Here is a 72,089-nt window from a genome sequence, read left to right on the forward strand (position 1 = left end):
TAACTTGTTAAACACGACATAAGATTTTTGGTGATTGGATTTACATCAACTATCAGAGATTTATTATGAAATATTCTGGGCATATGTACAGTGCGTATGATAAATAAGCAGTCAGACTGGTTAAGACAAATGATCACAAGATAATCACTTTTTCCACCAGAAATTAATACTGAATGTAGCATCATTGCAGAAAGAATTGGAAGTGGATTCCAGAGGGTGCAAGGTGGGCTATTACTATGATGCATGTAATAATCAGATTCCAGCCCTGCATCCCCTGGCTCACAGTGTATCTTCTCTTTTTATTTAGCTATCTTTTCCACACACTCCTCTCCTGGTCAGCTGTATGTCATCCTATCTGCTGCATGTAATCCTGCTCTGCCATTTATCTCTGCTATGCTCTACCATAGTCTCCTTCCTACTCCAACAGCTGACACTTTTTACATTTTACCCTGTATCTCACTGTTTTGTACCTTACATTTTGTCGCTACCTCTTTGCCTTTTATCTTTGTGTTGTATTTTTTGTCTTGTTATCTTTCAACTTTGTCTTGCTTGAGCTAAGTCTCTGTCATGAATTTATCACTGCATTCAGTTTGACCATTTTTTTTCTACGTTCCTTGCCGTTTTGCACACCAGATTATTTACCCTGTCTTTCCTACTCCTAGTATTCATCTATGGATTTAATTGCCTACATTTTATTGCCCTTGGTAGCTACCTAGTCTGTCAGTGTCATCAGCTAAGCTAAGACCTGTAGCATGGTAGCTCAACTCCATCCTCATCACAAGAGTCTCTAGTCAAGACCAAACCCAAATTCTGCTTCTCATGTTGCACCTTTAGCTTTTGGCTTTAACCCCTACTGTGAAAAACTACTACTCAGGTCCACAACCTTGGCTTATTCTTTGATGTTTCCTGCAGTTACCATCCATGTATTTGCCTGCAATTTTCTTTGCTCCCATCCTAGTAGCGTCATCCTCCCAGACAATGTATATCAGTATCAACTTTCATTCATCCAATGTGCTAGCAAACCAAACATGTGCAGACAGTTCATTAATATTGTTCAATAAGGAACATGAAAACAAAGTAAGAATACCAGTAGGTCACAATACGTCACCGGGGCTCCCCACAAATTGTAGCTGAAAAGCCTACTCCTTTTTCTAGACATGACTTGGCATGAGATACTTACAGAGATCCTGCAGCTTTGGATGTGCCACGAAAATCTGTTGTGGGATTAATTAGCTGTTTCTATATTTAATATTTTTTATATTTTAGATAAGATTTTATGCAAACTATTGCCCTTTAGATATTCTGACCAGAGAATTTGCTTAGAAAAATAGATAACATTGCTGCTGCCAGGGACCTGGAGTTTTGTCCATGTGCCATTGTCTATTCTCCTCTTAGCCTTGCCCGAGGCCAATTGCACAAATTCAGTTGAATAGAGAGAAACAAGGAAAGCTGCAAACACAGTGCAGAGTTTTATTTTAATATAAAGCACAGATACACTGGAAAAAACTGCTAATGCTTGAGTTGACATGTTTTGAACTGGTGGGTGCTTCATCACAAGTTTTTTGATTGAAGGCGTTGGCAGTGTTTTCTGGTGTATTTTTGCTTTATATTTAACAAAATCTCCAGAGGACTTTTCTCTTTCTTCATTTAATTTACATTGAGATTCTCCTTGGTTGGGATCTACTTACACGTGCAGGCTGATACAATGAGGATATTTAAAGATATTTGACCACTTTGAATATTTAAAGTATTACTACACCCATGACCCTGCATTCACTCTATCTGGTCTCCCACAGTACACACAACATGCAAATGCAATTATTTTAGTAAATATAAACTGCTAAATACCTTTTCTCATCAGCAATATATAGCCATCTTGTGACTTCTATCAATGTCCAGCTAAGCACTGGTTACAACTAGTAGGAGGAGTTGTCATTCTGCTGTGGCTGTCTTGAGGCTGCATAACCCCTGCCCATCTGTCTGGACAGTGCTGATTGGCCCTGTGCTGATCACATGCACCCTACCAAAGAAAAAACAACAACGCCATACACACTAAACTGAACATGTGCAGATTGACTCCTAGAGCTCTGTACTATCAGCAGATGGATTGGGAACAGTAGAAGAAGGGGAGGATCAGCGAAGACAGGATAAAACAAACTTTTTACATAATGTGGAGGATTAACCCCTTAGGTTCCACAGTGAGTATAACAAGCATGCTTTACTGCATATGCAGACTGATTTTACTGTTGTGGGTTTAGTAACTTTAAAAAAAAATACCTAAAACTTTACCCTAACTTACATAATCAAAGCAGGAATTCCCTCTGTTGATTAAGACTATTATCTGGCAAAAAAACATATGTGAAAATAGATACAATGGCTTTATTGATACAAATTTTTAAAAAACAGATAAAATCACGATATGATAACGTTGTGGCTACATAACACATTTATCCATCCTACACATGTACAGATGGTTCAGAATATTTTAGTAAGGTGAGAAGAAATGTCCAGACACCTAAATCATCCACAATCAATGTCAGAATTACTTAAGCTTCTTTATCAGATTTTGGTCATTTGTGCAGAATCTTCCTATGATAAATCATAGGCCCATGCTGGCTCTAAAATAGTCTGATATCTATTATAAACTCTCATAAAGCACTGATACAGTGACAGCTAGAAATATACCCTGCAGTACCTGGAAAGAAAAACTTTAGGATGAGATGTATGATCATGTTGCTTAAAGACCACAAGAAAAAAAGGTTGTTGGGTTAATAAAATTGTAACATCCCAAATGACAATTGACATTTTTAATCAGACAGAAGATTACAAAATCAAATAACTTAGAGATAAAATAATAATGTATGAAATATGAACACCAATTATATTAATTGTTCAATGTTATGTTTATGTTCCATGTATTACTAAAATATTACACTTCTGATGCCCATGAATGTCCACATAACATGGAAGCATTCATTATTTATTGTGTACATAAACAAGGCACACTGTTACTGCCCTTCGATTTTTTCCAGTGTCCAATTTATACTTAAATGTAGGATTGTTAGATATGTTGGATAAATGAAATAGTAACCTTGCTATGGTAGAACATGGTATTACAGCAGCTCTGTCAAAGTTTTGTTTATTAGTAACAGGCACATTAGGTAACTGGCATCCTCCCACACTGTATGTGTGTGATCTTGCTGACTTTCAGCATTGATACACAGTATGTTCTCTTGTTGGCATTCCTAGGACAGAGATGTGATGGTCTAGTTGTTAGTGTAAGATTCAGAGATCTCTGGTGGCAAGATTGTAGAATGCAGGAGATCAGTAATCTAACCTTAGAACTCGCATCAACACATCATAACTTGTTCATCACATTGCTTCTATAATTGTTCAACTTATTAGGCTCATGTGCACATTTACATTTCTGAATATCTGAATGACATTTTCAGCGATGTTCTTTAAAACATCTGTCAGGCATGACATGCTGATCCTCTTCTTGCATTTCTGATCAATGTCTGATTTTTTCAAACATCCTATATTGTAGTGACAATGGAAAATACAGTAAGCATAATAGAAATGCACTTATTCATTAACAAAAAAACAATTCAAAGAGGCCTAACAGACACTAAAACCTTTGGCCAGCATGTTGGTGGAAAGCTGGCTTCCGCACCATTTACATCTATCACAGATAGCAAAAGTTTCCACAACATGTTATCAGTGAGGAAGTATTACTGAATATAAAAACTCACAAATTCAGGTCTTGGAACTTTGGTTTTAAATCTTTATACTGAATTTCACAGGATTTACACAGGAAAAGTTTGACAGCATGACAATCTTCATTTAAATGAAAATGGACACACCTTTTTGCTAACCTGTAATACTGGCAATATTGGGTGCAGTTCTAACAATTATACCATGTACAGCCACACAGTGCTCACCATTAGTGGTAGGCTGGCAATATAAAACTGATAATAGCTTTCAAAAATATCACTGGAAATATAGCTTTTCTCATTTAGTTATTCTCTGTGTATGCAATTATCAAATTCCACAATGCTTAACAGGGCACATAGACCATTCATACTAGTTCCTATCATTGAAGGCACTTACATCCTAATATCTCTACCACAGGTGACACTGTCAAACACATACAGTAGGGACTGTTAGACTAGAACTGGATTCCCTAAAGTGGTCAATATCAATGACTCCGGGTCAATTGGACTACTATGGAGCCATAAAAATTCCTGGGGGTCAATAGGTTTTCTTTAAAAGATGGAAACTCAATTGAGGTCAGTCTATCTTTTGAGTTTTTTTAGAGCTCCATGCCAGTCCCTAGTCCTAAAGGTGAAGTGGCTAGCAGTGGGACAGTGTTACCTAGAGTTGAATAGTCAACCATTGGTGAGAGCAGTCTTGAGTTGTTTGTTTAGCTTTGTGTTGCTACTGGCCTCATTTACCCATGCAAATGCATTTCTAACTAAGCAGAGTAACAGACTGAACCCAGAAGAATGCAATGGCTTATGACTAAAGGTTCCCATTATTGAGTAGTGACCCTGTGGTGATGTAAGGCAAGGTAACATGTTCAGAGAATTATTTCTCACTGGTGATATTTCCCTACAATCTCCCACTGCCCTTTTTGCCATCCAGGACCCTGTGAAATACCAGATACATTCAGGTACTGTATATGAAAGTGTGGGAGCCTTGTATTCCCATAATAGAGTACTGAGTGCCTAAGCAGCTGACCACCAGACCGGTTTTCTGTCTTGTGGGGGCTTGGGGAATGTTCCATAACTCGTGTAAGCTTGTGTGTCTATATAAGTATCAAAAAGTGTATATCTATATAAGGATCTTTCCCTTCAAGCAGTTTAAAAATATATCTTTTATAATTCCTGTGACATCTAGAATCCCAATTTTGTGCCAGGATATTATTATTATTATTATTATTATTATTATTATTATTATTATTATACAGTATTTATAAAGCGCCAATAGTTCGCTCAGCGCTGTACATTACAAAGGGGGACAGAACATGTGACAGAACAATACCAATACAATGCAAAACATGAGGGGATCGAGGGCCCTGCTCTTACGAGCTTACAATCTAGGAGGGAGGGGGTGGTGGCACAGGAGGAGATAGCTGTGGGGGATGGAGTGGTAGGAAGAGTGGAGGAGGTCGGCAAGTTAGCAGGGGGTGGGGTAGGCTTCCCTGAAGAGATGGATTTTCAGGGTGCGCCTAAAGGAGAGGAGAGTAGGTGATAATCTGATGGGTTGGGGCAGGGAGTTCCAGAGGATGGGTGACACCCTGGAGAAGTCCTGGAGGCGGGCATGGGAGGAGGAGACCAGGGAACTAGAGAGAAGGAGGTCTTGTGAGGAGCGGAGTGTGCGTGCTGGGCGGTACTTGGATATTAGGTCAGTGATGTAGTTCGGGGCAGTATGGTGGACAGCTTTGTACGTCAGCGTTAGGATTTTGAATTTGATCCGTTGCGAAATCGGAAGCCAGTGGAGGGATTGGCAGAGGGGGGTGGTGGAGACAGAGCGGTTGGAAAGGTGAATGAGTCTGGCAGCCGTATTCAGGATGGACTGAAGCGGGGATAGCCAGCGGCGAGGCAGGCCAGTGAGGAGGGAGTTGCAGTAGTCGAGTCGTGATATGATGAGGGAGTGGATGAGCTGTTTAGTGGTTTCTGGGGTTAGGAACGTGCGGATTTTGGCGATGTTGCGGAGGTGGAGTCTGCACGAGTTTGTTAAAGATTGGACTTGGGGCTGGAAGGATAGGTTGGAGTCCAGAATGACACCCAGTACTCTGGCCTGCAGGGCGGGTTTGATGGTAGCGTTGTTGGATGTGACGGAGAAATCAATGGGGGGTGGTGTCCGGGCTGGGGGGAAGACAAGAAATTCGGTTTTGGAGAGGTTCAATTTAAGGAAGTGGAGCGACATCCAGTCTGATATGTCGCTCAGTAGGTGTGTGATTCGGGCTGAGACCAAGGGGGTGAGGTGGGGGGTTGAGAGATAGATTTGTGTGTCGTCGGCATAGAGGTGGTAGTTGAAGCCATGAGAGTGTATGAGTTGGCCAAGGGAGGAGGTATAGATGGAGAAGAGAAGGGGCCCGAGGACAGAGCCTTGAGGGACCCCAACAGAGAGGGGGAGTGAGGGGGAGGTGGTAGCATTATAGGTAACGCTGAAGGAGCGTTGTGACAGGTAGGATGAGAGCCAGGAGAGAGCAGAATCTCTGAGGCCGAGGGAGTGTAGTTTTTTGAGGAGGAGGGGGTGGTCGACTGTGTCGAAGGCCGCAGAGAGGTCAAGGAGTAGGAGCACTGAATAGTGGCCATTAGCTTTGGCGGTTAGCAGGTCATTGGAGAGTTTGCGTAAGGCAGTTTCGCTGGAGTGTAGGGGACGGAAGCCGGACTGTAGGGGATCGAGGAGGTTGTTGTCGTTGTGGTGAGAGCATAGGCGGGTGTAGACTAGGCGCTCGAGGAGTTTAGATGTAAATGGGAGCAGGGAGATGGGTCTGAGGTTGTTCGGGTCATTGGGGTCCAGGGAGGGCTTTTTAAGTATGGGGGTGATGTGTGCATGTTTCAGAGGGGAGGGGAAAGTGCCTGAGGAGAGGGAGAGATTGAAGATGTGGGTGAGGGAGCGTAGGATGGAGGAGGAGGAAGGTCGTAGGAGTTGTGAGGGGATAGGGTCGAGGGGGCAGGTGGTGAGGCGGGCATCAGAGAGGATCTTGGAGACTTCCTCGATGGTAGTAAGGTCAAAGGTGCGGAGTGTGGGGGGAGCTTCAGTATGAGGAATGTAGGGTGGGGTGGAAGAGGAGGTCAGAGCAGTGGTGGGGCCGTGGGAGAGGGGTGATGAGGGGGTAGCTGAGTGAGGGTGAAGGGGGTTGGAGAGAGTTTGAGCAGCGACGAAGTCCCTGCGGGTTATGTTGAGGGGGAGGGGGGATAAGGGGGTAGCTGTGTGAGAGGGGACGGGTTGAGAGGGCGTGTGAGTTGCGGCAATGTCCTTTGCGAATTGTGTCAATCTTGTTTTTGAAGTGATTGGCAATCTCAAGGGCGGTGAGTGAGGTGCTGGGTAGAGGTGGGGGTGGAGAGAGTAGAGAGTTGAAGGCAGAGAAGAGTCGGCGAGGATTGGAGGAGAGGGCCTTGATGAGGGTCAAGAAGTAGGCCTGTTTGGCAGCATGGAGGGAGGAGGTGTAGGTGCGGAAGGCAGATTTATAGCGGGTGAAGGCTTGTTGGGATTTGGTTTTGCGCCATAGTCGCTCCAGGGCACGACTTTGTCGTTTGAGGGTTTTGGTGTGATCAGTCTGCCAGGGCTGGAGCGGTCGGGGTCTGATATGCATTTTAGAATCTTTGCTGAGGAGCGAACAGTAAAGCATATATGATTGCATTGCTTGAGACTAACATCTACCTAATCCACAATGAGTTATTGGATTTCTGTCTACCTAAGAACACTGATAAGCACCAATTAATGGGAAACATTCCATGGCCGCCACTTACTGTGTAAACATAAACTAATCATTTACCTTTTAATTGTACTACAGCATACTGTATATAGCCAGGTTTAAAAATGTCAATCTGCCCCACTTCTCCCAAAATCCCATGCAAATCCTAACTGTAAATGTACTGTGTTATTCTATAGAGTTTGCTTTACTATAACCATTCTGTTCTAGACATCTATGTACAGTATTTCTCCCTCATTGTTTCCCAGTTTTTTCCTTTCAGCACTTATTAATTATCTATCGCTCCTTTTTATTTTTAAGGCTTGTTCGTGCTGTATACATTTTATGAGGTTTTAGGACACAGCAAAATGCATGTACAAGGAAAAATAGATTGTTTTCAGTAAGATTTATTCACTCAAATAGATTGTGTTGCAATACATTGGGGAATAGTTCAGTCAGCTGCATTTTAGCCGTGTTAACCTTCATTTTGCCATTCAAGTCAAGTAGCTGAAATTCTTAGGGCAATACATACATTGCTGATGTACTCCCCCCTAAGAACAAGAACATTAATCATAGCTCTCAAAACAAAATCATACAGTGGATCTCCAGCTAAAATTTAAAATAGAATTCTAACAAAAATATTTTGTTGTTTGTAGTCACATTGGAGAAATTTCCCCTAGGTCCTAATTCTAGTGACCTCACAAGAAATGAGGGGAAATTTGGCAGGACCTTCTATACCAGTTATTCCAAGAAGCCTTCATCTTGGTGACAATAGACCTATAGTTCTTTTAATAACTTCAGAAAAAAATCTTATTTGTCTGCATATTTTCTTTTATTTCTGTAAGCTACCAGCTAAGCCAGTTAAAGGTTGCACAAGGTCTGCGGAAAAGGAAGTATCATAAATAAGGCCAGATAAAGATCATATCATGGAAATAAAACAGACAGCATTTCATTTTAAACCCACGATGATTCACATGTATTTTTCCCATATGCTTGCCTCCTATCAAGTGATCTGGTTTGTATAACAACTGCTTAGCAAAGCTGTGTCTTTAAATCCACTACAGGGTGCGTGGTGTTTTGCCATGGTGAACAGTCCAGGTACACTTTTATTAAAGAAAGCAAAAAAGAAAAAAAAGTTCTTTGAAATAATGTCAACACAGATGGCTATTTTCATTGTTTGTGGTTTGGTGAAACTGCCCAAGAAAGTTATTTGCTAGGAAACTGGGTTGGGCAAACTTAATTCCACAGAACAATTGCAGAGTGAATTTCTTGTTTTCCCATGAGTAGTTCCTGGTCTCGATGCCGCTGGGCATTGGCTGGTTGTTAGGATGGCATAGCAGTAACTCAGTAGCAAAGCCGCTGCCAACGATTAATGCCAGTGACTCAGCCCCAATGATGAAATCTTCAAGCTCTTTTTACATTTCTAGAAAATCCAGTTTTAACCCACTTAATGCCAGTTAATATGTGGCACAATAAAATATGGTTTACTTTGTTATGTAAAAGGCACAACGTAGAATCAGTTAGTTCAATAAAAATTGTGTGCCTATTTATACTACACAATTTAACATATTTACATTCACATTATGTATTTATTATGTATTTTCCTGAACAGACAGTACATCTATGTTATATTAAAATTATACCAGCTGTTCCAAATCAGCATCTTTTCTTTTGCTGTGTTTATCATTTATGTTGTTAGACACTTCTTATTTGTTATGCAAAAGCATTCTTGTCTTGTATCTCTATGGTATAGGTATAAATCCTATACAGAACACTAGCTGTATGGGATTTATATGATCCCTTGTTGTTGTGTGTATAATGGTTGTGCACATAAAAGCTGTATGCAACATCCATTTTTTTCATGTCTCAGCCATTTTGTTAGCATAGCACAGTGACCTTGCTCCCTTCCTCTCCTTCAATTCATGGAATCTATAGCCTTAATATTTAACACATGTCAAAAAGCCTGTTATCTCAACTTAGGGACAGCAGACACCAGCACACAGGCCTTTGCCAGAACTGTAAATAGCTCCTGTCAGGATGTCTGTTAATTTCTGCTGACCATAAAAAAAAATCTACAGATTAACATTTCCCACTGACCTAAAGTAAAATTATGACAAAATCCTTCAATTCTGTCTCAAATAGTTTGTAGGTCAATTAAAGCACTAGGAACACATAGCGTGCCATAAAATGTCTACTCAGAAAGCAGTCAGGTGTGAGATAACCTCTCCAAGACCTCTGCCCAATTCACAATTTAACAAAATCCACACACAATTCATAAAATCGAACTGGACCAAGAAATATTCATTATAAGTATATATATATGAATGGGGAATATCATACCAAACAAATTGAGGTCATAAATGACTAAGCTAGCACAGAGGGTGAGATAGCAGTCTCCTACCTCCTGGGTGACAGGCCCATCCAATATACTCTGTGTTTGGTATCCCTGGCCATGAAATATAATGCTGAACAATAATCTACCAGTTTCCAGAATGCAACCTGTACATATTAGAAGATATTAAATGTTCTAAAAGCTCAAGGTTTTTTTTATCTTCATGCATTCTATGAGGGCAAAAAATGTTGTGTGTAGCAGTCCCCCCAGCCCCCCCCAAACACTTACCTGAGCCCCATCCCGATCCAGCGATGTCCATGAGAGCCCCAGTTCTCCAGGGACTCTCACTCCTGCTTGGCTAAGACAGCAGCGGAAGCCATTCCCACTGCTGTCAATCACAACCAATAAGCCAATCAAGAGAGGGAGGGGGTGGGGCCGAGCCATGGCTGTGTGTGTGAATGGACACACACTCTCTTTATTTCTCTCTTGCATTTTTGTCCCTTTGTTTCTGTGTAACACCCTTTTTCTGTAAATATTTTATTTGCACCATTTTGACCAAGGCGCAGCGACAAAAAAAGTTCCTCCACTGCGTTTCTGCGACTTTGGTGCAGCTTGAATGCCATACACTGCAATGTTAAATCACAAAAGTGGCAAGCAAGTCACAAGGAAATTGCAAGCAAGTCAAAGGGAAACTAAATGTGGCAAAAAATCCTTTATTTGTAAGGAGATTTAGGTATCAAAATAGGGTTATTGTAAAGTTAACCAATATATATTGATGCTGCTAAATTTGGTCTGGGCATCTAGGCATCAATCATCTCTGAGTATGAAAGGGTTCATTGGTTTTCCTGTCATTGGTAAAGTCAGGAGAACACTCATCTACTTTGTATGTCACTTTCTCACCAGTGACTTACATACGGAAGGGTTTTATAAAGCATTTTTGACAACAAGGGAGCAACACCTTTCTGCTTAAAATGCCTCAGAGCATAAGCCGCCAGCAAGAGAGTGTTGTCTTCCTCATCCAGCTGGCAAGGGTGGGACACAAGCAAGCAGGTGAGTGTTTCACCTCTTTACTGTGCCCTGTAGCAATCCCAGTGCTGGCAGGAACACTAGAGTGATGTAAGCCTGAAAAAGTATACATACCTAGAGCCAAAACGTAATATATTGCAGCTTACTAGTCATTGGTGTGGTGGCTGCATTCGTTTTCTTTTTTTTAAGCTTATTTTGCTTCTTTTCACCTGCTAATCATGCAAATAACAAATTTCCTTTCCCTGAGTAACTATGTCACTCCTCCACTGTATCTATGTAGAGAGCCAACAAATGTCCGTATCTCTTCATTTTCATTACATTAGTAGTTTTCAGAAGACAGCTATGAAGGAAGATATCACTTTTTGCTGCTCACAGAAAGTGACATGGACAGTGCATTAACAGATATTTCTGGCATTTCCTGAAAAAGTTTTAAGTGTAAAAAAATTCAAACAAATTCAGCCACCACATCTAAGGACCATAAGCTGCAACATATTGCATTTTTGTTCTTAGGGGTAGTTATCCTTTAAAGTAAAGCCAAACCTTTTTTTTATTATTTTAGGAAGAGTAGAAAGTGTTAAAAGGTATTTATATCTGAACTTTTTTAAAGTTTTTTGGTCAGAGTATTTATTTATTTTTATTTATTACAGGTACTTATATAGCGCCATCAATTTATGCAGCACTGTACATATATACTGTATTGTACATTCACAGCAGTCCCTAACCCTCAAGGGGCGTACAATCTAATGTCCCTAACTGACATTCATACATACATACATACATACATACACATACTAGGGCCAATTTAGACATAACCTAATTAACCTACCAGCATGTCTTTGAAGATTAGGGAATATACCCTTACATATTTCTAGCAAACTTTTTTTACAAAACCAGGGATTTTTGAATTACATATATTCAATACTTGTTCAAGCTAGCCAATTGCATCAAAAGTAATCCCTCTCTGGCCAGTCACTACTCTACTCTGCAAAATTCCTAGTACTTACAGTACTTGTTTATAGCATACCTTAGAGGACATATAGAGTAAATACAGTATATGGCAGACACACAATTGGAGGAGAGCTTACATATAAAGGCAAAAGTGGTAACTTCTGGAAGATACTTCTGGAGATCTCGGGGAAGGGTTTTTCTGTTTTCCCCAACAGATACTTGTAGTGCCATAGAGCGCATGCACGACATGAAGTGCATACATTATGCATTTCATACTCACAATACCCAATACCACCTTTAGTGCCGCTCAAGGCGCTCTGGTAAATCCAGTGTCCCACAACAATATAAGGGTGCAGGAGGTATGCTTAATGTCTCCCAATCCCTCATGCGTCTGGTTTTCTGGACAGTACGACAATACTGCAAGGTCACACAGGGTATTGGAGTTTAGATACAGGAGTTCCTTGAAGGCAATGGTGACTTCCCAGGGAGCATCAGGGCAGCTGGGGCTACATCACCACTGCCTTTAGAGAAACCAGTAAGTAAGAAAAAAAAGGTAAGTAAAGCAAAAAAATTTTTTTTAAAGTATTAGATGATTTCACATCTGCATGTATAGTTGCATGAGTATGTGAAATATAGGGAAAGGGAGGGAAGATCTGCTTTCACAGGAGTCAACTAAATATGACAAGAGTTCTAACCCTTCTCTATTCTATGCAAAGCTGAAAAAGGATTTTTTTTATTCTGGTTGGGCTTTGTAATTGTATTTAGCCATCCTATTTCTGGTAATCGTTTTTTCTTCAACTTTTCAAAGTATAAGTATCTTTTTCAGTGAGTTGGTTCTCCCCACAATGGGGGAATTCAATAAAGCGTTTGTGGCATTTTAAAAGGTCTTGCACCAGATTCAAAAAGCCCTAGCCCCAGTTTTACTGTAGTTCCTTCACCAAGATGTGCAGCAGATTCTGGTAGTTCTTAATAGCCCCACTTTTAGAAAGTAGTGCAACGATTGCACAAAATTCATATAAAATGATCATAAGTTCATAGGTAATGAAACTGGAAGTAATCAAGACCAGCTCTGAGCTGGCATATGCCATGTTTGCTGCTGATACCCCCACCTCACCTTTCACTGCTTGTCAAGGATGCTGTTAGCTTCACAGCTGACATGTTCCTAGCACCAGTAACACAGATAGTAATGGACAAAGCCTGATGGGGAAGCTGAGGGAAACAATAAAAACAATACAAGCACACTTGTGTTATGTATAGGATGTATTGCTACTTGCTATGGCAAGCATCACCGGTTTCCTTAGATATCTACTTTGAAATTTAATAACTATCAGCATGGAGTACTCTGGTTTCTTCGCACACTCCAAAGACATGCTGGTAGGTTAATTGTCTCCTGTCCAGATTGGCCCTAGTATGTACTGTATGTGCACTCGTATATATATACAGTACATCTGAGATCATAAGCATCTTGAGGTCATGGTCTGAACGTAAAGTATGTAAAGTGGTGTTAAAATTGTTGTCACTCTATAAATGCGGAACCTGTAAGAAAAACATTATTCATTTATCCAGATTTATATACTTCAGCTAAAAGAAGCTCCCATTGTAGGAGAATGCTGGAAGAGAGATTGTCCATTTAAAGTATACATGTTTTGTGCACTGGATTTTACATTTTGAAGTAGTATTGTTAAACCTAAACTCCAGATATTTGTTTTTGTTGGTTTGTATTGAGTGGAGACAGGGTAAAGTCCTTTGTTAGCTTTACTGTTCTCTGTGTTCCTAATGAAGAAATGTTTGCTCACTTTCCATTCACGTGACAATGCTGTAACATTTTAGTTGGAAATATTTCTGGCTGTCACTGTAATGAGAAGTGAGTTAAAACTTCCCCAACAGTTTCCCAGTCAGCCATACATACTTGATAGAGGATCTAATTCCTACCAAAAATTGTGGGCTGAAGTTTCGATCTAACTAACAAAACGTAAGCCCACTGCTCCAGTAACTATTCTTATCTGATCTCTCTTTATAAAATAATGGTTGCTGTACTGACATGCAGCTGTTTCATTAAAAAGCACCTTGACGATAATTAGCAACAATCAGATATTAATGCACAGCTGCAGTTGCCAGGATGGTGTTACTTCACACTAATGGGAATTAAATATCCATCAAGAGATGGGCATAGACTGGCATTAAGTACAATACATTAACGATAGGGCATTTCTAAGTGCCGTATATTCCTGGAAATCAGGGAGAAGGTCTTCAGAAGTTAATGAGGTTTAAATAAAACCTGTGGATGATGTAACTGACTGTAACCAAATACACTGACCTTCTGGAAGAAACAGATCTACTCCTATCTACCATTTAGCACTGTCACTGTGGATCCGAGGATTAAACATGAAGGGATTTTGTATCAAACCTCTCATTGTAAAAAGTGGGGCAGCTCTCATGCAGAACAATTTATTTCCATGCCATGGTAGCTTCTCTGATTGCTCATGGTTATTCATTCTCCAGAGATTTTCAAAGAATATATAAAATATAAATAACAGTGCAGTAATATATACCCAGCTGAACAATAACGTCCCTTTCTCTTTAGGAGAGAAGCTTGGCATGTTTTATGATTTAAAACTAGAAACATCTGGAGAAATATTTTACCATGCTGATGAAGGTCACCATTGTACTGGCCAGTAGTAGGTGGTCAGTGCAATCGGGAAAGGCTGACCTTAAAGTGAAACTTCACTCTAGTCTTTTATGTTTTTTATTTCTGCTGGTTGTCCCTTAAAACATACTCACATGTCCAGCGAATTTAGCATTGTGTGCCAGGTCCAATGCTGTCATTTTCTATACTGACACAATTGGGGTACTGGGTGTCTCTGCTGGGTTCTTGCACCAGGACCCTTGGTGCCAGGCCGCTGGACTTACAAAGTGTGCTCAGATTGCCTGGCACATGCACAGTGCAAGTGAATTGAATGGCCACACATTCTGCTGGTACATAATAGCTTTATTGGTTCTTCTCACAAGTATGTATAAAAATGTATAGCACACAGAACAGGGGTGCAAATAGGAGAGATGTTAATGTGTTTCATACTCCATAATGCTTTTTCATAACATAAAATCAACACCACATTTCATCTCCTATATAGTCCTCCATAACCACAGGTATAGGAGCCGCTAATCACCTGTCAACCCCTCGTGGAGAGAAATAAATCATGGTGAAGCAAGCGGAATCCACACAGAGTGTTATAATGCACCATAAGATACTAAATACAAAATAAAAAAGAAGAATGGCCAAAAATTGATGATGAAGAAAGAAAAAATAATGTAACAAAACCACGAAATTCCAAAACATATAAAAAATGTAAACAAAATGTAAAAACAGAAAAAAAAGAACAAAAAAATCTAATACAAAAGAAAACAGTAAAATCTTTTTTCTTGTTAAATAACAAAGCTGATAAACCTTTAATAAGATTTATTAAAGAGTATCCTGAAACCAATATATAAACCATAGCTGTCTATCTATGGAAAAGAGATTAACACAGGGGTGTACGTTTGTCACTCATGTCACTCATAATAATGAGTAACATCCCACTTGAAATTTAAACCATTTGGCCTGCGAGTCTGCATATGAAAAATCCAGTGAACCTCTCTTTTAAACAGGATATGGAAAACACCCCTTCCATTTTTAGGGGAACAACCCTCTCAATAACTTGAATCAAAACTGCAGAGACATCCCCATATGACAATCATTAAGATATCTTGCGACATAGGTAGAATGTAGTTTTCCGGTGTCATACAGGTGACTGTGCAAGCGATCTCTTAAACATCTAGTGGTCCTACCCACATATTGAACGTTACATATTTAGAAAGTAAAAATGTAGACCACATATCTGGACCACAATCTATGTGCCAGCAGCCAGAGAGCGATTGTTACTGGGTTAGGTTAATTACATAATTAACCCTTCACACTGCCACCACTTTTTTACAGATAAGGAGGAAACTCACAAATCCTAGCAATAAGCAATAAGCGTAAGCGTCTATAACACACACTGTCACCACAGACCGTATACTCAGAGGAATATTACATGCAGTAGCACACTTCAAAAGACAGGGATTCTTTAGTTTCAACACTTTTCAAAATAGGGTTTATTACTAAAAAGGTCAAAATGGTGCAATTAAAATATTTACAGAAAAAGATGTTACAAAGACATAAAGAGAACAATAAAGCAACAGAGAAAATAAAAGAAAGGAGTTAAGAAGGCAGAATGCTTGCAAAGTCCTAGTTTAGCAATTGTCAAAGCAAAAATGTTGCCTTGGCTCTCAAGTCCATTAAGATGTTTCTTGATTGATGTTAAACAAGAGCTCTCCTTCATCAGGCCTGTCAGTCCTTTTCTAGGATATTAAAGGGGTATCGCCTGAGAACAACTGACCAATCATCCAGTATGGTGATGGGTTCTAGGAGGTCACCAAGTTAATGACCAAGTCGCAACTACAATTCATACTAATATTAATAACTTCCAGTATGTGCAAGTGGTATTCTAGCAACTGACAGATTAATATTCAGAATTATATTTCAAACCCAGGGATACCAAACACAACTCACCATTGTCACCCAGGAGGGAAGAGACTGCTTTCTTCCCCTTCCTATGTGCTAACATAGTCATGTATGACCTTGTTTGGCTCGGCAAGAAATGCCCTATTTAAATATATATCTAATATTAACGTGCCCAGTTTCTGTTGGATGCTATGAACTGTATGTGAAATTGTGGCATGTGGAATGGACATTTTATGGTATGCTCTGCATTCCTAGAGCCCTAATGGCCTAACAGGTCATGTGTGATGGCTGAGTGAGTTATTGTTTTACGATAGGGCCGAGGAAAGTGTCTGTGCAATCTAGACATCCTGTCAAGCCTAATTAGCGGTTTACAGTTCTGGAGCTGGCCTCTATTTATTTGTGTTTTATTTATGATAAGAGGCTCTTTTGAAGTCCGTTACAACTTATAGCTACAAATTCCATTTCAAGAAGAGGAAGGAGGGAGGAGGGAGGAGAGTGGATTGTTCATGAAAAACAACATGGCTAAGACCTTAACAAGATGGCTGTTGCGTACAGCTTCCATGTCTCTATTTGTCAGGAATGGACTCAGCACTGGTGGTGGGAGTCGCCTGCCGTGTGGGCTGCAGTAGCAGAGCTGACCAGCGGGTGCTCTCAGCACTGGTGGTGGAACTCACCTCCGTGTGGGCTGCAGTACCAGAGCTGACCAGCGGGTGCTCTTAGCAGCCAGAAGCTCACAATCAGCCAAACCTGGGGCTGATTACAGAAAGGTGTATATAAGGCATGACCAGGTCTGTGCTCTGGGCCTTGGTGTATGTTTTCCCATGAGCCTCTGTACCTGTATCCTGTGTTCCTGCGTCGTTGCTGACCCGGCTTGATCCTGATCTCTGTTGACCGTCGTCTGTTCTGACTACTGGCTCATCCCTGACTATTCTTCTGCCTACTCCTATGCTGTTTGACCTCCTGTTGCTGTACCTTGGCTTGTGACCCGTTTACTCTTTGCCTGCTGCTCTGTACTGATCTGCCTCCACCGTTACCGACCCGGCTTGTCTGACCACGCTAACTACTCTGCCATCCATCCATCCTGCATGGATCCAGCCGTACCTGCACATACCTCTGGCGGATCCCCCTACCACTAGCAGGTGTACTCAGGGGCCGCGACCTGGTCTCAGTCCTGCACCAAGTCCATCCCCACCATCAGGGGCTCTGGTGAAAAGGCAGACTGGGGCTTAGACTCCGCGCCCTGGGGAATCCTGCCCTGAGGACCGCTAGAGGTACCACCAGGCAGTCGTTACAGAACCCTACGGCCGGCCTGACCATTCCACCTCTCCAGCCCTGACTACGCCTGTGTTCCTGCACCTCCTAAGATTAGTGGAAGGTTAGTTTGTTCACTGTGCGTTTATACATATATATATCTGGGTGGCTAATAATAACCTGTATTGTATTGTACCTAAGACCTGCGTTTCCCTGTGTCAGTCCACACCTTTCTGGTCATTCCTTGATTCCTGACATCACACCAAGGCCTTTCCTGACCAGAAGTGGCTGCACAGGGAAGCCATCTTGACTTGTTGGGAAGGATGCATCCTGATGAGGTTATATATTTGTCTATGCTAGTCTTTGATGACAGGGAATATGCCTATCAGACTCTGCGGGAGTATACCAGGGATCAGCTACTAGAGTGCATACGGGTCGCTCATTCCCTAGTAGGTCAGGTCCTAGAGCTCTCTGAGGTGCAACCATTGATTCAGGCTTGTGTTGAAGTGGCTTCATCTAGTACACCTGAAAGCAGGGATGAATTTCTTCCTCCATTCAGGGCGAGTCAAATAATATCACTGGTATGGTTGTTGGAGGATGATCCGGATTGCTTCTTGGAGCATTATTCAGCATATTCACCACATGTGCTAAAGAAGTGTATAAACGCAGTGCAATCTTTGACCAGACAGGCCTTGTGTAAGCTGAGCGTTGTCCAACCATTACTGCAGACATGGTCAGACTTGTTACACCCAGCCTCAATCAGCTTGCAACAAACCAGTCCTGCTTCTCATCATTCCTCTGCTCAAAGCTCTTTTCCTGCATTCCCGACAGCACCCCCAGTGACAGCCCCCCCAGGGACAGCCCAGTATACCCAGCAATCTACCACATGTCAGTACCCTGCTCCCACTCACTGTACCATCCTGCCAGTTGACTTGGTGCCCGCTGTCGTGCCAGTTGACTCGGTGCCCGCTGTCGTGCCAGTTGACTCGGTGCCCGCTGTCGTGCCAGTTGACTCGGTGCCAGTTGACTCGGTGCCCGCTGTCGTACCAGTTGACTTGATGCCAGTTGACTCGGTGCCCGCTGTCGAGCCAGATGACTTGATGCCTGATGATTCGGTGCCAGTTGACTTGGTGCCCGCTGTCGTACCAGTTGACTTGGTGCTAGTTGACTCAGTGCCCGCTGTTGAGCCGGATGACTTGATGCTTGATGACTCGGTGCCCGCTGTCATGCCAGTTGACTCGGTGCCTGCTGTTGAGCCAGATGACCTGATGCCTGAGGACCCAGTGCCCGCTGTTGAGCCACATAACCTTATACCTGATGACTTGGTGCCCGCTGTCGTGCCAGTTGATTCAGTGCCCACTGTTGTGCCAGTTAATTTGGTGCCTGCTGTCAAGCTTGGTGACCCGGTACCCGCGGTTCTGCTAGATGGCTTGGTGTCCGCTGACGTGTCCGGTGACTCTGTGCCCGCTGTCGTGCCAGATGACTCGGTGCCCGCTGACGTGCCTCTGCCCGCTGCACAGCCCGACATGCCAGCCCCTGATGTCCAGTTAAACTGGCCGATAACTGATACCCAGCCTGCTCCTGGAAATCCTGTGCCCAGTGACCTGCCTTCCTGGGTTCTCCTACACAAGGAGAAGTCTACCAGCAGGAAGCCCAGCCAGCCGGTTTACTCCGGCAGTAGGATATTCAGCCAGTTACCTGACCCGGGCGGTGGAACATTTTGCCCACTAAGGACTGTTTGGAGCGTCCTGAGGCCGCTCCTTGAGGGGGGGGGGTACTGTCAGGAATGGACTCAGCACTGGTGGTGGGACTCGCCTGCCGTGTGGGCTGCAGTACCAGAGCTGACCAGCGGGTGCTCTCGGCACTGGTGGTGGAACTCACCTCCGTGTGGGCTGCAGTACCAGAGCTGACCAGCGGGTGCTCTTAGCAGCCAGAAGCTCACAATCAGCCAAACCTGGGGCTGATTACAGAAAGGTGTATATAAGGCATGACCAGGTCTGTGCTCTGGGCCTTGGTGTATGTTTTCCCATGAGCCTCTGTACCTGTATCCTGTGTTCCTGCGTCGTTGCTGACCCGGCTTGATCCTGATCTCTGTTGACCGTCTCCTGTTCTGACTACTGGCTCATCCCTGACTATTCTTCTGCCTACTCCTATGCTGTTTGACCTCCTGTTGCTGTACCTTGGCTTGTGACCCGTTTACTCTTTGCCTGCTGCTCTGTACTGATCTGCCTCCACCGTTACCGACCCGGCTTGTCTGACCACGCTAACTACTCTGCCATCCATCCATCCTGCACGGATCCAGCCGTACCTGCACGTACCTCTGGCGGATCCCCCTACCACTAGCAGGTGTACTCAGGGGCCGCGTCCTGGTCTCAGTCCTGCGCCAAGTCCATCCCCACCATCAGGGGCTCTGGTGAAAAGGCAGACTGGGGCTTAGACTCCGCGCCCTGGGGAATCCTGCCCTGAGGACCGCTAGAGGTACCACCAGGCAGTCGTTACAGAACCCTACGGCCGGCCTGACCATTCCACCTCTCCAGCCCTGACTACGCCTGTGTTCCTGCACCTCCTAAGATTAGTGGAAGGTTAGTTTGTTCACTGTGCGTTTATACATATATATATCTGGGTGGCTAATAATAACCTGTATTGTATTGTACCTAAGACCTGCGTTTCCCTGTGTCAGTCCACACCTTTCTGGTTATTCCTTGATTCCTGACACTATTGTGCATAATCGTTACAGGTGGTAATAAAGGTCAACTTTGAGCCGATACACTTAGGTACACCAGTACTCACAGGGTCTGTGCCTGTGCTGAGAAGCTGTCAAGTATAGCAGTATGGACACTCCTTCCACAGTGCACAGAGTCATGCACCTGAATCTACCCTCTCCTCCCACAGCCCTTTACTATAATCTTGTGGGAAAGTTAACACTGTTTCCGCTAAGAAGCCAATGAAAAAAAAAGGGAAACTTCTGCTAGATAACCACATGTTTTACATAGATTGAAAAGAAGTGATAGCCTTTATTGGTTAACATATGTTATTAAAGATGCAACTCCTTGAAATGCCTTAGACCCCTTTTCTAAGCTATATACAGTTCTGAAACCCTTTACAATAACTTTTCAACATTTTCAAAATTGTATGAAGGTTAAAGAAGAGGTCTAGGGCATCTCAAAAGCTTGCATCTTCAAAGATCCTAAGTGGTTAAAAAGTCTAAATGTTTTTTTGCAATAATGTACAGTTGTGTTCAAAATAATAGCAGTGTGTTGAAAAAAGTGAATAAAGCTCGAAATCCTTCTAATAGCTTTTATTTCCATACACACAAATGCATTGGGAACACTACACATTCAATTCCAAATCAAAACATGAAGAAAAATATATCAAATTTGTGTTGTTCCTCTAAAAAAATTGAAGAAAAGTGAATATTAGACTGTTCAAAAAAATAGCAGTGTTTGTGTTCTTCTTTACAAACTCAAACATTCACTATATAAACTGAAAAGATGTTGCTTTCCTTTGAATCACTTAATTAATATTTAGTTGTATAAACACTGTTTCTGAGAACTGCTGTACATCTGTGTTGCATGGAGTCAACCAACTTCTGGCACCTGTGAACAGGTATTCCAGCCCAGGATGATTGGACTACATTTCACAGTTCTTCTCTATCTCTTGGTTTTGCCTCAGAAACTGCATTTTTTATGTCACCCCACAAGTTTTCTATTGTATTAAGATCCGTGGATTGGGCAGGCCACTCCATAACGTCAATCGTGTTGGTCTGGAACCAAGATGTTGCATGTTTACTGGTGTGTTTGGGGTCGTTGTCTTGTTGGAACACCCATTTCAAGGACATTTCCTCTTCAGCATAATTCAGCATGACCTCTTCAAGTATTCTGATGTATTCAAACTGATCCATGATCCCTGGTATGCGATAAATAGGCCCAACACCGTAGTATGAGAAACATCCCCATATCATGATGCTTGCGCAACCATGCTTCACTGTCTTCACTGTGTACTGTGGCTTGAATTCAGTGTTTGGGGGTCGTCTGACAAACTGTTTCAGGCCACTAGACCCAAAAAGAACAATCTTACTTTCATCAGTCCACAAAATGTTGCGTCATTTCTCTTTAGGCCAGTCAATGTGCTCTTTGGCAAATTGTAACCTCTTCAGCACATGTCTTTTTTTCAACAGTGGGACTTTGCGGGGGATTCTTGCAGATAGCTTGGCTTCACATAGGCGTCTTCTAATTGTAACAGTACTCGCAGGAAACTTTAGACCTTCTTTGATCTTCCTGGAGCTGATTGTTGGCCATTTTGGCTATTCTTCTATCCATTCGAATGGCAGTTTTTCCCTTTCTTCCACGTCTTTCAGGTTTCGTTACCATTTTAAAGCATTTGCGATCATTTTAGCTGAGCAGCCTATCATTTTCTGCACTTCTTTATATGTTTTCCCCTCTCCAATCAACTTTTTAATCAAGGTACGCTGTTCTTCAGAACAATGTCTGGAACGACCCATTTTCTTCAGAATTTCAGAGAGAAATGCACTGTAACCAGCATGTACAACATTTGCTGCCTTCCTTCGTTAAATAAGGGCAATAATTGCCACCTGTTTTTCAACCAATGAATGACCTCACTAATAGAACTCCACACTGCTATTATTTTGAACATGCCCCTTTCAATTAGTGATTCAATTACACAGAATCAGCAGCATGCATGTCATGACTGTTGGGTCTGTTGGATTTCTATTACTCTACTACACCTGCTAGTAAATTATTTGCCATGTAGAAATATTGTTTCTACCAAAAACAGTGATTGATCAGGTTAGTGATGTCTGACTGCTATTTTGAACACAACTGTATACTCTGCATTAACGTACAAATTGCCCCACTACCTGCCGTGCCCCACTCTGTCAATAAACACTTCCCTGGCTCCATGTCACCAGTCTAGCACTATCTAGGCTCTAGCATGACTCCCCTCACTTCCTGCATTCACTGGAAAAAGTGAATTCAAGAGCCATACCATAGGCTCCTGCTGCTGTAAGTCAAACTCCTGTGAGGAGGGAGCGGGGACATGGTTTACCAGCGCTGTGCACATACAGGCACACATAGCCCGGCTCAGGACCCTCACGGGTGCCCCCTTAGATCCTGAATTGCTACAGGAGGCACCTGATGAAGAGAGGAGCCAGCAGGGCTGCCTGGAACTGCCAAAAGAGGAGGTAAGCAACCTTTATGTGCAATATTGTTGCACAGAGCAGATAAGTATAGCATCTTTTTCATTAAAATAAAATGTAACATCCATCAGACGCTTCCTTTCGAATCCCATTACCAAACTTATTTTAAGTGTCTGGGATGTGATTAAGTACACAACCAGCATAACCTCTCCATGCAAACCCCTCATGGATTTTACCTATAATCCTGCATTTCCTTTGGTAGACTTCAGAACAGTCTGCCCAATGCTTTTGTAACTGTGGGCAAACTGGCTCTTTCATTCAAACTTGGTGGCTATGCCCCGTAGCACACCGCTTTTGGTCTGCTATCTACCGCTATCACGTACCTGGTGATGGAGGCCAATGGAGAGAGGGCTTCCCTTGCGGGTAAGTTCAGGATTCCCCTGAGAGTGAGACAGGGGGAGTCTGATGGAGGCCAATGGAGAGAGGGCTTCCCTTGCGGGTAAGTTCAGGATTCCCCTGAGAGTGAGACAGGGGGAGTCTGGCACACAGGCCGCCATCTTGGTATACCCAGGAAGTTCCTTTACATGCAGTACACCCACATATTGGTGAGGAAGGAGGACTGCGGGAACATGTGAGTGGGTTCTTCTTTTCTGTTTACTAATAATAAAGAATCTTGGCTAAAATACTACATTTAGAGGATTCTTTTTTGGCTCACTAGGTTCGTGAGCAATTATTCTTCAGAAGCTTCCGGTCTGGGGTAATGGGAGTCCCCTAAGAGATCCACACCGTGAGGAGAGGTACTTGCCGTCAGGAAATATGGATCCAGGGTGATCCTGAAAGCTGTCTGGCCCTTAGAGGTCACTTGGAGGAGGTGAGGAGGCAATTTAGCCGTAGGAGGTGAAGAGTGTGGACACGCTCACGGAATACAAGCACTGTTTTGCACATTGCATGAATTTATATCACCTGTGTTTTTTTATGGACATTTTGCTTGATGAATTGAGTGGTATTTGAAGTGTGGTCACTTTATTACACTTAAAGCACTGTTTAAATTATCCTCCTTTGTAGGGGGCTGTTATTATTTTATAATTTTTGACTGTGTGGGCACTATTAAGAGATCATTTTGAGTGGCACTTTATATTTAAGATACATTTTATTTAATGATTTAACATATTTTAATATTATTTATATTATTTAATATTGACACATTTGTATGTGAGCACAGTTTCTGTATTGCATGTAGTATTGCTTCAAGCGCTGCACTATTTTTGATTATAGTCCCACTTTAAACTCCTAACATTCTGCATTATTCTATAGCAAACACGGGCTAATACTCGGGTACTGCTATGATCGTTTGACAGGAGAAAGAAAAGCCACTTTTCAATGTCAGTGTTTGATTTTTTTTTTCTTTTTTTGCAGTTACCTGTTTCACTGCAACACAAAAGAGATCACCATTTCTAAGTGGTAATATATAATTATGAATACTGTAAAGGTCAAGATATGACAAATGTACCCTTGGTGTGAAGAATTAAATTAAATAAAATAATTTTGACATCATGTTGTGCAGATGGCTGGTGAATTAGTCAGTGTGTGGCAGGATTAGGCTTGTTGTGTAATTTCAAATATGCAGTGCCACCTTTGCAAGGGCTAGTCAAGTGCTTTGTTATTTACCGGAGAAATGTGCTGTAATGGGTGTTTGTTACTCCTAACTCTTTCATAATAATGAGTATACAACCATCTGAACCACAGTTCTTAGGCATTTTCCCTTTAAATATATAATGTATGTGTTTTTTTAGCTGTCATTTTGTTTCTTTGGCAGTGCAAGAACTGTGCAAAAAGCTATGACCAACATGGCAGTTTTTATTAGTTTATATTAATAAGAATGACGAATGATTCATGATTTAATGGGTTTTTTTATTTCTTACATTTTTTTTCTTTCTTAAAATTAGCATTTTGTCTTGTTTAATGAAGGGTATTAGATATAATAGGTTGAACAAAAAAAAGAAATTTTAGCAACCAATAAGGGCTATCACCTTATCTATTTCCTTAAGCTAGCCATAGGTGTCACCACAAAGACGAGGGTCAGGGGGACATCTACCCTGTCTTTTTGCAACAGGACCTGCAGCAGATAATCCTGTGTTTTGTCCGACAAGAACAAGTGCTGTCTCTTCCTCCAAACCTTTCTTCAAACTTAACCACTTCAATACCAGGCACTTTTACCCCCTTCCTGCCCAGGCCAATTTTCAGGTTTCAGCATTCTCACACTTTGAATGACAATTGCGTGGTCATGCAACACTGTAGCCAAACTAAATGTTATAATTTTGTTCACACAACTAGAGCTTTCTTTTGGTGGTATTTCATCACCATTGGGGTTTTTTTGTTTTTTGATAAATTAACAAAAAAAGACCGAAAATGTTGAACAAAAAAACACGTTTCTTTGTTTCTGTTATAAAAGTGTGCAAATAAATAATTGTTCTTCATAAATTTAGGCCAAGATATATTCTGCTACATTTCTTTGGTGAAAATAACCCAAATCAGTATTTATTATTTGTCTGTATGGGATATATCTGATAATTTATCAATCCTGAAGTACTGACAGCCAATCTAATTTCTTGAGGTCTAAAAATGTGAGAACAGTACAGAGATCCCCCAAATGACCCCTTTTGGAAAAGTAGACAGTCCGACAAATTTCATAACAGGCATGGCGTGTTTTTGGAAGTTGTAATTTTTTTGTCATTTTTTCTGAAACTGAAGAAATTAAGAAAAATATTTTCTTTTATTTTTAAATACTGTCACCAGTGCAGTACAGCGTTATCATGTAACTTTTTTTTATTTTTTTTATTATTTTAAAAAAAAAATTTCATATTACACTATGACCAAAGTAGTATAATGTTGCCATAGTAACATTGTACTACTATGGGGAAGTGATAAGTATTTTTTTTTAACACAATTTTATTGCTTATACCAAAGAATTTATTTGCTATAAGCAAGCATTTAACTGAAAGAAATTGATTCATTCAGGTTTTTTTGTTGTGATTAGCTGTGATTGGCTAATCACATGACACAGATGGGCTGTGATTGGCCCAGCCTGTGCATGTGATCACTGTGACCATTCACAGCTAGACACACTTGTATACAATGGATGGCATAAAAGGAAGCCATCCATTGTATACAACTGTCATGTGACCTGCTGTGATTGGTCACAGCAGGTCACAAGGTACTGGCAACGGGGTCGGTACACAGATCTGTCATCGGCCGTGTCCATGGTACACAGCCAGTGATAGATCTCACCACAGCGTGGCCCTGCAGGCATGCACAAAGCACGTTCCAGGAAGGACGTCATATGATGTCCTACCGGAGGAACGAGAGGTTTTCCCGGCCGTCATTGTACTATAGGCCGGGCAGGAAGTAGTTAAATTGTAACTAAAGGCAAAACTTTTTTTAAAGTTTTGGTTAGAATGTAGAGGGGACAGTACACCTGTCAGGTTTTTATTGATGTCTGTGCCCTCGTTAGGGAGAGTATTCATTATTACTGATGGTGAAAGTCGAAGATTCCAAATTTTGGGTTGACATTAGGACACTGACAGAGGGGAAATCTTCCAATGGTGACTCTGATGAAACACCAGGATTCCCTCACTTTGGAGGGATTTCCTCTCCCTTCCTGTTTTCGCTATGGGACAGGAAGAGAAGAGAAATTTCCCTGATACATAGATGGCAAAAGAACTGATGGGGGTTATAACCCTCGTCTAATCTATCCAAAATTAAAAAAAAATAAAAACCAAAGGTAGACCTTAAGTTACTCTTTAAATAGATTGGATCAGGGTGGGATCAGATCATCAGAATGTTTATTGCGAACCTTAAGCTATGGCTAAACAGCTGATTTAATTATTTTTCTACTGAAAATATTACCCACTTGTTGGCAGCCAGCTCATTTGCGGTACATTTAATGAAAGTGCTGCTAACGAGTCTTTACCATTAAGCCTAGTTTTGGTTTTAAAGGAGGAGGTTTGTTCGGAACAACAAAGCATAACAAGAGTTAATTTTTTACGGTGTGCCCCTGGCTTCTATACTTTGGACTTACCACTGCTAAAGAGATGGTTAAATAAATGGTTAAAAGCAGTCAAATCACCAGGGTGGTAAGAGGTAAGTAAACATTGCAGCAGACCCTAGCTACAGGAAAGAGGTAACTATGTAGATGCAGAGTGGGTTAGTTAAGGTTGTGGGTGCTGGGTATGCCAAAAGGGTAAAAAATACTTTGAACTGTTTTTAGTAATAAATTTAGATTACCTACTTACAGAAGGCAGTGCACAATATGTTTGCATAATAGTATCTGCTCAGTATGCAATTATCCAGGAATGGGCAATTCATGTGCACTGATATGCAGCATGAAATATTTTTAACTCACATAAATTCTCTCCTGTCAAGAAAATGTGATCAGATTTCATTCAGGTGCAGAATGTCATATCCATATGTCACTAATTTATTTTCAAACAATGTTAATGAGGTGGCATTTTGACCTCTCTAACTACCTATTAGTTTGTGATCTGTAGTCAGAAACCAGTTACACTAATGAATATTGGCAGACTAGGCAAAACACCTTCCATCTACATGTTGTGCTGTTTGATCTCAAAGAACTGCCAGGCTTTAATATCAAGAGCAAAACCCCTGTGCTCAGTTTACCTCTTTTAGGCTCCATACACACTGGCTTAAAAATTGCTGCTTCTACAGGAGTTTTGTGTTATGCCTGTAGAAAGCAGCTCAGTGGTATCCAATGTGGCCATGCACATTCGGACAATTAAAGGTATATTTTAAGCTCGACATTTAGAGGCAGGAAAAAACCCTTCTGGTTTGCGTTTTTGATTGGAGGATTTTGGCAGAAAAATGCTAAACTCTCCAAAACGATGTATACAAATGCTCTATATCACTGTTTTTTTCTGCCAGGGGAACCAGTGTTTTTTTAAGCCCAGTGTGCATGGAGTCTTACAAAGAATATTGCCATCTTTTATTGGTGCTAACCTTGCTAAGAGTATTGTGACTGTAAAAAGGTATTACTGGCTGTGATAACTAATTATCTACTGATGACAAGAAAACAAATGTGTGGTCAGTAGCTCTACAGGGAAAAATGAATTCTATGTATTTGGCACCTATAGGCACAAGTCTACGGTGTTTAATACTAGATCAAGCTTTCCTCTCCACAATGTAAGTGCTATCTCTGCAATGCTCCCTGCGTATTTAAAATGTAAAATTTAAATTAATAAGATATTTTTGGATCTTTTTTGAAATCAGTATGATTTTATTCTGAACAAAAGAGATATATCTCATCAAGGCCCTCATCAGAGTCCCCCAACATCAGGCTCCTCATCAGAATCTTCCGTACATCAGAGTCCACGTTACATCAGACACCTCATTAGAGTCTCTGCTTACATCACGGTCTGTGGAGCAAAGACCATAGGCAGCTTCTGCTGACCTGGATTCTGAATTTGTATATATTGACAATATGCTACTGACCCAAATAACATCTTGTAGGCCTCCGGATCATAGTTTGAAAGCATACACAGATCTTTCCTCCATGTAGACACACAACAGCTATAGCCACCCACCCAGACAGGTGAAAATCCTTGCATGGATGGGTGTACTAGAAGTCAAATTTCTTTTTCCCTGACCAAGCATAGCTGACAGGTCTCCACTTCCTGTCTGTCCCATCTATTAACTCCCTCTGGGGCCTTAAGTCACTTCAAAACCAGACCAATGCTGACATTTCACATATGTTAGAAAATGTATATACATTTTTTATTCAGAGGCCCTGGGGAATAAAATGGTGGCTGTTGCAATTTTTTGTATATGAAACAATATTTGCGCAAGTCCATGGAATGGACAAAGTACAGCAAAGTGACAAAGTACAGTAAAGTGACAAAGTACAGTACTCTCTCAGGTCCTCTTTATGGAGAGATCTGGGGTCTCTTGGAGATTTGGGATCTCCTCTGGCCTCCAAAGCAGCCGATCAAACACAGGTTGGTCTGATTGGCTGCTTCACTAGCTGGTAACCAGCCAGTAAACACAAAACCGAAACCAAAAGTGACAACACTTCCGGTTTCTTAGACCACAGAGATGATTTGGGATGTTACAGTTCTCAACCATCTCCATGGTTGGATGGTCAAATGGGACAGAAGAACCCGGGAAGGAGGCGGAAGAGGTGGGGACCCTATCCTGCTCCCTTGTAAAAGCAATCCAGCTGCAAATTAGCCATTGGGATTGCTTTTTTCAAAAAAAGAACAAAAAAAAGATGCTGGGATGATGCTTGTAGCTGCAACAATCATTCCAGTATAACCACTACAACTCAAAGACATTCAATGATGTCCTTGTGTGGCAAGTGATTAAGGAGAACTGCTTCAGACCTCTCTGCCCTTCAAAGCAGCTGATCAAACCAAGGTTGGATTGAACGGCTGACAGCAAAAACTGAAAGTGATGAAATCCTTGTCACTTCTGGTTTAATACAACATAGAGACAATCAGGGAACAGATGTTCCACCCACCAGCACCTGCCATGCTGGTCCTGAGTCTGCAGGTGGGACAGTGGTGCCTGGGATACGTGATGGGGGCAGTCAGACAATGGGTTCAGTACTTTTAGTGGGATGTTGAAGTGCGTGAATTCAACATGAAAGCCAATTGCCCACTCTACAAATTAAAACACACTACAGCAGCCAGGAGTGTGTTTAAAATACCTTTTTTCCATTATAAACTGCAGTGGTTAAATTACAATTCCAGGCAAAATATTAAAATGTTTTAAATTTTGGATAGAGAAGGGAACATGGACAAAGAAATAATATATTTACACACACACACACACACACACTTAACATGTTGCTTCCTGAGTAAGTTTTGGATTAACCTTGTAGTGCTGGTATCTTTAGAGCATTTTAGACGGTGCCCTTGAACGATGCTGTGTGGAAAGTGTTCATACAGATTTCTAAAGGCTTCATTCACATTTGTGCAACTTCAAAGTCATGTGGTTTCCATTGCAACTTTACATTGTGATTTTGATGCAACTTTGGATGATTGCAACTTGGATGTGACTTTTGTTGTTGACTTTGGGTTTGACTGTTGCACAACTGTCGCATTGATAACATTAAGATCCGACTTTCATGCCATTTTTGAGAGTTTACATTGCAGTCTATGGCACTCAAGTCACATGAAAGTCACATCAAAGTAGAGTAGGAACCTTTAAGTAACATACGTTTGAATGGCTTCCATTGAAATACATGGGCTGCGACTTGTCATGTGTTTATGTGTTCAAAGTCACGTGATAAGTTGCACAAGGGTAAATGGAGCCTAAAGCTGAATTCCAGGAATGGTCTCTTTATAATACTTTTATTATAAAAGTAAAAGAAAGCAATATAAAACTAGTGCGATAGTTGACACTTTTTTGATAAATGAACACATCAGTATCTGGTTCAATGGATTTAGTAGCAATTCTCAGTGAATTCTCAAGGTGCTCATCAGATATTTTGGTTTTAATTTTGTCCTTCGTGTGCTTCATCCTTGAAAGTCGTTACTCACAAATATAGGTGTTGTCAAAAACTGATGACAAGAATAAGGAGTGATTTTGAAGAGTGGGAGATTTTTCTTTGGGAAGGTAAAACTTATAAAAGTCAAGTAAAGAGACACTGTCAAATTTTTCTTCAGCCGCATGTGATTGCCAAGTGTAAAACACATTTTTACAAAAAATTCCCCCACAGAAATCAACATTTTAAAGTACGTTTACTAATTTGAGTTGGGCCGCATTCATAGCCGTCTTGGGCCACAGGCTGCATACCCTTGGTGTAAACCAAAAAAATCTTGCACTAAGTGTATGAAAACAAATAGAAGAAGCTGCACGCAAAAAGTATTGGAATACAGAATATACCAAAAAACGTGTAAAATATAGGTGTGCTTTCCCTTTAAGACAGTGAAAAATTATACCACATCATCATAATTTTCTCTGTCTGCAGCCCTCATACCCTGACAATGTTTAGATTGTAATGAAATGCATCATCATGGCGTCATCATGCCTGTCGAGCACATCACAAAGGAACGCTGTACAAGCTCGTGTTATCCTGAAAATTGTGAGTAACATTCTTTTAATAAATTTATGTGGTTTTAAATTACTGCTCAATGCTGCTTGCTCTTTTGTCTTCTCCTCCATGGTATATGTGATTTCTTTTTCCCCTTACAACCCGATGATCCACGGTGAATGGGTGGTGTTGTGTTACATACATTTTAGGCACTGTTGATCATATATCTGGTAAGAAGGTTTGGCACAGTGGTTTGGTGAGACAAGTTTGGTGGAGTGATTCTAGCATTGCATTGATCTTTATTGCACAGCTGTTTGGTTGAGGACTTCACCTTTGGATTTTGATCTGTATTCTTAAAGAGACAGGCACCTGTTTCTTTATGACTATTTGTAATTACACTTACTGATGTTTATTTTATGCAAATGTTGATTATGTGGTAGAATGTTTCACTACTACAGAGATAGCCATGATCTTCTGGGTCCTGTTCAAGTTCAGTGCGAGTGGCTTCTCTTCTAGATATTGAACACAAGGGGTCACTTGCTCAGCACTGCAGATTTATAGAATGATTTGTATTTTTTTCAAATACAAGGCATTCTTTGATTATGGAAGTGGAGATCGTTATGTTCTCACATCTTCTCTGTACCTCATCCAATCACAGAATACCTTGTATTTGTTGAAAAACATCATTTTATGAATTGTGGTGGTGCTGAATAAGTGATCCCCTGTGGTCAGTGTGTGGAGGGAAAGTTGTTCACACAGAACCCCAGCAGGACTTGCAAGATAGCTGCCATCACTATGGCAGTGCTGACTACTACAGCGATTTTCAGCTTCAGGCATGAGATACACATATTTATATGGTGCTAAGCTGGACCAATATAGAACCAGAATGAATAAAACTGAACTCCAGACCATTTCTAGAGTCAGTTTTAAGAAATCAGTATGAACACACGATTGCAATAAACAACTATTTCAAAGTGGGTCAGGGGCACCATGAAAGATGCTATCAAGCTGCCAGCTCTATTGCGTTACATAGGAAGCAACACGTCAAGTGCCAGTGTTTTAGGATCACAAAGGACTTGATTATCAAACTGAAACAAACAGATATAAACATGTGTAACTGCATTTTTTCTGTGTCCTTGTTTCAGAGATATTCCGTCACTTTCTAGCAGGAAGTGGGTTTAAATCTCCCCAACAGGATCATAGACAGCAATAAAAAAAAACCTAACAGAGGCATTAACACTTCCCTACTCTACAATTTCAAAAATAAATTTCACTGGAATTCGCACTAAAGTCTCTAGAGGGTATAACAGGTGGGGAAGATAGGAAGTGGAGAACTGTCAGCTACAGTCAGAGCAGCCATCCGGGGGGGACAGCCCATATAGATGTAGGGGGACCCTGGCATCCTGAGTGGCCTGGGCCCCAACCAGGGCCATCTCTAAGGAGGGCAAAAGGGGCAGCTTCCCTGGGCCAGTCATTTTTGGCACAGGAAGGATAGAAGGACTACAGAGGGAGAGCACTGAGAAAGAGGACCAACATAGCGGGGAGATAAGACTGGACGCAGAGGATGTGAGATGGGGCAGATGAAACTGGAAGAGGAGGAGATGGGATGGGGGATGGGAATGGAGAAGGAATAGCACATGGGATAGAGGTGGAGGACATAGGATGGAAGAGATGAGACTGAAGAAGTAGGAGGACATAGGATGGAGGAGACGGGACTGGAGGAGGAGGACATGGGATGGAGAAGGAGGAGGACATGGGACTGGAGGAGGGGAGGAGGGCGTGGGATGGAGAAAGAGGTAGATGGGACTGCAGAAGGTCATGGGATGGAGTGTCAAAAACAAAAAGGGGGGGGTGCACTGAAGGACTCGGTGGCATGGCCAATGGGTGGGCCCTGGGGAATGTTGGTGGTCAGTCCCAGTGTAAGGGGCCCCAAAATTTCTAATGGCTGCCATGGCTATAGTCTCTGATGCCTGGCCAGGGAAAGACAGTATCGACAGCTGTTGTGTGTGCGCATGTGGAGGAAAGTACTGTCTTTGTCATGAACTTATGGAACCCAGAGGGTGACTTTGAGACATCCATTTGTATAAATAAAAGAGAGCTAAGAAGCTCTAGAAACAACATCAGCGTTTGCACCTACTCTATTTAAATACACACACACACATATATATACATACCTATACACACACATACACAGTTCTTTACATATATACATATATATTTTGTACATTCACATCAGTCCCTAACCCTAAAGGAGCATACAAGACCCTGAACTGAAGGACCATTCCTTTTCTAACTTCATACATACACATACTAGGGCCAATTTAGACAGGATCCAATTAACGTACCAGCATGTCTTTGAAGTATGGGAGGAAACCAGAGTACCTGGAGGAATCCCACACAGGCACAGAGAGAACATGCAAACTTTAAGCGGGTGGTGCCATGGCTGGGATTCAAACCAACAACTCTAGTGCTGTCAGGCAGAAGTGCAAACCATTTTTACATTGTTTAAATTCTTTCTCCAGGAGATCCCCTGAAAAAATACATTGTTTGCAAATACTCTGCTCACGAGGGAAGACAGGACTTTTGGCACTCCTCCAATATCTATTTTAACTTTCAAAAGTTTCAACTTGTGGAATTTGAGTATTTTGGGGCACAGTCAGGCAAATACAGCAAAAATTTGTACAGTGTGTAAGGTTTCTTATCTCTGAACACTACATTCACATGGTCACAAAACAGCAGCCACTGGCACAAATCTACTGATTCTAAACACTGCCTGCACACATGCACACATTGGCGTTGATTTACTAAAACTGGAGAGTGAAAAATCTGGTGCAGCTCTGCAGAGAAACCAATCAGCTTCCAGTGTTTTTGTCGTAGCTTATGTAGCAATTGTACATACAGAGATGGATGCGAACCTCCATTTTGCCAAAAGCCCTCCATCTTGTATCATTTCTACTCCAACCAAATCAGCTTCCCCCCTCCCCCTCTGTTGAGTGACATGTGGGCCCTGTGTGCTGGGTTCAGAAGTGCACAGGCAATCAGGCACAGCGGGACAGCGTCATGGTTATAAATCCCAAATTAGCTGGTGCCCAGGTGTCTGTTAGCTTCTCAATCTGAGATAATCGTAAAGCCATAAACCAGTCCTTCACTGGGCTTCAAACGCATTCCAGTTAGCCGTAAAATACACATCCCATTTTAAAATCACTTTCCCATATAACTTCATATCTTAAAGTAGGAAATAATTACTAGGAAACCAAGCATATATTCGGATAGCTTAGTTTAATGCGAGTCATCTGATATCTTACAACCCTAGTTGAAGAAAACAGGAGGGCAGAAAGCCATATAGTTCTAGCTGGAATAGTGAAGTATGCCATATTTGATGTCTGAACGTTCAAAATATCGTTCTGCATATTAATCTACTAGTGGCAGGAATGTTACATGTACCTAGGGAAGGTTATTGCCCATGGTATAAATTTGTGAGGGATTTGGTCATAGCCTGAGTTCCCTGCCTACAACACCCCTCCCCAAATGAGGCGATTGGTTCTCTGCTGTAAGGAGACACCCTGCTGAGTTCCTAGAAAAAGGCTGTTATGCTTGGAGCAGGAAGTTGAAGAATTCTTCCTTTTAACATCGGAACCAACTTGGGAGACGGTACCCTTTTGCTCTGAAACTTGATCTGCTTAGCCCAGGACTTTTGGAAAGTACTCTACCTCTCTAAACTTCTTTCTGTTATCTCTTTGCTGTGTTATTGCTCTCTGTATTTATATATATATATATATATATATATATAGCCTACATCTTTTCTGTATATACGTTTATTGCACCATTTTGACCTTTTTAGTAATAAATCTTATTTTCTGAAAAGTGTTGAACTGTTTCTAAAGCTCTTTAATGCAAACTAAGAATCCCTGTCTCTGAAGAGCGCTACTTTGTGTTTTTAAACCTCTCTATACCTCTGCCTGCGGTGACAGTGGTACACAGACGATTATTCAAACATCATAGTGCTATTGCTAATATTGGCGAGTTTCTTCCTTTTCTCTACAAAAAGGCGGTGGTGGCAGTGTGAAGGGTTAATTGCCTAATTAACCTGACCCAGTAACAATCGCTCTCATGCTGCAGGTACATAGATTGTGGTCCATTAGCTGGAAAATCTTTGTGCAGGGTGCAGTTGAGCGTAGCATTGTTACGCACGTGACAGCGCGGTTTTAGATTGGCTAGTTCTTCGGTCACGAGTTGGTGAGAAGGGCTGGGGGTCTGACGCCGCGATCGTCACAGCTTACAAGCTGAAGTTAGTAGCTGGTTGGCTACCATGCACAGATGCACTAGATTTTGCACTCTCCAGTTTTAGTAAATCAACCCGTTTGTGTGCAACTATCGGCAGCTGTCAGATTTTTAGTCCGCACAAATCAATGGTTTTTGCAGCTGTTTGCATGAAAACAATAATCTGAGAAGTTACATGTAGATAGAGCCTCTAACCGACCCTGACACAGACAATGTGCGTCCAGAGATGCATTTCTGCAGAGGTTTGTCCACAGCTAACCAGCCAGTTTGTATGTGGCCAAAGCACAGGGTGATGCTGCAGGTGTAGGTGGTGTTTAGCCATCTCTGACTACAGCAAGCTATCCACACCTCATTACCCATGTGACTGTACAGTTGTGCTCAAACGTTAGCATACCCTGGCAGAAATCATGAAAAAGACAGTGTGGTTGTTTTAATAGAAGGAGGACAATATGAGATACTTGAACAAAAATGAGCTACATGGTCGAGCTCTCAAGAAATAGCTTGTACTGCGCAAATGTCACAAAAAATCCCAGTTACCATATGTCGACAACACCTTGACACACCTCACCAGGTTTTTTTGTGGTATTGGCACAGTATAGGCATCTTTTTGGCAACTCGACCATGCAGCCTATTTTTGTTCAAGTATCGTTGTATTATGCTCCTTGAAACAACCACACCATCTTTTTCCAGAGCAGCCTGTAATTCTCCTGAAGCTGCCTGTGGGTTTTACTTTGTATCTCAAACAATTTTTCTGCCAGTTGTCACTGCAATCTTTCTTGGTTTACCTGACCTCGGCTTGGTGCCAAGAGATCCCCATATTTGCCACTTTTTTAAGTGATTGAACAGTACTGACTGGCATATTCAAGGCTTTGGATATCTTTTTATATACTTTTTCATATTTATAAACTTCTATTACCTTGTTACGCAGGTCTTTTGACAGTTCTTTACTGACCTCATGGCTCAGTATCTAGCCTGCTCAGTGCATCCATGTGAGAGCTAACAAACTCATTGACTATTTATACACAGACACTAATTGCAATTTAAAAAGCCAGAGATTGGGTGGGAAATTAACTTTTAATTTCACTTTTAATCTGCGTGTGTCACCTTATTTGTCTGTACCAAAGCCAAACATTCCAGGGTATGTAAGCTTTCAGTCAGGGCCATTTGGGTGATTGCTGTTATCATTGTGATTGAAAAAGGAGCCAAACAACTATGTGTTAATAAATGGCCTGATAACTATCCTTAAATAAAAGACAAAGGTTTTTTGGCATGCTCAGTCATATTTTCTGTGAGGGTATGCACATTTTTTGAGCACAACTGTAGCTTTATGTTGTGAACTGACAGCCCTGACTCAACTCTTGAATCAGTTTGTACGCATATAATGTTTTGATGTTTTTACCAGGGTTTCCTGGGTACAGGAGGGAAGTTCACAAATAACTGCAGAAAGCAAAAAGAAGCTTGTCCCTGACAACCTTGAAAATATTATACACTAGAAAATGTGTAGCAATTCTGGACTCAAGACGGACTCACAAAGAGTAATACAGAAAATTAATGTTATATACTTTAATGTATATACAGTGTTTATAATGTACAGTTTTAAAAATAAATTGTGCATGATATACCAGGAATATAAATTACAAAATATGCATATAATCTACAATGTGTGTAGCTAGTATATGTGATGTACACTTGTATGAATACAGTGCATATGATGTAAAGCGGTGTATATAATATAAAAAACATAATATAATTTACAGCAATGTATATATACACAGCATATATGAAATACCAATATGTAAATACAATGTGTGTGATGTGATGAAATGCTTGTAATACACAGGTGCGTGTCTGTGACGTACAGGATATTTTACAGTTGTGGCCAAAATTATTCAACCCCCACTGAAATTGAGTGTTTTGGCCAGTTTGACATTGCTTTTGATCATTCAGTCATCTTGCTTACATTTACATTAAAGAGGCACTTGTAGGTCAGACAAATATAACATAACAGTTATAATGAAATAACCACAAATGTCTTTTCTGTGCTCACAGCATTATCAGTTTTATTCAACCCCCAAGTGACATTCAAACTTAGTACTTAGTACAGCATCCTTTTACAGTTATAACAGCTTTTAAACGTGAAGCATAGCTTGACACAAGTGTCTTGCAGCGATCTACGGGTATCTTCGCCCATTCTTCATGGGCAAAGGCCTCCAGTTCAGTCACATTCTTAGGCTTGCGCACTGCAACTGCTTTCTTTAAGTCCCACCAGAGGTTCTCAATCGGATTTAAGTCTGGTGACTGCGATGGCCACTCCAAAATGTTCCAGCCTTTCCTCTGCAACCATGCTCTAGTGGACTTGGAGGTATGCTTGGGATCATTGTCCTGTTGAAAGGTCCAACGTCTCCCAAGCCTCAGGTGTGTGACGGACTGCATCACGTTTCCATCCAATATCTCCTGGTACTGAAGAGAATTCATGGTACCTTGCACACGCTGAAGCTTCCCTGTACCTGCAGAAGCAAAACAGCCCCAAAGCATGATTGACCCTCCACCATGCTTCACAGTAGGCAAGGTGTTCTTTTCATCATAGGCCTTGTTCTTCCTCCTCCAAACATAGCGTTGATCCATGGGCCCAAACAGTTCTAATTTTGTTTCATCAGTCCACAGAACACTATCCCACAACTTTTGTGGTTTGTCCACATGGCTTTTGGCATACTGCAGTCGACTCTTCTTATTCTTTGGAGACAGCAAGGGGGTACGCCTGGGAGTTCTGGCACGGAGGCCTTCATTACGCAGTGTGCGTCTTATTGTCTGGGCTGAAACTTCTGTACCCACATCTGACAAATCTTTTCTCAGTTCCTCAGCAGTCACACGGGGACTTCTCTCCACTCTACGCTTCAGGTAGCGCACAGCAGTCGAAGTCAGCATCTTCTTTCTGCCACGACCAGGTAGCGTTTCAACAGTGCCCTTTGCCTTGAATTTGCGAATGATGCTTCCTAAGGTGTCTCTTGGTATGTTTAACATCTTTGCAATCTTCTTATAGCCATTGCCCTTCCTGTGAAGAGAAATCACCTCTTCTCTTGTCTTCCTGGACCATTCTCTTGCCTTCACCATGTTTGTAACCACACCAGTAAATGTCTAGAAGGAGCTGAGTATCACAGTCATTTTAAAGCTGCCTAATTGGTGCTTATTATGCTTGATTGCTGCTCGGTGACATCCACAGGTGTTTTCAATACCTGATGGAAAGCACCTGTATGAACCTCTGTTCTTCAGAGTGGTAGTCTTTAAGGGGTTGAATAATTGTGGCAATGAAGAAACCACATAAGAACCATTTACTACTGTATTACATAAACAATTGATGTCATTTTAGTTGCATTTGGGTAGTTACAACGTCCTTGTAGGATTTGATTCTGAATACAATTCCAAATGTACACTATAGTCCCTAAACCCCTTTACAGCATTGGGGGTTGAATAATTTTGGCCACAACTGTAAGTAAAGGTTATAATATGTACATTATATCATTAACTTTTTCTAGTTCTCTTTTCTAGTTACTTAATTGTCATTTTCCAGAACAATAATAGGGTTGTGGTATGTGTCCATTACAAACTGGGCATGCAGAAAATAGAGTTCTTCTGAATTGTAGAGAAATTTTCAAATCAGAGCCTGCCACTCCAATCTTTACCTCTATATCCATCTGAAGAAAATTTAAAAATCTCGATAGCAGGTGCTGATGTACACGGAGATGTAAGTGGAAAACAATATAGAGGCAAGCTGTATACATTGCCTGGACCTGGACAGTCACATTATAGTAATCCTGCATCTGTGGCCTTTAAGGCCTCCTGCAGAAGGTACAGAACTTTGTGCATCTTTGCGCGCATATATGCGTTTGTGCATTTGCGCACACAATATATTCTTAGAGAAAATTAATTAACATGTATGCTCATATGCACAAATTTGTGCGGATTTGCATCCAGGTGGTGTAAAATACTGACCAAAATGGAGACTTTCCTATTATTTTACTGAGGCATATGCAGCGCTTATCTTTTTATGTCCTTTTCCATCTTTATAAAGTTCCATTATCTTGTTACACAGGACTTTTGACAGTTCTTTTCTGATCCCCATGGCTCAGTATCTAGCCTAGTCAGTGCTTCCATGTAAGAGCTAACAAACTCATTGACTATTTATACACTGACACTAATTGCAATTTAAAAAGCCACAGATGTGGGATATTAACCTCTAATTGGCATTTTAACCTGCGTGTGTCATCTTGTGTGTCTGTACCAAGGACAAACATTCCAGGGTATGTAAACTTTTGATCAGAGCCATTTGGGTGATTTCTGTTATCATTATGATTTAAAAAGGAGCCAAACAACTATTTGATAATAAATGGCTTCATATGATCATCATCCTTCAATAAAAGAGCATTTTTTGGCATGATCAGTCATGCCAGGGTATGCAAACTTTTGAGCACAACTGTATTAAAACAAATGGCATTTGTCAGTGCATTACACTAAGCAACAAATTAAAAATAACCAAAATTAAACTTGAGTTGCTGAATACTAAGGGAAAAAGACATATTAACAATAAAAACTGTCCTTTAAAAATTATAAGACTGAAGGGTCACCATCAGCATTCAGAAACTACAAAGAATGCAATAAGAAATGCAAGAATGTGAACAGGGCAGCTATAGGTTATGAAAGACACATTGCATTTTTCAAAGTGTTAGTAAACTTAAATAAAAAATATCCCTGCAAGGTGAAGGCATAATGTGCTTATGTGCATCACATACTAGCATAATATAAAAGACTTACCTTGAAACGAAGCAACGTGTCTATCTTCACCCGATCTTCGTTCCAGGTTTGTGGGCTGCGGCCGCATGAATGATCAAGTTGCGATGACATCACTTCCATGCATGCACGCAAGAGTCATGGCCATGGCAAATAGCTCTGATTGAACGGCATAGGTATCCCTTTCCTTCAAAGCGCATGCATCGGAGACGTCACCGGCTTTCAGCCAAGCGAATATCTCCTAAATAGTGCACATTTAGGAGATATTAAAGAGGAGTTCCATCTGAAAAAAACCTGTAGCTGCTGACTTTTAAAATACAGCCACTTACCTGTCCCTCGGTCCAGCAGTTTCCTCACCACGGCTGGTTTCTCTCCCTGGCGCCGGCATCTTCAGTGTGGGCACCCGGCTGTGACAGCTTGCAGCTTCACAGCCAGGTGCCCACTGCGCATGCACAAGAAGCGCTGCGCTTTGTGAATGCCCCTGTTAACTTTTGGGATCTGTCACGTGTCCCAGAAGACTACGGGAAGGGAGGGGGTGAGGGCAACTTCCGGTTCCGATCGCCTTAGGCGATCACAGCGGAAGTGAGAGCGGGTACCTGTCAAATTCGGGTACCCGCACCCCCCTGCTCCCCAAAGGTGCCAATCCTTAATGAGGAGCGGGGTCAAAGACTTAAAGTGGAACTTCCCCTTTTGGGTGGAGCTTCACTTTAATTTAACCTGAAAGTAAGATTTATCATAACTTTACCTGTAGGTAAAAACCAAATTCTTGAGTTTGCTACCACTTTAATAGTAAAAAAAATCTAGGACAGAACATATTGGCACTATAAAAAATGATCAAGGGTAACTGGTCACAAGTGACAGGGCAAGTGTATTAAATACATTTCTCTCCTCAGTTTATAGTATAATAAGTAATCAGTAATGGTAATAACATTATATTGAATGTACCCTTGTAGCAGACAGAAACGTGTTGAAAAAAGACTAGAAAAACGTAATGTGAGTAAATCACCAGGACCAGATGGCTTACACCAGACAGTCCTCAAATAACCTAGCCATGTCATAGCCAGTCAATTATTTCTATTTTTTAAGGACAGCTTATTGACTGGAATAGTTCCAGCATATCGAAGAAAAGCAAATGTGATACCAAAAGGGCCAATATATATACCTGGGAACTACAGACCAGTCAGCCTAATATCAATAGTACATAAACAATTAGAAAAAATAAAAAAGGACTATATCCATTCATTTGCTGATGAAAGTAGTATTAGTAGTAACCAGCTTGGACTTATGAAGGACCATTCTTGCCAGACCAACCTCCTAACATGAGGTGAGTTGTAGTTTGGATAGAGGAAGACATTTTATGAATGTGTGGAGTTGTGAGTACTGTGCCACAGGCTTTGTCCTGAGACCAATTCTGCTTAGCTTGTTCAAAAAGGATACAGAATACTTCAATCTCAATGTCTGCTGATGATATAAACCAAGCAGGCCAATAACTTCACAACAAGGTATGGCAACTTTACAAAAGGACCTAGTTAAAATAGAGGAGTGGGTAGCCATATGGCAGATGAGCTTTAATATTGAAAAGTAATTAATACTTATTAAATAATAATAATCATAAAGTAACACACCTGGGAGCTAAAAATATGTATGCAAATTACTCGCTGGGGGAGAGCCTTTTGGGGAATCAAGAATGGAAAAGGATCTGGGGATCATAGTAGATGACAGATTCAGCAATAGCATGCAATGCCAAGCTGCAGAAAGCAAGGCTAGCAGACTACTATCATACATTAAAAAGGGTATATACTCCAGTGATAAAACAATAATTCTACCACTTCACAAAACCCTGATTTGGCCACATCTTGGGTATTCTGTCAATTTTTTGTCACCATCCTGAGGAAGGATGTGCTTGAACTGGAAAGAATCCAAAGAAAGACAACAAAGCTAAGGAAGGAGCTGGAGAACTTCAGTTATGAGGAAAGACTACAAACATTAAACTTATTCTCCCCTGGAGAACAGACACTTAAGAGGGGATATGATCACAATATACAGATCTTTAAAGGGTGATTGAGTCATTGGGAGAAAACAATTTATTTGTATGTTCCTAAAAACACGCTGCCACACAATGAAGTTGAAAGTGGTCAATCTTAAACTGCATAAGGTGTGTGTTAATGTTAGGGCAGTATGGATGTGGAACTCCCTTCCTCAATTGGCGGTGTCAGCAGGGGGTTTGGAACAATTCAAAATTTTTTAGGTGTCTTTCCTAGCAAATACAAGGTTCAGGCATATTAAAAATAGTAGTGGCATAAATACACACAAGTTTTAACCTTACCAACTATGTAACTATGCTTAGAACCAGGGGCAGACTGACCATTTGGAAAATCGGGACTGCCCGAGGGCCCGGGGTCAGTAGGGAGCCCCATGAGATGCCCCTGGTACCTTTTTCATAGGCTTTTTTGAGTTTGGGCACGGACAAAGGGGCCCCATGATCCCCTATTGCCTGGGTCCCCATGAGTTGCCCCTGCTTAGAACAGACTTCCAGGAGAGTTAGTGGGGTCTGTCAACAGTAAGTAAAGTTACAAAAAAGTTAAAAAAAGACAATATAATAAAAAAGTGGTACATTTAAATGACCGCTTGGTCTTTTTCTGCCATCATTCCTCTATGTTTCACATCAGCTAACCTTTTCCTAAGAACACTGCTCCAGGAACAAGGGGTTAACAGTAGCATGAAATATTCATGTACATAATATTATTTTATGGAAACACCTTGTAAATGCTATATTGTTAATCAGATCTTATGAAATGCATTGAATGCAGAAGTATATTAACATGAAAGAGGCCTAAGTGTGGCCTGTGCTGAAGAGTATCTATGGGCCTCCAGCCCTATTGATGAACAGAAGTGCATTAAATATTTGAAAGGACAAAGCCAATCAGAATTGCAAATTAAACATAAAACAAACTAAAAAAGATATAAAATAAAATGAAATAGATTTAATCCTTTCATCTTGTTACATTGAAAGAAACTAGTTGAAGTAGCTGCATGCTGAGAAAAATTGCACTACTGTGCAAGAACGTCTTCAAACAGACAGCATTACACTGATTGATGTTCATCATCCTGTAAACTGTGTAATTTCTAATTCTTTATAGATTGTAAATTCATTGTATTCACATTTCTCAGTACAAGTGATAAATAACTGTACTGCACTTGGAAACCTATATACATTTATATTATTTCCTTCCATCTCCAGACTGCTTTTTGATAGGAACAGACTGTGCTGACCCTTTTAACAATGCCTTGTACTTTTCCAAGGTCAAGTTACATCGACAGCAGCCTCTTATGGATGTGCAAGAGTGTCAAGACATACTAATGTCTGAGAAGGGGCCGGTGAGGTCTCAGTTATAGAACATCTGTTAAAATGTGTTCAAGCCTCTGATTGAAGGCGTTTCAAGCATTTGAAATCCAATGAACGTCTCAGAACTTTGTCTGACAAGGCAGTTTGGCAGCTGTGATAAAAAGATTTATGTGTGTCACCTGCACCTGGAACAGAATTCTCCTTTTTATTTAATCTGCAATAAGTCAGCACATTCCACTAATTGATAGCACACAAAACTTTGGACATTTCTTTTATCTTTAAGCTTGACTTTAAAATTCTTTATGTGGAAGAAAGTATGGTCTTTTAAAATACTGGATGCAAACAGGAGATACTAGCTTAATATTTTATTGCTTTGGCTTTTCTTTACTTTTAGAAAATAGTCAATAGTTGAGTGTCATCCCAGGAATTCCATTAGGCTCTTTTGGCCTTCCATCACAGGCTTGGGCACAATTAAAGTGGTTGTAAAAGCTCAAGGTATTTTACCTTTATGCATTGTATGGATGAACATAAAAAAAAACCTTCTGTGTCTAGCAGCCCCCTCCCCCCAGCCCCACCTAATACTTACCTGAGCCCCATCCTGTTCCAGCAATGTCCATGAGAGCCTCAGTTCTCTGGGGATTCTCACTCCCTATTGGCTGAGGTAGCTATTTGCTCCTGCTGCTGTCAATCACAGCCAGTGAGCTTACCAGGAGAAGTAGGGGGTGGGGCCGAGCCTCGGTTCTGTATGTGATTGGACACGCAGAGCCATGGCTTGAGAGTGCACCTGCTTGGGTGCCCTCATAGCAAGCTGCTTGCTATGGGGGCACCGGACAGAAGAGAGGGGCTAGGAGCGCCTGCGGGGGGACCCAGGAAGAGGAGGATCTGGGCAGCTCTGTGCAAAACCACTGCACAGAGCAGGTAAGTATAACATGTTTACTGAAAAAAAAGAAAAAAAATATTTTTACTGTTGGTTTTCTACCATCTTTCATGAAAGTTGTATGGAAAATGACATTAAAGATGAAGTTCTGTTTCAGGTTATACACTTGCAACCTGTTAATAACCATATGCTAACACAGTGTATTAAAGTAGAACAATAGTCACATATAAAAAATTCCCATTGAATAATGGTATATGCATGTTTAATATACCTTAAACATGAAGGGCCCGATCAGGTCCGCCTGATCAGCTGGGGCTCAGTGGACAGAACCCCTGCTAATCTAAACGGAGTCAACCCCGTGTGAAAGGGGCCTAATGTTGAGGTCCCTGTTTTGTTCCTTTACCATTCGGAGCTAGTCTCTCAGGTTCACTTTAATGGCAGCCACATCCTTGTGTCTCTTCTGTGCTTACATCAGCTTTCAGATCCAGGTAAAAACGGATTTGTACTCCACATCCTGTACTCTGCCTTATGAACATGTATATAAACAATATTAGTACATCTGTAACAAAATTACATATGTAAACAAAATATATCACTACAAAAAAAAGTTTTATTTCTAATAGTATGTTCTAACTGTATGTATTTACTGTTTATTCATAGGTCATCTTTACAATTTTAATAGTTAGGCTGCAATAATGTGGCAGTACAGAGATAGCTTTTTACTTTGATTAAAGAACTTCTTTAAAGAGAAAGATATATTTTTAGCATCAATAAATATGTTAATGTATGCCAATTAAGCCCAGAGAGGACAATTTTTAACTGACGGAGGGACACATACAAAGTAATGCTAAGCCTTTTTATAATGACACAAATCTTTTCTGTTTACAGTAAATTACACTGATAAAATTGTTCTTCCTTAGACCAGGAGAAAACCATTACTTTCAATCAAGAAACTATTTTACAATCCATTATTTTCTTATATTAACTCTGAATATTCCCACTAGTTAAACATATGTTGTTGTTAGGGTAAAACACCTCACACAGATAAAGACTTTGAAACATAAAATTATATTTTGTATTTATATTTTGTAATCTTTTGCTCATGCTGGATCTTACATTGGTCCTAGCTTTTACTGTTTTTATAGTCTATAGCCTATCAACTATATACAGTTGTGACCAAAATTATTCAACCCCCAATGCTGTAAAGGGGTTTAGGGACTATAGTGTACATTTGGAATTGTATTCAGAATCAAATCCTACAAGGACGTTGTAACTACCCAAATGCAACTAAAATGACATCAATTGTTTATGTAATACAGTAGTAAATGGTTCTTATTTGGTTTCTTCATTGCCACAATTATTCAACCCCTTAAAGACTACCACTCTGAAGAACAGAGGTTCATACAGGTGCTTTCCATCAGGTATTGAAAACACCTGTGGATGTCACCGAGCAGCAATCAAGCATAATAAGCACCAATTAGGCAGCTTTAAAATGACTGTGATACTCAGCTCCTTCTAGACATTTACTGGTGTGGTTACAAACATGGTGAAGGCAAGAGAATGGTCCAGGAAGACAAGAGAAGAGGTGATTTCTCTTCACAGGAAGGGCAATGGCTATAAGAAGATTGCAAAGATGTTAAACATACCAAGAGACACCTTAGGAAGCATCATTCGCAAATTCAAGGCAAAGGGCACTGTTGAAACGCTACCTGGTCGTGGCAGAAAGAAGATGCTGACTTCGACTGCTGTGCGCTACCTGAAGCGTAGAGTGGAGAGAAGTCCCCGTGTGACTGCTGAGGAACTGAGAAAAGATTTGTCAGATGTGGGTACAGAAGTTTCAGCCCAGACAATAAGACGCACACTGCGTAATGAAGGCCTCCGTGCCAGAACTCCCAGGCGTACCCCCTTGCTGTCTCCAAAGAATAAGAAGAGTCGACTGCAGTATGCCAAAAGCCATGTGGACAAACCACAAAAGTTGTGGGATAGTGTTCTGTGGACTGATGAAACAAAATTAGAACTGTTTGGGCCCATGGATCAACGCTATGTTTGGAGGAGGAAGAACAAGGCCTATGATGAAAAGAACACCTTGCCTACTGTGAAGCATGGTGGAGGGTCAATCATGCTTTGGGGCTGTTTTGCTTCTGCAGGTACAGGGAAGCTTCAGCGTGTGCAAGGTACCATGAATTCTCTTCAGTACCAGGAGATATTGGATGGAAACGTGATGCAGTCCGTCACACACCTGAGGCTTGGGAGACGTTGGACCTTTCAACAGGACAATGATCCCAAGCATACCTCCAAGTCCACTAGAGCATGGTTGCAGAGGAAAGGCTGGAACATTTTGGAGTGGCCATCGCAGTCACCAGACTTAAATCCGATTGAGAACCTCTGGTGGGACTTAAAGAAAGCAGTTGCAGTGCGCAAGCCTAAGAATGTGACTGAACTGGAGGCCTTTGCCCATGAAGAATGGGCGAAGATACCCGTAGATCGCTGCAAGACACTTGTGTCAAGCTATGCTTCACGTTTAAAAGCTGTTATAACTGTAAAAGGATGCTGTACTAAGTACTAAGATTGAATGTCACTTGGGGGTTGAATAAAACTGATAATGCTGTGAGCACAGAAAAGACATTTGTGGTTATTTCATTATAACTGTTATGTTATATTTGTCTGACCTACAAGTGCCTCTTTAATGTAAATGTAAGCAAGATGACTGAATGATCAAAAGCAATGTCAAACTGGCCAAAACACTCAATTTCAGTGGGGGTTGAATAATTTTGGTCACAACTGTATATGTGATAGACCAACACAAAGTGGCACATAATTGTGAAGTGGAAGAAAAATAACTGTTTTTAAAAAATGTTTACAAATAAATATCTGAAAAGTTTGTATTCAGCCCCCAAGTCGATACTTTGTAGAACCACCTTTCGCTGCAATTACAGCTGCAAGTCTCTTTGGGGATGTCTCTACCAGCTTTGCACATCTAGAGAGTGACATTTTTGCCCATTCTTCTTTGCAAAATAGCTCAAGCTCTGTCAGATTGGATGGACAGAGCAATTATCAAGTCTTGCCACCTATTCTCAATTGGATTTAGGTCTGGACTTTGACTGGGCCATTCTGACACATGAATTTGCTTTGATCTAATCCATTCCATTGTAGCTCTGGCTGTATGTTTAGAATTGTTGTCCTGCTGGAAAGTGAACCTCTGCCCCAGTCTCGAGTCTTTTGCAGACTCTAACAGGTTTTCTTCTAAGATTGCCCTGTATTTGGCTCCATCCATCTTCCCATAAACTCTGATCAGCTTCCTTGTCCCTGCTGAAGAAAAGCATCCCCACAACATGATGCTGCCACCACGTTTCACTGTTGGGATGGTGTGTTTAGGATGATGTGCAGTGTTAGTTTTCCGCCACACATAGTGTTTTGTTTTTAGGCCAAAAAGTTAAATTTTGGTCTCATCTGACCAGAGCACCTTCTTCCACAGGTTTGCTGTGTCCCCCACATGGCTTCTAGCAATCTGCAAATGGGACTTCTTATGGCTTTCTTTCAACAATGGCTTTCTTCTTGCCACTCTTCCATAAAGGCCAGATTTGTGGAGTGCACAACTAATAGTTGTCCTGTGGACAGATTCTCCCACCTGAGCTTTAGATCTCTGCAGATCCTCCAGAGTTCCCATGGGCCTCTTGGCTGCTTTTCTCATTAATGCTCTCCTTGCCCGGCCTGTCAGTTTAGGTGGATGGCTATGTCTTGGTAGGTTTTCAGTTGTGTCATACTCTTTCCATTTTTGGATAATGGATTGAACAGTGCCCTGTGAGATGTTCAAAGCTTGGGATATTTTTTTAAAACATAACCCTGCTTAAACCTTATCCACAACTTTATCCCTGACCTGTGTGGTGTGTTCCTTGGCCTTCATGATGCTGTTTGTTCCCTAATGTTCACTAACAAACCTCTGAGGGCTTCACAGAACAGCTGTATTTATACTGAGATTACATTTCACACAGGTGGACTCTATTTACTAATTAGGTAACTTCTGAAGGCAATTGGTTCCACTAGATTTTAGTTAGGGGTATCAGAGTAAAGGGGGCTGAATACAAATGCATGCCACACCTTTCAGATATTTATTTGTAAAAAAAATTGAAAATCATTTATAATTTTCCTTCCACTTCACAATTATGTGCCACTTTGTGTTGGTCTATCACATAAAATTCTAATAAAATACATTTAAGTTTTTGGTTGTAACATGACAAAATGTGGAAACATTTTTTCAAGAGGTATGAATATATAAATACTTTACCAAGGCACTGTGTGTGTGTGTGTATATATATATATATATACACACACACACACATATATTATATATACATATACAGTGCAAGGACATGGCACTTCAAGAATAAATACAACCCCAAACCAACCATTTCCTGCATCTCTCCAGGATAGGTGAGAGTTACAAGAAAACTGTTTGAAGCGCAGCAAAGCCTTTTCAGGATAAAAAGGTATCTATGCCTCAGTCCCATCACAAATCCCAAAACAAGTGGTCTTTTCCTCATTTTGGGAAAGTTGGTGAGACCATTCAAAATCAGTCATTTACGGCCTTGTAATCAACTTCACATCACATCAAGAACTGCTGGTTTGTAGCATAAATAGAGCCTAAAATTTTAGAACAATTTATTCCAAACTGTATAAGGCTGTTTCTGACTTGTTAACTATTATCAATGCAGTCTATTGAAATAATGGCTTTTATGGCGGAGGCAAGGGGAACGTATTACCAGATAGGAAATGACAAGGTGTTCCAGAAAGAACCCAAAAAGTCTCCACTGAACCAGTGAGAAGTATTAAAAAAAAGAAGGTATCTACAAGTTCCACTCTGTTCACACTATCCTAAAATGAAAAATTAACCACTTGTTGATATTCATATACTTTGGAGGTCACTTTTTGTGACCAAGTGAATGGTGGAAGGATAACAGAAAAGCAGTGCAGATGGGTACTGTGAGCAGGAGACAACAGCAATTGGGAATGGTTTTTAGCCTGCCTGATTGCTGTTATACCCACAAGCTGTAAGCCAGGAGGGGTCAACCAGCAGTATAGGTATGAGACTGAGCAAAACCAGGTGAAATGGACAACTGTAATCTCATGTCTATGTCTCAAAAGTACATGTCCAGCAATACATATGAATGTCAAAATCCCTTTTTCCAAGCCTTTGCTCTTGGACTTGTATCTTATTTGGTAAAATAATGATCAGGCAACTACCCCAACCTATAACTAGCTTTTGCAGCAAGGAGCATATGGAAGGGCAACACATGTCTAAAAACAAATAAAAATTGCCAGCTCACTTGCCAGTCAGCCTGCAACAAACTAAAATGGCCCTGTCTAACAGTCCATGTTGAAAAAATAAATGCATAAGCTGCAGCAGCCATGTCACGGCACCCCAGTGTACTGAAATCCTAACTATATATTTGAGAGTCTCCCACATTGGAGCACATACAGTGGGGAAAAAGTATTATTTGATCCCCTGCAGATTTTGTAAGTTTGCCCACTTACAAAGAAATGAAGGGTCTATATTTTTTATCATAGGTGTATTTTAAAATGATAGAGACAGAATATCACACAAAAATCCAGAAAAAACACATGATACAGCTGCAGGCATCATCCTGGTATAACCACTCAAAGTCCAGTGATGTACTAGAACGTCGCTGATCCTTGATGGGTGTATATGCTATGTTCTTATTTTTTTTTATGTGGGCTGAATGTGAAAAAAGAAAAGAAATCTCTGCTGAAAAAGTGGCATCCACCCACTTCTAATGTGCCAAAATATATTATAAAATATATATGCCAAAGCATAGGGGCCATCCACCCACTGGTCACCCCAGGCCACCATGCTTCGGCATATATGCTCTTAATAAATTTCATCCAACAGCGCTGCCCACACTGACTTATGTATTTTCTGAGAGCAAGAACTTGTTGATGTCAGAATAAACAAGTTGGTACTCCAGCTAAATGACATCCTCATTTCTCAAGCAGGTTTTTCCCCCTTTCTAAGATGGATATTTACAAGCCGTTGGGGGAAGCCCCAGCGATTTAGGTTGCATGGTGCCACAAGCGCCAATTCCAAGATTATACAAATGTCTAAATAGTGGCATGCTTGAATAAAAATTGTCCACGTATAACTCCTCAATGCAGATATTTTGCTGGGAAGTATAGACATCTGAAAATTTGTGGTTAAGGTGATTTACGAATGGCCAAATTTTGTGGAGCCAGTCAAATTCAGGGTCACTCCGAGGACAACAAAATGTGTTGTCACTGAAATGCACAAAACACATTACACTCTCATATCTATGCCTGGCCATGGCAGCAGAGAACACAGGCATATGATGAATCGGGTCTGTGGACCAATACAACCGCAATTCATATTTTTAGTAATGCCCATGTTGAGGGTTAGGCCCAAAAAAACCTTTAAATTCGGAAACCGTAATGGGTTTCCATGCGAATGGAGGTTTGAATTTGGGTTGGCGGCAAGAAAATGTTGTGCATATAGCTTTTATCCACAATCAATGCGTACAGATCTTGTGTGAAAAACAGCTAAAAAAAAATCAAGGGAAGTACTTAAATTTTCCACCTGAATTCTGGGTTGGGCAGTGAATGGGGAAGTGCGGGTGCTGCAGAATTTGTGGGCTACCAAATTGGGATTTGCAAGCACAGCTGGAAGGATACTAGAAGCTCTACGGGCCTGTGTGCAAATTATTGGTGGCTGCAGGACACTACTTGTGCTCACCACCGCACTAGCTTGTACTGCACTTATGGGACTCACCTCAGAGCACCTGACTGTCAAGGACTGCTTGAACCGCTACAAAAAAAATTTACCGGCAAATGCTAACAGAGATCAGGCCTGATTCTGCGAACACTGTGGTTTTGTGTGCAATGTATCAAGTGACAGTGACCTACTGACACTGCACTTGCTGGGGGAGAAGGGGGGGTAAGCATAGGGGCTAAACGCAGGTGCTGGCAGGTGCCAGTGCTGATCCCACTAACGCTGCATTTTTTGGGACACTATACTAATGTGAGCGCTGGTATAGTTCTGACCTGATCAAAGATATTGATACATTCACACACTATACTAGCAATGGAGGTTTATTGTGTATGTGAGTGTGTTCCTGGCAATCAAGGGGTTAAACGTGATTACTGGTGTACCAACGGGCAATCTGACACTATCTGGGAGGGGCACAAAAGTTGCGGGAGCCTGAATCACGTATACATACAGGTGTTCTTACACATCCGTGCCACCCTGTAGCAGTATTTCTAGGGAGGCGCGGAAGCGGTTAAACATGTCCAGTAAAAAAAATTTTAAAAAATCGAATTTCATCATAAATTTATGCCAAAATGTATTCTACAGCATGTCTTTGCTAAAAAAAAATCCCAATATGTGTAAATTAATTGGTTTATGTGAAAGTTATAGCGTTTACAAATGGCGGTATAGATACTGTAATTTTTTTTTTTCACTAAAAATGGCGATGATCGGCAACTTATAGCGGGACTGCGGGACTGCAACGGACATTCTGACACTGGGGGGAACTGACTTGGTGTCACTGACATCCCCAGTGACACCAATACAGTGATCAGTGCTAAAAAAAGCACTGACACTGAACTAATGGCACTGGGCAGGAATGGGTTTACAATGAGGGGTGATCAAAGGGTTAACTGTGTGCTGGGAGTGTTTAACTGGAGGGTGGGGGGGTGTGCTTTCCTGTAAGTACACTGGTCTGGATGGCTCTGTTTAGCCATCCAGAGCACTGTGCCCAAGCTGACAGGGAGGAAGACTGTTGGTAAACAAAGCAGCCCTTCTTCACGTCGGTGATCCTCGGCAATCCACGGTTGCCGGTGGTTAATCACCGGGCTCGCACGCTCCTCCTACCCAGAAATGCATGTATAGATATATGTGATTTTTCACACCCGTGCCACCCTGTAGCAGTATTTCTGCTATAGAGCGGACGGTAAGTGGTTAATGTGCTTCTTCTTGAGCAACTCCTTTGTTGCCTTGGGGGAATGTTTTGGGTTATTGTCATGCTGAAAGACCCATCCAATACCCATCTTTAGTGTTCTAGCTGAGGAAAGAAGATTCTCATCCAAGATTTTACAATACATGGCCCTGTCCATTGGCCCTCAATACGGTAAAGTCACCCTCAAACTTTAGCAGAGAAACAGCCCCAAAGCCAAATTTTTCAATCTCTGTGCTTGAGTGTAGGGTTGATGCTCTTAGGGTCAGCATTTTTCTTCCTCCAAACATGGTGAGTCACGTTAATGCCAAAGAGCTCAATTCTGGCCTCATCTGACCACAGCACTTTCTCCCAATCCTTTTCTGAATCATTTAGATGAAACTTCAAAAGGGCCTGTAAATGTGCCTTTTTGAGGAGGGAGACCATGCAGGTGCTGCAGGATGTAAATCCATGGCAGCGCATTGTGTTACCAATGGTTTGTTTGGTGACCGTGGTCCCAACTGCCTTGAGATCATTCACAAGTGCCTCCCGTGTAGTTCTGGGCTGATCCCTCACTTTTCATTGATTACCCTTACACCATGAATGAAATCTTGCATGGAGCTCCAGACCAAGGACAATTGATGGTTATTTTGTATTTCTTCCATTTGCAAAAATTCACTCCAGCAGTTGTCTCCTTCTCACCAAGTTTCTTGCTGATGGTCTTGTAGCCCATTCCAGCCTTGTGCAGGTCTACAGTCTTGTCCCTGACATCCTTTGACAGCTCTTTGGTCTTCCCATGGTGGTGCCCAAGAAAGAGATTCTGTGGACAGGTCTCTTTTATACACATAACGAGTTGGCGTTAGGAGTACCTAATCTGTGTACCACATGAGCACATCTGTGGGAGCCAGAATTATTGTTAGTTGGTAGGGGATCAAATACTTATTTACTCAGTGAACTGCAACTCAATTTATAACAGTTGTATCATGTGTTTTTTCTGGATTTTTAGATTCTGTCTCTATCATTTAAAATACACCTATGATAAAAAATTATAGACCCTTCATTTCTTTGTAAATGGGCAAACTTACAAAATCTGCAGGGAGTCAAATAATTATTTTCCCCACTGTATATAGTAATGGATAGATTAAAGTCAGTTATGCCTGGAGGGAGCCCACCCTTCCATAAAGGTACAGGGATGTACTGGACACCCAGCAAGGGCTCAATGGCAGCTGAAAGTATCCAGTGTGTCCCAGCACCAATTCACCAACTATACAAACAAATGGCAACTACACTAACCTATATCTAGCATCATGGAGTACATTGTGAATGTGCCATTGCTGGGTATCCAGTACCTTTATGGAGTGGTGGGCTCCCCCTCCAGGCATACTTGCCCTCAATCTATTCATTACTATATACAGTCATGGCCGAAATTGTTGGCACCCTTGATATTTCTCCAGGAAATCATGTATTTCTCACGAAACGTATTGCATTAACACATGTTTTGCTATACACATGTTTATTCCCTTTGTGTGTATTGGGACAAAACAAAAAAAGGGAGGAAAGAAAGCAAATTCGACATAATGTCACACAAACCTCCAAAAATGGGCTGGACAAAAGTATTGGCACCCTTTCACAACTGCGGATAAATAAGAATGTTACAAGCATGTGATGCTCCTGTAAACTCACCTGGGGCAAGTAACAGGTGTGGGCAATATAGAAATCACACCTGAAAGCAGATAAAAAGGAGAGACGTTCACTTAACCTTTGCATTGTGTGTCTGTCTGTGCCACACTAAGCATGGACAACAGAAAGAGGAGACGAGAACTGTCTGAGGACCTGAGAACCAAAATTGTGGCAAAATATCAACAATCTCAAGGTTACAAGTCCATCTCCAGAGAACTAGATTTGCCTTTGTCCACAGTGCGCAACATTATCAAGAAGTTTGCAACCCATGGCACTGTAGCTAATCTCCCTGGTCGTGGACGGATGAGGAAAATTGATGAAAGATTGCAACGCAGAATAGTCCGGATGGTGGATAAGCAGCCCCAAACATGTTCCAAAGACATTCAAGCTGTCCTGCAGGCTCAGGGAGCATCAGTGTCAGCGCGAACTATCCGTCGACATTTAAATGAAATGAAACGCTATGGCAGGAGACCCAGGAGGACCCCACTGCTGACACAGAGACATAAAAAAGCAAGACTACAGTTTGCCAAAATGTACTTGAGTAAGCCAAAAGCCTTCTGGGAAAACGTCTTGTGGACAGATGAGACCAAGATAGAGCTTTTCGGTAAAGCACATCATTCTACTGTTTACCGAAAACGGAATGAGGCCTACAAAGAACAAAACACAGTACCTACGGTAAAATATGGTGGAGGTTCAATGATGTTTTGGGGTTGTTTTGCTGCCTCTGGCACTGGGTGCCTTGACTGTGTGCAAGGCATCATGAAATCTGAGGATTACCAAAGGATTTTGGGTCGCACTGTAGGGCCCAGTGTCAGAAAGCTGGGTTTGCGTCCAAGATCCTGGGTCTTCCAGCAGGACAATGACCCCAAACATACGTCAAAAAGCACTCAGAAATGGATGGCAAAGAAGCGCTGGAGAGTTCTGAAGTGGCCAGCAATGAGCCCAGATCTAAATCCCATTGAACACCTGTGGAGAGATCTTAAAATTGCTGTTGGGAAAAGGTGTCCTTCCAATAAGAGAGACCTGGAGCTGTTTGCAAAGGAAGAGTGGTCCAAAATTCCGGGTGAGAGGTGTCAGAAGCTTATTGATGGTTATAGGAAGCGACTGATTTCAGTTATGTTTTCCAAAGGGTGTGCAACCAAATATTAAGTTAAGGGTGCCAATACTTTTGTCCAGCCCATTTTTGGGGTTTTGTGTGACATTATGTCATATTTGCTTTTCTGCCTCTGTTTTATATTTGTTCCAATACATACAAAGGGAATAAACATGTGTATAGCAAAACATGTGTTAATGCAATACCTTTTTTGTGTGAAATACTTGATTTTCAGGAAAAATATCAAGGGTGCCAACAATTTCGGCCATGACTGTATGTGCTCCAATGTGGAAGACTCTCAAAATTATAGTGTTAGGACTGCAGTACACTGGGGTGCCGTGAGATGGCCATTGCAGCTTACGCATATATTTGCAAATGTGTGCAAACTAAACCCCTTGTTTATAGCGTGAACTGTTAGACAGGGCCATTTCAGTTTGTTGCAGGCTGGCTGGTAAGTGAGCTAGGAATATTTGTTTGTTTTTAAAATAATGATCTACAGGTATAAGTCAAAGCCCAATACGCACTACTGTCTAGGTTCTGGAGTGGCTACTAATCTGCATATTTAGTCAATTACCCACATGAATACAAAAAGAGCATAGTAATTAGTGACATGAAGCACAGCAGCCTATAGAAATCACCCTGTTTTTTACTTTACACTATATTAATTTTGAAAACTGAAATCTGATTGATTGATTAATTGATTGATGCAGGTTATTGTATATCATTGATGCTTCTTGCATAGTTTTATTGAATACATTCAGCAAATTATACACAAAAAGCTGTAATACCAGGCTCTGACGTTATAGGACAATCTTGTTTTTAACAATTTCACTTAATAACTTAACTTAATATAAACAGTTTAAAAAAGGCAAAAAGGACAATCTCTTTGAACTGTTCTAAACCTCTTCACAGCCTTGTGGAGTAAAGCTCAATGAATTGAATTTTTCATTGCTCCCATCACAAAGCAGAAAAATTAACTTAACCGCTAATGATATAAACGATGCTGGAAAAATATTTCTAAATATGCTCCTAACAATGATTTAACCATATAAACATATTACATTTGTGTGTGGGCAAAATATTATCATTGATTTATCTTCTTTCAGCACTGATAAATTAGCTGACCTAAACTGACATAGTTTACTAAATGGAAATTGTCTGTACAATGTTTTAGTTGAGATACAATTTATTGCAGAACTATTAACTAGTTCAAAAGATCCTAGTCTGAACCCACCTGAGCGAGCCCGTCAGGAAGCTGTCAGCTGTACTGGCCAATCATCTGCAGCCAAGACTTTCCCCACCCCACAACTGCACTTATAAATGCCCATTATATACATGCCCTGATGAAGCTGTCCCACATGGCCCCAAAACATTGCAATTCTTTGCTGTGATGTCATTGCTTTAAAGCGGTATTAAACCCAAAAGCAAACATTTATTATAGTGCAACTTACCAATTCTTAGATGTGATGGCTACAATAGTTTTCTTTTGTTGGGTTTTCCTTCTTCTATTTTCAGCTGGTGAAACAGCCAGTAAGTACATTGTTTTTCAAAAGCACAAGCTCTCCAGTAGAATGTATCAGTTTACATGGATGGAACAAACTACATAACACTGGTAGGGTGATTAAAATGATACGCTTCCCCTCCCTAAACCTACGATAATGGGAGAAACATGACATTTCACACATCAGAGACATCGATACAAACACTGAATTAGATTCCTTCTCAGCCCTCCAAGAAAAATTTAATCTGCCTAACAACGAATACTACACATACATGCGCATAGCACATGTTTTACAACAACTAAATTTTCCACATACAATAGCAATCCCTTCTACTACATTTAGCCTCTTACAGAAACCACAGTACACCAAAAAAGGAATCTCAACCTTTTATTCACTAATAACCAACGCCAAGTTTGCTTTAAAATCTACTTCTCTATCCAACTGGGAAACAACGCTTACACTACCAATACAACCCCACACATGGGAAAGAACCTTCACCATCACACACAAAGCCTCCAAATGCCTCAAATGAACAAAGCCTCCATTGGGAATCATACATGAAAATTTTACACCAATGGTACCTTACACCGGCTAAACTCTCTATATACTACGGTCAACACTCTCCTACTTGTTGGAGACATTGCGGAGAAATAGGTTCAACTTTCCACATATTGTGGGCATGCAGATCTTTAAAATCCTACTGAAATAGAGTATTCCAATTGATCTCCTCAATCACCGGATCCCCAATGACACCAAACCCAGCTCTCGCTCTCCTACATATAGGGATTGACAAGTTCCCTGCAGAACTTCGCACCATCATCATACACATATTAGCAGCTGCTAAAACTAACATTGCTAAATTATGGAAATCATCCATAACTCCTTCTATCTCCGATCTCTTTACCGACCTTAATTTTCAATGCGAGATGGAAAAAAGATCAGCGCTCCACACCTCCTCTTACCACAAATTTGAACTCCATTGGTCCAGATGGCTTCAAAATCCTAACTACGCTATGAAATGATACTCGTACAACCATATTGTACATACCCTCTGCAAACGACTGGTGTTTAGTTCCCCCTTTCCCCCCACCCTACCCCCCCAACCCCTTTTTTTTACCTTACCCACCCTATACAAAGTATCTCACCTCACCTCGGTTCACACTCTCCCAAGCATACTTCTCAGTTAAGCGAAACCTCAGTTTATACTGTCCCTAGCCAAATGGTAGGGAAATTACTGTATATATACCTCTCTGTACCTAATATGAACCGCTTGTTGTTCTTGTTGTACCACATATTGTTTTTGATAAAATTCCTTCAATAAAAATATTTGAAATAAAATGATACGCTTTTATTTATCCATGAAAAACCTTTATCACAAAAGGAGAAAGAAACTGTTTGCTGTAACTGATTATAAAGTGTGAGCTGGAGTTCGGTTACCATTTGGTAGTGTATCTTAATTTGCTAATACTTTTAACACTCTCCCCCCCCCCCCCCCGAAAAGCCAAAGAAATGAAAAACAAATGCAGCCACCACATCTAATGATTGGTAAACTGGTTTTGGGTTTATTACCACTTTAAAAAACGTTTTGACACTATTTTGAAGATCCATATGGTGATATATGCTTTAACTTTGTGTTGATACTGGTTCCTAACTGGCAGGTGGTACATCACCCACCTGTTACAAGCCATTTCCAGGAATGTGTGTGATGGCAATATTTTACCAGATGAGGATCCAAACATGCCTGAGCTCATCACTGCTAAGGCTGAAGAGTAGTGCAGCCGTGGACACTCTGCATGTGTGCTGGGTTTTCTGTCTTAAACAAGGTTTTTGGTTAAGCTCAACATACTCATATGACATATTTTTGACAATGGACAGAAATAAAATCATAATCAACTTTATCTTTTAATAAATAAAAGTAAAAGACAACTAAATACAATTTTTACTTATGCTTAATTTGGGGCAGCACTGTAGCTCAAGGGCTAAAGCTATGGTTCAAAGGTTAACATTATAGCCCTGCAGAGAGTGGTTACTTGGTATCTGTTCAGTTCCTCACAAGCCACCATATCTGCATGGGGTCTTCATGTTCTTCAACTATTTTTTTTGGGGTTCTTTTTGGTACTCTGTTCTCATACCACAGTTCAAAACTTACTGGTACAATATAATTAACTTTCATCCAAAATGGCCCTAGTATACTATATCTGTACATAGCTGTTGTAAAGACATTGCATTATGAGTCCTATATATTCAGTACAACAATGTGGAATTTGAAAAAAAAACAAAAACTTTCCTCTAATGACCTCTGATTTCTTTAGTAAAATGTTGCTAATGGAGGCAGAATGGAGTCCGCCTTATATGCAGAACTACCTCTTTAACATATACAGACAAATAACAGAGGGAAGACCGGTTTTATGTTTACTTACTCCTCTCAACCCCTGCAGCCTTATACACCTATGGTTCTCTTGCTGAATTTAAATAGAGTTGGGCAGAAGAGGGAAACAAAATAAATGTAATGCAATTTGTAAATTCTTAGCCTTGGGGCTGCCTTTTCTAACCCTGCTCCCCAGAGTGCTGGCCTGAAATTGCCATTTAGGTAAACAAAGCCTTGTAAAAACTTTGTGAATACATAGCAACCATGTAAATACTGTATATCTAAAAGTATATTCCACAGGCTATTGATTGCTGGATAATCCTAATGCTGTCAGTCAATACTGAGTTCTATGTGAAGCTGAACTCACAGTAATCATCCAGCCTGTTATAACTGTTCTTTTACCCTTTCTGTCATCAGTAAAATATATAGTAATACACTACCTGAAATGCTTGATTTTTCTAAACCCAGGTACAAAATTGGAGTTGTCCTATACAAATATCAGCTTTGCTTCATATCATGCACATATAGCCTCTCACACATTTTCTTTCAAACCTAGCTATAAGTTCTTAAAGAGTAACTTCACTTTTGTTGAGAAAAAAAACATTCCACTCTGGGTGATCTATGTACATTGCAAGGACTTTAAACTTTGTTGCAGATTCCTACCATTTGTTATTCTGAAGAAATAGCTGTTTTTGTCCATATGCATGCTGAACATGCATGGGAGTAGTTTTAGAATTATCAATCAGCTGCTGCACTTACATGACTCGAATGAGGAAATTGGCAAGGTCTGCATCTCTTTAGATGTGATCTCTCTTTGGGTCTATCTCACCAAAAATGAAATTTTCGTTGCAGGGGATGCCAAAAATCTGACTTGTACCTTAGTGTAGACGTCTGGAAAAATCAGTAAGCCAATCACAGAAGCAAGAAATTACATTTTCAGGGGTCGTTCTGTACACCATCTGTGTACAGAACACTTACAAATAGCCACATTGAATTGAATTTTACAGAAAATTACAGTGCTGCAAATTGAAAAGGTATTTTTTAATAACATTCAATTACAGTATGACTTGTCACATTTGTAAACACTATATTATTTTTTTCAATTAACACCATTCACTGAGCAACATGGGGTAACATGTCATATTCTCCAACAACATTGATATCTACTCACTAATGACACTATTCTCAGGAAATACATTAAAAACTATCCGGAAATTACCTATAAAAGAGCCCGCTCTATCAGGGACATGGTTACTAGGAGTCATTTTGAACAAGCGGGGCTTCCTTATGATGAGAACACGTTAGAAAAATGGAAATGTGACTTCTGCAATTAGATTTATGAGAATCAATCACTATACTTACCCAATGGCCAGCTTCTTTCTATCAAACATTATGTGGATTGTCAAACTATAGGAATTGTCTATATTATGTTTTGTGAATGTGGAGCCTTTTATGTAGGCAAGACTAAGCGCCAATTTTGGTGTAGGATTAAAGATCATATATATTACATCAACAATAACCTGGTATATACCCCTATAGGTAGACATGTTGGTCTATGCCATAAACATGATACCGAGATAATTAGGTTTGCTGCATTAGAACATATCAAGGAAAATTCCAGAGGAGGGGATTTTGATAAATATATCTTGCAACGGGAGGCACGGTGGATTTACCTATTGAAAGCCACCTCACCTCCAGGGTTAAACGAAGCTTTAAGCTATAAACCTTTTCTATAATTGTATACAGTACCCTCTGTTGTCGGTCTACATGTTATCATGGTCATCTCTGTGAATGTATTGAATCCCTTTGCTGCTAACTGTATCCATAAATTTCATCACATTATATATATCCGTACTAGATTGCAGTGCTATTTGTTATGCTTTGTTATTGTATTTTTAGGTATTTTTTGCTTGATCGGCTGGCTTTCGGTCCTCTTGTGGAGTGGTGTTGGTGGAGGGCATATATGCCCGCCCACCATCCCTCCTTTTGGGATGGTGACTGTGGAGCAGTCGGTTTGTGTACCCTCTCTTAGGGACTTTCCGTCCACCCTATGTCAATGCATTTGCATCGATGGTCTTCAGTGCATGTGAGCTGCTTCTTGCGGCCGTGTGTACATTTGATGTAATCTGCACCGGCTCATTTAGGGTGGATATACGCCGCGCCATCTTGGATTTGGTCCATGCTTCCCTGCCGCCCTCCATGTGTGGCGTGGTGGGGGTATCCAGTGCGGTGTGGCGTGTTGTGTTTCCTTCTGACAGGTGCTACCTTTATAACAGTTTTCTTGGGGTGTTGCTTCCCTTTGTGGTACGCGTTCAGTTCCCTACTTAGAGTGGCTGTTATTTACAGTTGCAAGAAAAAGTATGTGAACCCCTTGGGATTACGTGGAGTTTTGCATGAATTGGGCATAAAATGTGCTCTGAACATCATCTAAGTCACAACAATAGAAGAACACAGTCTGCTGAACATAATACTACACAAACATTAGATGTTGCCATGGTTTAATTGCACATAACATGTAAACATTCACAGTGCAGGGAGGAAAATGTATGTGAACCTTTGGACTTAATACCTGGTTGACCCTCCTTTGGCAGCAATAACCTCAACCAAACATTTCCTGTAGTTGCAGATCAGACCTGCACAACGATCTGGAGTCATTTTGGACCACTCCTCTTCACAAAACTGTTTCAGTGTAGCAATATTCTTGGGATGTCTGGTGTGAATCGCTCTCTTAAGGTCATGCCACAGCGTTTCAATTGGGTTGAGGTCAGGACTCTGACTGGGCCACTCCAGAAGGCGTATTCTGTGCTGTTGCAGCCATTGTTTTGTTGAATTACTTATATGCTTTGGGTCATTGTCCTGTTGCATCACCCATCCTCTGCGGAGCTTCAGTTGGCAGACAGATGGTCGTATGTTTTCCTGCAAAATGTCTTGATAAACTCTGGAATTCATTTTCCCATCAATGACAACAATCCGTCCAGGTCCTGAGGCAGCAAAGCAGCCCCAAACCATGATGTTCCCTCCGCCATGTTTCACAGTGGGGATGAGGTTTTGATGTTGGTGTGCTGTGCCTTTTTTTCTCCACACATAGTGTTGTGTGTTCTTCCCAAACAACTCAATCTTGGTTTCATCTGTCCACAATATATTTTGCCAGTAGTGCTGTGGAACATCCAGCTGCTCTTTTGCAAACTTCAAACGTGCTGCAATATTCTTTTTGGACAGCAATGGCTTCCTCCGTGGTGTCCTCCCATGTACTCCATTCTTGTTTAATGTTTTCCTTATTGTAGATGTGTCAACAAAAATGTTAGCATGTGCCAGAGATTTCTGTAGGTCTTTAGCTGACACTCTGGGATTCTTCTTTACCTCATGCAGCATTCTGCGCTGTGCTCTTGCAGTCATTTTTACAGGACGACCACGTCTAGGGAGAGTAGCAACAGTGCTAAACTTTCTCCATTTGTAGACAGTCTGTCTTATCGTGGACACATGAACATCAAGGCTTTTGGAGATACTTTTGTAACCCTTTCCAGCTTCTTGCAAGTCAACAATTCTTGATCGTAGGTCTTCTGAGAGCTCTTTTCTGCGAGGCATGGTTCACATCAGACAGTGCTTCTTGAAACCAGTAAACCCAAAACAGGTGTGTGTTTTTTAAGGGCAGGACAGCTGTCAGCAACACATCCAATATCATCACACTGATTGGAGTCAAGGTTGGCTCACTCCTGGCTCCAATTAGCTCTGGGAGAAGTCATTAAGCTAGGGCTTCACATACTTTTTCCTCCATGCACTGTGAATGTTTACATGTTATGTGTAATTAAACCATGGCAACATCTAATGTTTGTGTAGTATTATGTTCAGCAGACTGTGTTCTTCTATTGTTGTGACTTAGATGACGTTCAGAGCACATTTTATGACCAATTCATGCAAAACTCCATGTAATCCCAAGGGGTTCACATACTTTTTCTTGCAACTGTAGTTATCATCTTTTTCACAGGGGACGCCTATGAAGATCTGGGTGCAAACCTACTCTGGTGTCATACACGCATGCCATATTAAGGTTGAGTACTAAAATGTACACTGTGTGTGCTTTCCCTCTTGTTCTATTTTCTGGCAGCCTGTCACTGATTATTGTTTGGCATTATAGGTAAAAATTTTTAGGTGACTACTAGTTTTATAGGCCAGTTAGTTTGCCATTTCATTTGGCTTTTCAAATATATGGGAATAGCTGGGATTCCGGTTGGACTGAGATTATATATGTGATCAGGTCACTACTTTACTTTTGCCAGTCAGATATGCAGGTGGGTTGTAAATTGTATCCTACCTTATATGACAAGTACACCTATCTTGGTTATCTTATCTTATTAACATATGGTTATGTTGCAGGCCCACCAGTGTCCTAGCCATTCCCTTTCCTCCTTATGTTCTTGTGGAGACAAGCTTGTTCTGTCTGTACTGGAAACCAATAATCTATAAATTGTCTGTAAGTACTGGCCAATTTAAACCATTTGGTACTATTTATATTTGTTCCTGGTGGTACATTTTTACATATTCCCTATTATAGGAATTCCTTATAGTAAACTTAGCCTTTGTGGTCAGGTATGGCTGGCCTCCAGCCCTGATCCCCTATGTCTGCCCTCAAGACATCTATGCCACTGACATACCGTCTCCACGTAGGCTCAGCCTCATTTCTTGTATGTATATTGTGTCCACCTTATATATATATATATATATATATATATATACATATATATATATATGTGTGTGTGTCACGGAGTGCCTGCTCCTCTTCTGCCACCCCCCCCCCCGGTGCCTGTGTCTCCCGTGTCCCCTCACCCTCTTCTCATCCTGTCGCAGCCTTTGAAGTTAGGCTGCACAGGATGAGAAGTGGCACCTCTTCCCCCCTGCCTCTTGTCACCTCCTCACATCCTGACGCAGCCTTTGAAGAAAGGCTGCACAGGATGGGGGGAAAGTGACTCCAGGTGGGGGTTCCGGCGCGATGCCGCTGACCTGTCTCCGCACGCCGCCCGGCGGGCACAGTGCAGGCACAAGGCTTCTCGCGCTCTGCGTCCGCCAGAGAGGTCGCACTCCCAAAAGCGCAGCCAGGGGGCGTGCCTCATTGCCCCGGCAACCCGATGCTGGGCTGGCCATTGCCGGGGCAACCAGGAACCGTCCTGCTCTGGTAATAAGAGACCGGAGCAGGACCCGGCTGCCTGTTGGTCTCCTGCGCTCGGGAGAAGCGCTGTGTGGGGTCTGAGCTGAGGCCAGACCCCACAGCCTAGACCTTGCTGAGGGTCCCGGTCTGATGGTCGCTGCTGTCCCTGGAAAGCTGACTGCTGTGAGGGTCCCTGTCTGCTGATTAATAAATATAATAAAAAATGTAGCGCTACACCCAAAATATATATGCACATTTAAATAGAAAATAAATATATATAAAAATTGTGAAATCCCCCTCACGGATCCTCAACTGCTCTTTGATCCGCAAGGGTCGAAGGGATGAGGTGAGAGGCTTATCCAGATGGTGGTCGGATTGTCAGATTTATATTCGCTCAGAGACCTGCACGAGTTTTACCTATGGTCACTAACAGTAGTTATTGGAAGCACCGTTTTCTCTTTGGTCACCAGCAATATAGATTGGACTTTGAGAGCACTGTTGTTTGTACCATTTTTATGGTCATTTCACTTCACAAGAGGCACGTGTGATTATAATTATATATATATGTATGCGTGATTTATACATATATATATGGAAATGTTTTTTTCACTTGTTTTGAGCTATTTATTTTATTGATTGTATGATTTATGGGCACTAATTAATATTACTGTCACATTTATATATATATTTTTTATGAGATTTTGTGATTTCACAATTTTTATATATATTTATTTTCTATTTAAATGTGCATATATATTTTGGGTGTAGCGCTACATTTTTTATTATATTTATTTATCACAATCACTGGTATATGATTTAATGTTAGCAGCTTCCCCTAGGATTTATATATATATATTTTTTTATTTAGTTTAAACACTTGGGAGCGCAGGAGGTTCACACCACTCCTGTCTGCTGATTGCTGCTGTCCCTGGAAAGCTGACTGCTGTGAGGGTCCCTGTCCGCTGCTGTACCTGGAAAGCTGACCGCTGTGAGGGTCCCTGTCTGCTGATCGCTGTTGTCCCTGGAAAGCTGACTGCTGTGAGGGTCCCTGTCCGCTGCTGTCCCTGGAAAGCTGACCGCTGTGAGGGTCCCTGTCTACTGACTGCCGCCGTCCCTGAAACCGTGAGTGTTCCTGCACATTGTCTGCTGGTTGCCCCTGGAAACTACCTAACCTGAGTGCCCCTACAAGTCGCATGCAGCGGAGTGTGGAACTGTCCCTATTGTGCGCCCTATTGCTCTTGCCCGGACTGCCTTAGTGTGTACCCATATCACCCCTGCCTGGACTGTCCGTGGACTCCCCCCCCGCCTTACTTTTCCCTGCCTGGACTGTCCGTGAGCCTGCTCTTGTCCCTAGAGAGCTGTGTGAGGGCTGTGCTGAGGTCACACCCTACAGCCAGGGCCCCGCTGAGTCCCCGTGAGCCTGCTGTTGTCCCTAGAGAGCTGTGTGAGGGCTGTGCTGAGGTCAGACTCCCACAGCCAAGACCCCGCTGAGTCCCTGTGAGCCTGCTGCTGTCCCTAAAGAGCTGTGTGGGGCTGTGCTGAGGTCAGACCCCACGGCCAGGGCCCCGCTGAGTCCCCGTGAGCCTGCTACTGTGAGTGTCCCTAGAAGCCACCTGCTGCTATGTGTCTGCAAGCCGCTTATCGTGAGTGTCCCTAGAAGCCACCTGCTGCTGAGTGTCCACAAGCCGCTTACCGTGTGTCCCTAGAAGCCGCATGTTGCGGAGTGCCCTGGACTGCCCCTATTGTATGCCCAGACTACCCTTGCCTGAACTGTCCTTATTGTGTGCTCAGATTACCCATACCTGAACTGCCCCATTGCGTGCCCGGATTAAAGCTACCTGGACTGCCCCCCTGAGTGCTTGGGCCATCGCCACCCAAAGCACCCTATCATGGATTACAATTATTTGGGCTCCTCCCCTCTCTTCCCCTTTTTGGGTACTTGGACGCTACCTTCTTGCCCTGATTGAGTGCCTTCCATAGTTCAATAAAGCTTTGTGTGTTTACCATCTTCTTTGTGTGTTCTGTCCTGCCTACCCTTCCATCACAATATGTGTATTTGTATATTTATTTTGTATTTTCTTTATGCAGTAGCCCTATTATCCCTCATATTCAAGCTATGGTCCTGAAGAAACCAAATGCACAGGCAAAACGTGTTGACCGTATTTTGAAATATATGCATGTTGTCACTATGTGCTGAGTGGTTATCCTTTACTATACATGAGGGGGGCTTTGTGCTCAATTTGATGTGCTTTGTTCTTATCATCTCTTTTCAAGAGTATCTTTGTAATATGGGTCCTATTATGGACATATGATTCTTTTATGTCAATAAATGGCTATACGTATTTTATTGTGTGGTCTCTTACTGTGCCCAAAGAATCTAATGCCTTACCGTACTTAGCAGTTTGGTTCTTTTTCTCTTTAATATTTACAGGATTTGGCACTAGGAAGCTTGTTTTGATAGATTTCATTTTTTTTTATTTGCTAATTTTTTTCCCCACTAAAATGGAGTTGCCCGTTAAGCAAATCAAGTGGACTCAATAACCAATATGTAATCATGGTAGGCAGAAAGGATCAGACCAGCCTTTGACTTTGAGAAGCAAAATGCTATTTTCAGACAGCCCTGGGTTTTGGAGGTTCTGTGGGTCTTCAAAACACATCAGACATTAAAAGTACAACTAAAGGCAAAACTTTGTTTTTGTTTTGAACAGCGTGGAGATGGATTAGAATGCTTGTCAGTTTTTATTGCTATTTGTACCCCCCGTTAAGGAGATTCCCCCTCTCTATGTGTCCTGTTTTCCATTATCATTGAAAATGAAAGTAAAAGAAATCCTAAATGATGGGTTGTCCCCCCCAAAAAGTAATAGAGGGGAAATCTTCCAATGGGGACACTAGTTCTGGTGACCTGGGGGTCCCCAAGAAATTCCCTTAATTTGCAGGGATTTCCTCTCACTTCCTGTTTGGCTATGGGACAGGAAGTGAAGGAAAATATCGGCAATGGGACACAGATGGTGAAAAAAACTGACAGGTATAAAACTCCCTAGCTCTATCCAAAATGAAAAAAAAAGTTTTGTCTATAGTTCTACCTTAAACAGAGTGTGAATTATTTTAATTGCTATTTCTGTTTTATATATTTCTTGCAAATGGGGAGATTCACTTTAAAGCCCAACTCCATCTTTGTCTAAGATAGAGTGGGGAAGAGTTTAAAGGAGTTTTAATGAAATTGTTCTTAGCCCCCATTCACACTTGAGTGTTTCTCAGCTTGTTTTCTTAGCCTGACTACACTCAACAAGCAAAATGTCATTATTTCTAATTGTCCCTCTTCATTCTTATGCTCAGTTTCCCTACATTCAAAAAAGTATGTGAGCTTTTTTGAAAGTATACAAGAATTTTTGTACCCATAGACTTCAATGGGAGTGAGTTTTCCTGAGTGTATTTATGCTTGAAGAATTTCTTTTCTCCTATAAAACTGATCCCCATCCCTTGCCCAGCCCAGGAAAAAATGCCTGGAACTTGATGCATGTTCAAAAATGCTTGTAAAATGTCTGTAATATGCCTGAAAAAAAAAACACTTCAAAATCACCAGGAATACCCCCTGCTCAGGTGTGAATACAAGTTTTCCTCACCCCTTCAGTATAGGCCAAGTAGTAAAATACTTAAAAAATGTATCTCTATTCCTGCGATCTTCACTATGTAAGCCCTGGCCAGAATCACATAGGCTTTATAGCAAAAAGCCCAGCCAGGTTCACCTACTGCTGCGCATTTGGGAAGTCCCGCCCTTTCCTTTTCTTGACTTGGCCCATATTTCTCTGGATGGCTGAGGCCACCATAAGTACAGACCAGTCAGAACTGAATTGGGCGAGCAGCACACATGCATAGTAGTAGCTGGAACTAACCAGGAGATTTTGTTACAAAGGCTGTTTGATGGCTGCAGGGCTGAAAAGTCAAGATCTTAGGGAACGGGATGAAGACTGGTAATACCAGGGGCGGACTGACCATTTGGAAACTCAGGCGCTGCCCGAGGGCCCAGGGTCAGTAAGGGGCCCCATGAGATGCCCCTGGTACCTTTTTCATAGGCTTTTTGAGTTTGGGCAAGGACACAGGGGCCCCATGATCCCCTATTGCCCGGGGGCCCCATGAGTTGTCAGTCCGCCCCTGGGTAATACAGTATACTACCTAGGTTTTACTGAAGAGGTGGTGGTTACCCTTCAAAACTGTCAGGTTTTCTATTGCAGTATTTGATCCAATTAAAAATCACCCTTCAACTTTCTGTCCAAGTGACCCTATTACTCAATGACCACACAATCAGCTATTAAAACCTGATAGAATTTCAAACAGTTTCCCACTCTATTATAAAAGTGTTTGAATTGTTGTCTGCGTCCCTGTTGGGTGATTTTCTTGTGTCCGGTTCTGTAAAACCCACAATGGAAAAATCTGCCTTTTAGGGACAAAGCAATAAAAGTAAAGTTCTAACACTTCAACAACCTATCCAAAATAAACATAAACATGACTGTATTTGGGTTTTAATTATATATCAAAATGTCCAGTAAAGGACCAATGCTTTGACATGCTAATTATATGTCAGCAGAATTTAGAACAAAAAAGCATCTATTTGTTCATTTATGTACAGTGCAGTCCCAGTAGAATTTCTTTATTATGTTTCCTTGATATATAGAAATGTTTTGCTTATGTTGATGCTTCCTCCCAAGTACATTAATATGTTATGATCCACTGCTCAATGCCTATTTCACAGCTGCTCTTATGTGTAATTTAACACTCTCATCTGTGACCACAAAATAATAGGAGAGGTTCTGTACACAATATAATGTGTGAAAATGACAGAGCTCAAAATTAACACTGTTCACAAAGTAGCTTTTTAACTTGGATGTTTATTATTCATGGGGGTCGAAATACAATCCACCACCCCTCCATAAAGCCAAACAAAATAATTAAAGGCTCTGTCCCAATAAGAGATTAATAATTAAGACAGGTTTGAAAAAATGGAGGTGTGGTTTGGCAGCACTTTTTAAAGAATGATTTATTGCACTATAGCTCATTAGAATCATTGTATATTTTTCTTGGAGACAGTGTTACAGTAATGAAAGCTAGATCAACTAATGATCTCAGTTGACAGGCTTATATGCTGTAAATAAATATGCACAGCTTCTTTTTCACAGGTAGAGAATACATAATAAAAATACCACATGAATATATATGAATACATATGAATTCATACTTTATTATTATTATTTTTTTATACGGGTGTGTTGCTATGGTAAAATAAACTGTGATGGGCTTGAATGGGAAGTCCTTGGTTGAGGGCAGAAAACACACTAAAGATAGCTGGCTGAAAGCAGAAGTTTAGCTAAAAAGAATCCCTACAGCTTTAGTTGCATCACCTGTAATGAAGTACACTAGTACCATATTGTACAGGCAGCGGGATCCTGGAGAAATCTTCACTACAGGGATGTCCTCTTCCTAATGCTGAACTTCCAGTGCTGCAGTGGTTAACAGCTTTGGGTCTGTGAGGATATCAAAAGCAGGGGTGATCACATCTGTGTAGCTGTACAAAGGAGACTGGACCCAAACTAAGTGCAATTATAACAGGATTAACACATTAATCCTTATTAACACAGCAAAAAAAAAACATTCAACATAACAAATATAAAAGTAATATTGAAGCACACATTACATGTGTAACCTAGTGAAAACTGCCTAACCAACTCAAAAAAATTAAAGGAACACTTTGAAAACAGATCAGATCACAATTGAGAAAAATATCTTGCTGGAGATTTATACTGATATGGACTGGGCAATGTGTTAAGAATGTAAGGATGCCCCATCATTTGATGGAAATGAAAATTATAAAACTACAGAGGACTGAATTCAAAGCTCCCCCGAAAATCATAGTGAAAAAAAATTATGCAGCAGGCTAGTCTATTTTGCTGAAAGTTCATTGCAGCAACTCAAAATGGTACTCAGTAGTTTGTATGGACCCCAAGTGCTTGTATGCATGCCTGACAACATTGGGGCATGCTCCTAATGAGTCAATGGTGTCCTGGGTATTTCCTCACAGATCTTGATCAGGGCATCATTAAGCTCCTGGACAGTCTGAGGTGCAACCTGGCTGCATCGGATGGACCAAAACATGATATCCCAGAGATGTACTATTGGATTTAGGTCAGGCGAGTGTGGGGCCATTCAATGGTATCAATTTCTTCATCCTCCAGGAACTGCCTGCATACTCTTAACACATGAGACTGGGCATTGTCGTGCACCAGGAGGAACCCACTGCACCAGCATAGGGTCTGACAATAGGTCCAAAGATTTCATCCCCATACCTAATGGCACTCAGGGTGCCATTGTTTAGCCTATAGAGGTCTGTGCGTCCCTCCATGGATATGCCTCCTCAGACCATCACTGACCCACCACCAAAACAGTCATGTTGAACGATGTTACAGACCCTTTCACATCTGTCACATGTACTCAGCGTAAACCTGCTCTCATCTGTGAAAAGCACAGGGTGACAGTGGCAGACCTGCCAATTCTGGTGTTCAATGGCAAATGCCAATCGAGCTTTATGGTGCCTGGCAATGAGCACAGGGCCCACTAGAGGACGTCGGGCCTTCAGGCCACCCTCATGAAGTCTATTTCTGACTGTTTGGTCAGAGACATTCACAACATAGGCCTGCTGAAGGACATTATGTAGGGCTCTGGCAGTGATCATCCTGTTTCTCCTTGCATAATGTAGCAGATACTGGTCCTGCTGACGGGTTAAGGACCTTCTACGGCCCTGTCCAGCTCTCCTAGAGTAACTGCCTATTTCCTGGAATCTCCTCCATGCTCTTGAGACTGTGCTGGGAGACACAGCAAACCCTCTGGCAGTGGCACGTATTGATGTGCCATGCTGGAGAAGTTTGACTGCATGTGCAACCTCTGTAGAGTCCAGGTATTGCCTCCTGCCTCCAGTAGTGACACTGACCCTAGCCAAATGCAAAACTGGTGAAAAACAGTGAGAAAAGATGAGTAGAGAAAAATATGTCAGTGGCCTCCACCTGTAAAATCATTTCTCTTTTGGGGGTCATCTCCCTGTTGCCCATCTAGTGCATCTGTTAATCTGGAAGGGGACCAGAATGGAAGATCAGGTACAAGGAGAATAGGTAGAAGCACCAGGATAAGGGTAACAGATACCAGGCAGCAAGGTTCAGGGTGACAGATACAAGATCAGGATATATGGCACACAGGGTATAACAGTCAGGCACTGCAGAAAGTTAGAAGAAGGGATAAATACCCTCCCAACAGCAAGCATCAGGTGCAGGTTAATTCCTAGGACCTATTGGTGGAAACTGGAACTACACCTTTCAGGTCCCAAGACCACAGTGCCACCAGCAAGTGACATTTGCTGATACTTCTGATAAGTCACAGGATTGCCAAACAGTGCATGAGAGTACACTGAAAAAATTGTGGAAGTAAAGTAAGTCCTATTGGTGCCAGCAAAGATAACAACTAGGAGTGTCAGGGCCAGCAATGGGAACCACCAGCAAGTATCAGGGCAGGTAATAACCCAGAGTACATTAATAGCCAAGATGTTCTCCATACAGGTTGCAGGTGTATTGACATTGCTATAACAGCATTTACAGGTGTGTAGGGGATATTTTACTTGACAACAGGCTGCACATCAAATCTTTCAGATATACATATTAGTTACTACAGCCCTGGCCAAAAGTTTTGAGATTGGCACAGATATTAATTTCCCTGCAAGGAAACACGTGCAGTCATCATTGCTTTGCACAAAATGGGATTCACAGGCAAGGATATTGCTGCTACTAAGATAGCACCTAAATCAACCATTTATCAGATCATCAAGAACTTCAAGGAGAAGTGCTCAATTGTTGTGAATGTGGCTTCAGGGAGCCCAAGAAAATCCAGCAAGCACCAGGACCGTCTCCTAAATTTGATTCAGCTGTGGGATCGGGGCACCACCAGTGCAGAGCTTGTTCAGGAATGGCAGCAGGCAGGTGTGAGTGCATCTGCATGCACAGTGAGAAGACTTTTGGAGGATGGCCTGCTTGTTAAGAAGGGCAGCAAAGAAGCCCCTTCCATCCAGGAAAAACATCAGGGACTGACTGATAGTCTGCAAAATTGACAGGGATTGGACTGCTGAGGATTGGGGTAAAGTAATTTTCTCTGATGAATCCCTTTTCCGATTGTTTGGGGCATCCAAGGAAAAACCTTCTCCGGAGAAGAAAAGATGGGCACTACCATCAGTCCTGTGTCATGCCAACAGTAAAGCATCCTGAGACCATTCATGTGTGGGGCTGCTTCTCAGCC

This window comes from Staurois parvus, unplaced genomic scaffold (genome assembly GCF_062004578.1).
Source record: "Staurois parvus isolate SC_StPar_1 unplaced genomic scaffold, SC_StPar_1.0 ptg000235l, whole genome shotgun sequence".
Lineage (NCBI taxonomy): Eukaryota > Metazoa > Chordata > Amphibia > Anura > Ranidae > Staurois > Staurois parvus.